The sequence below is a fragment of the Hakea prostrata genome, chromosome 3 (assembly GCF_041222555.1).
Source record: "Hakea prostrata isolate BN-2017 chromosome 3, UWA_Hpros_2, whole genome shotgun sequence".
Classification (NCBI taxonomy): Eukaryota; Viridiplantae; Streptophyta; class Magnoliopsida; order Proteales; family Proteaceae; genus Hakea; species Hakea prostrata.
In genome coordinates this window covers 58,325,947-58,398,035 of record NC_142602.1, presented here as the reverse complement: position 1 = coordinate 58,398,035, position 72,089 = coordinate 58,325,947, and the positions used below count along the sequence as shown (strand labels likewise).

The 72,089-nt window shown below is 39.0% G+C and overlaps 2 protein-coding genes across 3 annotated transcripts; one reads left to right on the top strand and one right to left on the bottom strand.

Annotated features, from left to right (window-relative positions):
* Positions 1 to 29,323: 29,323 nt before the first annotated feature.
* Positions 29,324 to 31,142, bottom strand: LOC149022616 (uncharacterized). The gene is made up of 3 exons (XM_089147312.1): positions 30,878 to 31,142; positions 30,690 to 30,778; positions 29,324 to 30,594 (listed from the first exon to the last, which is right to left on the bottom strand). Exons 1-3 carry the CDS (start codon positions 30,965 to 30,967, stop codon positions 29,646 to 29,648), a joined length of 1,128 nt encoding a protein of 375 aa, XP_089003438.1. The 5' UTR covers positions 30,968 to 31,142; the 3' UTR covers positions 29,324 to 29,645.
* A 28,801-nt stretch (positions 31,143 to 59,943) lies between these two features.
* Positions 59,944 to 65,172, top strand: LOC149022615 (heterogeneous nuclear ribonucleoprotein 1-like). Of its 2 annotated transcripts, XR_016172438.1 has the most exons (3): positions 59,944 to 60,351; positions 61,701 to 62,985; positions 63,525 to 65,171. XR_016172438.1 is itself a non-coding variant. In XM_089150631.1 (2 exons), the coding sequence occupies exons 1-2, from the start codon at positions 60,130 to 60,132 to the stop codon at positions 62,877 to 62,879; spliced, it is 1,401 nt and encodes a 466-aa protein (XP_089006757.1). In that variant the 5' UTR covers positions 59,944 to 60,129; the 3' UTR covers positions 62,880 to 65,172. The 2 variants fall into 2 exon arrangements, 1 of the variants encoding a protein (XP_089006757.1); XM_089150631.1 differs by having other exon boundaries at positions 61,701 to 65,172.
* The last annotated feature ends 6,917 nt before the right edge of the window (positions 65,173 to 72,089 follow it).

Here is a 72,089-nt window from a genome sequence, read left to right as displayed (position 1 = left end):
GCTTTGGGATTCCAAAGATAATCATCACTAATCATGGCACTCAATTTGATTGCCCACAATTTGAGCAATTTTGTGGAACTTACATGATCGAGCATCGTATGTCCTCAGTGGCATACCCCCAGAGCAGTGGACAAGTAGAGGTTACTAACCGAACGCTGCTTGAGGGGATAAAGAGAAGACTTGAGGATGATAAAGCCCTATGGGTTGAAGAGCTGCATAATGTACTGTGGGCCTACCGAACTACGGTTCGAACACCCACAGGAGAAACTCCATTTAGGTTAGCCTATGGATCCGAAGCATTGGCATCTGTGGAGATAATGGCGGGAACATTGCGGGACAGAGAGTTCGAAGAAAAAGCGAACGAGCAAGGACTGCTTGACAGCATTGATTTGTTGGACGAGGTTCGGGCAAAGGCAATAGCACGAACTCAACATTATCAATGAAGGATAGCGCCACACTACAATACCCGAGTAAAGAATCGTCGGTATTTAGCAGGAGATTTGGTGTTGATAAATACCTTAGCTTCAGATCCACGCCATCAAAGAAAATCGGACCCTTCCTGGGAAGGACCTTATATGGTTGTAAAACCAGTCGGTTCAGGAGCTTACAAGCTGAAGAACATCACCACCCAAAAAGAGTTGGATCGTTCGTGGAATGCTAGGCATCTCAAGAAATTTTCTCCTTCATGATTTCAATTTTGTTCGTGATGTAACCAATTTCAACTCAATCAATGCAATTATTGGTTTTCAACAATTATCTTTTGATTGGGGGGGCATCATACACCACATTCAAGAACAGATACAACTATAAGGCATCGGTTTAAAACCCGTGTGGGTCCTTCTACAAGGCATCGGATGAAAATCCGTGTGGATCCTTCAACACTTATTGAATTTTTTCGGAATTTCTTAAGTCAAGGCATCCGATGAAAATCCGTGTGAGTTCCTTCTACAAGGCATCGGTTTAAAATCTGAGTGAGTTCCTTCAAGACTTATTGAATTTTTGAAATATCCTTAAGTAAAGGCATCGGTTTAAAACCCAAGTGAGTTCCTTCTACAAGGCATCGGTTTAAACCCGAGTGAGTTCCTTCTCAGACTTATTGTATTTCTCCGGAAATCCTTAAGTAAAGGCATCGGTTTAAAACCCGAGTGAGTTCCTTCTCAGACTTATTGTATTTCTCCGGAAATCTTTAAGTAAAGGCATTGTTCTGAACAACTAAGACCTAGTACAACAGCGATCAAGTGACTGGCAAAGTTCAAGATGAAGTTAATTTCTTATTTCTTCAAAAGACCGGAAGGGGCCAACCTTTACATCAAACATACACGTGAGATTACAAGAGTTGGGATGCAATCTTCATTCGGTCAAAAAAGAAAGTCATCATCGGTGATCATTAAGAAATCAAACAAGATCAGAACAGCTTTGCCAGAACAAACACAAGAGTCTAGCAGCAACACGGATTCAAGAAGAAGAAGAGGAGGAACGGGGATTACAAAAGCATTACAATATGTACAAAATCCTCCGCAATTTCATACTCTTTGTCCAGCTTGACCAGAAGAAGTATGGTCCTCGATCAAACTTGCATTCAAGCCGAGCTCTTCATAACTGAATTCTTCCAGGGGAGAATAAACAGGAGAATCCTCGAGATAATGCATAATATCCGGATCCGAAGGCGAAGGGTCGATCTTATCCTTGGTTCAGTCAGGAAAAGGAAGACTCAGATTGGCAAACACTTCAGAATGACAAACAGCGCTGTAGGGAGTCGTATCAAAATGAGGATCTTTCCTTAGTATTGATTCCCATACTTCGTTCTCGCCATCCCGGTACGCCTGTAAGTTATAAGAATTCAGCATGTCAACAATGGGCTTACTGTGTAAATACTTGAAGATGCAGGCTCTGTGAACGTCAGTTGGAAGGGATTCGGGCAAAGGAATGACAACTTGCCTTTGAGGTAACGCTTTAGAACCTTGGGCCCCTGACTTTCCCACTTCTCGCTCCAGTCGCCGGATCTTCTCCCTAGCATCATCCAAGTCTGAACGGAGATGCTCGATCACCGAGTTCTTTTCTCCTGCAACCTCCCAGGCTAATTTCCTAAGGCGAGCAATCTCAGCGTCTTTGGCTTCGGAGTCTTCCCGAAGCCTAGAAACTTCATTACTCAGTTTACTGAGTCTAGAGGCTGCTTCCACTTGGTTGTGGAAGTTCCCAGTGAGACTCCTGCAAACGACTTCCGAGTTAGTCAGGAGCAAAAGAATACTCTTCCACATCAAAAGGAAACTGAAGAGAAACTTACATCACCAGTGACTTCATAAAGTCATCGTCTGGAAGTGTGGAAAGAACTCTGCTCTGGCTAGACATTTGAGCAGCAGTGCACCACTCCAACGCTTTGTCAAACTTGTTTGACACTAATTCAGACCTCCTTGAAGGAGGAGAAGGATGAGCTACATCAAGAGAAGGGTGAGTTGCATCCTCCACCAACCGACGACGCTTCCTAGTGGCAAAATCCTTCGGCTCCAAAGAAGGAGAGGAAGAGGATGCCAAACAAGCTCTAGAGTTGGAAATAGAAGCAGCACCTGCTGGGGCCGCACCTTCATTAGATGCCAACATAGTTGCCTCTGATGTCCGAAGAGTCTCCTTTGGAGAAGCCCGACTGGTATCTCCGACAGGGGCATCAGCAGCACCATCAGCGACGGAGTGATCAAGATCTTCCTGGAAGACCGAGCGATCTCTTCAGGAGGAGGGAGCGTAGGAGAGGCATCAGTTGAAACTGTGGGAATATGACCTTAAGATTCACCAACAGCAGTCTCCTTACGCTTAGAGGATTCACCAGATGAAATCACCTTATTGGCCAAAACCTCCGTCGATGCTGGAACAGTTTTCTTGTAGGACTTCGCTTTAATAAAGTTCAGATTGATTCTAGGAGGCACTGCAAGCACAGAAAAAGCCGTATCAGTACGAAAATCCAACAACATAAGGAAAAAGGGAAAACCCTAGTTCTCTGTTAGATATGAACTACTCAAAATACCCATTAAGTAAACCCCAAGTATTACTATTGTGGAGTTCACTCAGGGGGAAGGAGAGGGCAAAAAAGCTCACTCGTTCAGAAAATATTGTTGGAATACGAGGAATACAGATGCAGAGCAAGAAGACGGAATGTCGTTTTTGCAAATCTAACTTGCAGATAGCAGGATAGATGGAGAGTACCCTTGAAGGACTTAAATAGCCTCAGGTAGTAAGACAACGGTTGAGAGCCAAAGGCAACCAAAGGCCCAGATCAAAGAAATGCTTCGAATTCCTCAACAAGCAAGATCAACGGTCGTAAGGAAGCCACGTGGAAATATGCACCTGATACGAGAATACCTCCAACCGTCGCACCACCATTTAAATAATGGTTGTATTATCAATTCATTGAAAAAAGTGAATGGTATACAAAGGCAAGGAAACATTTGGACTTCACAACAAATGAAGGGAAATGTGTGGACTTTGTAATAAATGAAGAAGTAATGGGGAATAAAGGCTAAACTATCTTTCCTGAACGTCTCTTCATGATATCTTAAAGATTATCCCCCGTCAATGTATACGAAGTTAAGTGATAAGTTTTATCATTTATATTTGATTTTCAAGACAAGCTTTCAGATAGGAGATGAGGAAATATTGAGGCAAACATGGAAAAAGTCTCTATTCATTAATGAGGAGGATCAATCTTTACAAAAAAAAAAAAAATAGAATAACTCCCTACGCTTCTTCCTCATTATTGCCCGAAGAGTCCTGCATAGGAGAGCCTTTCTCAGGATCGTCATTCTCAAGGTCCTTTGAAGAGCCTTCCTCAGGATTATCATTATCAGGGTCCTTTTCAACGGCAGCCTGTGATTTTTCTTCTTGGAGGGGTGGTTCGTTAGCAACATATTCCTCAGATTTCAGGTCAGCTGGAAAAGGATCATCCTCTTCCAAAGCCCAGTTAGGGAAGTCCAACTTAAGCTTCCTGAAGACCTCTCTGTGACACACCTCATGAAAGGGAGTTGTATCGAAGGAAGGGATAGATTCGAGGATCTTTTCCCAAACGTCATTCTGCCCCAAGCGGTAAGTTTGGATGTTGAAGGCACCCAGCAGGTTAGAGAAAGGTACGATGTTCAGGTATTTCCGAACACAATCCTTTCGAAGCTCCGGCTTGATATGCTCGGGTTTGCTAGGGACTGCCATCTTCAATATATTGTCGTTCTCTATGGACTTAAGCTCAAGTCTGTCACCGAACAACGTGGCAGCTACTTTCTGCTTCTTAGCCTCGTGCTTGGCAGCAACAGCGCAGGCCTTTGAAGAGTCGAGGGCCTTTTTCAAGGAGCTCGTCTCCTCATCGTGCTTCATATGCAGCTCCTTGGCTGCTGTTGTTAGCCGATCTATTTCAGAATTGGCCTTAGCCAAATTCTCTTCACAGGCCTGCAGCAAGGAGCCGTTACGACCAACCCGGCTCAATGCTTCCATGTGCTGATAAAAGCTCAACACAGCATTCCTGGGGACGAGGAGATTATCATAAAAAATCATAAGAGATTATGAAAAACAATTAGAGAAAGATCAAGAAGGCCGGTGCCTGGTGGACTGACTAACAAGAGTATCATCGTTCAGGGCTTCAAAGTCCTAACGGTCAGCAGGAAAAAGACTGAGGGAACTTTATTCTACGGCTTTCTCAGGGTCCTGTGTCACCCTATCAGTCTGCTTCAATGTCCACTAAGGCATGAAGACCTCCTCACCATCTTTAGTATTTTTGGATTTTTTATGGGAGGAAGCATCAACTGTATTGTGCTTCCTTTTGGTTCGAGCAGCGGAGGAGATATTTGGCCTCTCCACCATTGGCTTTTTCCCTTTTCCCGAAGCCTCAACCATGGGCTTTAAGTTCCTGATACCCTTGTAAGAAGGGTTGGGAGAGGGAACAGAAACCTCTTGTTCGGCAGTTAAGGCTCGAGGCGACCGTTGCTCAGCTGTCACAACGGCCCTGGCAGCTGTTGCCCGAAGATGCTCAGGGTTCATTCTTGGTGGCACTGCAAAGAAGAACAAGAATCAGAATTGCAAAAAGACATATCACTCTTAGAAAATTGAAGGATGATGGTTAAGAAGCTCACAATTAGCCAATCCCCAATACTGAAAGATGGAGTTGTACTCCACCTCAAGTCCATGTATCTCCTGATACCATGAAATTGATTTGATCTTCTTGACGGCTGTCTCGTCTTCTTTGGATAAAGGAAGGACCCGGTTACTTTCAGAGTATGAAGTATACTGTTTCCAGACGGTCGGGAAGTTGAGATCTGACTGAGGCGCTCGATAGAAAAAGTATTGTTCACGCCATCCTTTGTGATTAGAAGCGCAAGTTCCTTTGGCGAGAATGCTGCCCCTCCAGTCAAGCTCAACCTTATTACGCTTGGAGAGCACAACCCAGCCAGGAGGATGGGAAATAGAAAGAAGATGAAAGTGCACAAAAAGAGCAAGAGAAGGCATAAGGCCAAGTTCAAATCATAAACCCAAGAAGCCGACGATGAGACGCCAGCTATTGGGAAGGAGCATTCTAGGGCAAATGTTCCAGTGATTCAGGATGGCTGCAAACAAAGGATTGAAAAAGGGAAAGCGAACTCCGCTTTCCAGTGCATCTATGTATAGGGAAAATTTGCCCAGAAGGGTCGAATCAACCCTCTCATCAGGGTTAGGAACCCTAAGATGATAAGGAGGAAAATCAAAACCCTGGATGACCGAAAGAAGGGTTTTCTCCGTGTAAGAGGAGGGAACAGAACCAGGTCCACCTTTAGACCTGGAGGTTTGTTTTGACTGCCCAGAAGACTCAGCGGTCACCCTAGGAGTCTTGGAAGATCCAGACTCAGGAAAGGCAGAAGAAGTCTCGGCCTTTCTTTCTAATCTTTTATGGGTAACTTCTGCGAATTCACGCCAGAGAGCAGTTAGGGTTTTATTATTACTATTCGACTGCTCAGAAGGAAGGAGCAAAGGCCTCGTTACCACTACTATTACTGACGCTAGGCACCAAGGAAGAAGAAACCCTATTATCCTCCATTACTAGCTTTAGTAAGGTACAACAAAAAAAACCTGGAGACAGGGAGTTAACTTTGCAAAGGGATCAGTAAACTTACTGATTCAGTGAGACAGAAGCTTGAGAACGAGAAGGCGCGAAGCAGACAATGAAGTTTCAAAATTCCAGACAAGAAGAATGAAACCTACGAAGACAACGAACCGCTTTTAAGCACCCGCATGAGTGTTCAAGGGCGTAAACGATCGAGATTGATTCAGCATCGACGATTGAGATTGATTCAGCATCAACGATCAAGATTGATTCAACATTGATGATCGAGATTTAGAGTCGGTTTGAAAGTTTGAACTCACGAATCCAAAACAGACGTTCGGAAACCGTCGCTTGGGTAACGTGAGCCACGATCATTCGACTGCAATAAGACACGTGGCATTGTCCTCGCAATGCTCAAGGAAAAGTGACCACCGCATTAAATGTGATATGACATTTAGTGGGATACGCAGAGACTATTGCCTGACAAAGAACCCAGTTAAGAACCAAGCCCTCGGGATCGACCGAACGCTTGGTCTAGGAGGCTCGTGATATGGAGGAAATATGATCGAACCAGGTTCATACTTGGTTTGACCCTCGACCCCGGTTGAGACGGAGGGAATCGACTCACTTCCGAGCGAGCCGGGTCCAGGAGATAGCTTGCTGAGGAAGAAAACTAAATCAGCCACGGGCTCGCCCTAATCCGACTAATGGATTAGGTTAATTACCCTAATGATGGCAGACTCAACTTGGCGGCTGTCACTTATCGCTATTGAAGGGATAATCATCGGATAACCGTGAGGTTATCTCAGGAGTCCTCTACTAGTTCAAACTAGTAGAAGTCTATCGCTCAACGGATCTAACTATTAGAATCCAACGACTATTCGAAGAAGACTCAAATGCATCCAACGAAGAAGATTCGAAGGTACACTGTATATAAACCTTACTTACCTACGAGGTGAGGACACCAGATCCATACACACACCTGTGGACGTAAACACTCATTTTCTTACGATCTAGTTCATATTCCAGTTATTCATTCCTTAGCTCTGTGTGTGTAGCAGAGCCGTTTGTGATTAAGTTCATCGACTGACTTAGCCTTCGGAGGTGGACTCCCGACCCCAGCGGTCGGGCCATATCTGACGCTTTCATTTTGCAGGTCATTCCTAGGAGATTTAAGGGCTGAGAAGATTTTGGACGCATCAGGTTGTCAGTTAATATCTTTTTCCCCATCATCTAGTAGGAAATAGTGGGTAAGATCAGCTCTTCCACTTTGTGGGACTTCCTCGCTAATGTTATCTTCACGCAGCTAACCCATTCGACTCAGCTATCCTTTTATGGTCTCCCCTTTAGCCCATTTTAATCTTCCCCTACTTTGTCTATAAAGCATTACAAAATTGAGTCTTTTTAACTCATCTGCTCCAAATTCCAATCCATTTTGTTATTTGCAACTTGGAATATTAAGTCGGTTGTGGAGGTGTTTTCACTTCTACGTGAGAGAGGGAGAACTAAGGGCATGCCTTTCTTGTTCCGAGAGCATGTAAGGTCTGTAAACAAGGCAATTTCTCTCTATTGCATCTTGAAAGATATTCCAAAAATACTTGAAAGACCTAGATATTTTTTGGATCCATTGGAATATGACATTTTCATTAGTCTGGAAAACCAACACTTGCATCTTTTTGGGGCTTCACTATAGAATGTAAGCTCAGACCTTCCATAGTAACCAATTGCTCATTTGTTTGGCAATAAATGTGCAAGCAACTCTAAATATTATGATGCATCCTCTCCTCCCTTGATTAGTCATTCCAATTGTGTTCAATGTTCATGATATTGTTCATGATATTTTGGTTTGTTCATCAACTTACTAACATATGGTGTTCTCAAAAACCCTCACAAATTGAGCATTGTATTTAAACGTCTTAGGTTGTGGTTGGTTTATTTTTTGAAATGTAATATTGGACTAGAATGTTTTTAAGAATACAAACCAAAAAATCCTAGATGGTTAGTCTGAAAGCATTACACTCCCATAAAAATTTACTACCATTATTTTATAGCCCTTTTGGTTGGGAGGCTAGTACATCAAGGGCTTATAAAGTACATTGAGATTAGGCTTGCAAGTGAAGTGAAACTCTTCCATCATCCTTGGCCCATTGGAGAGTCTAAAATAGAGACCCAAGAGAGGATATTGTTTCCCAACTATATATTCGGCTAATGATCGAGTTGGCCAATGGTTCCTCTCATGAGGTTTTGGGTTGTTATTGTGGTTTGTGACTCGGTCAGTATAACCAAATAGAGGAAGGAATTGTTGTGCATTCCCTCACAAAAAGTAACGGTCTCTCTTTCTCTTCCCCCCCCCCTAAAGAAGAAAAGAAAAGAAAAAGAAGTAAAGTTTTCTCTCTATACATCAATGCAAAAATTCAATACGTTAATCTTATGGAATTTATCAAGGGACTCACACTGAAATAGATTTCTGAGGAGTTTCGAGTGTCCTTGTACAAGGATATGATCTAGACACAATTGAGACAAGGATATCATCCAAAATCAACACACAACTGGTGAAATGACTACGCCTTCCTCCATAATGCAAATGATTGTTGTGTTTGATGCTCCCACATATACTCTCAACCAAGGTTTAAAGTATCCCACGATACTATATGATACTTACTGATACGTATCCATATTTGGCCCAACTGATACGGTACATCTCGATACATCTCTCCATTGAATTATACTAAAATACATTAGCCAAAGCGATACAATACTCGATACAGAATGATACGTCTCTTAAAATCACCTGACCAATACGATATTCGATACCAATACTTTAAACCTTGCTCTCAACGGCCATTGCATGTGTCACGCCCTCCCAGCCGGTACCCTATCTGGCATACCCGAGAGTGTGATCCACAGCCCGAAGATCAGGTATCGAGTGATCAACCTCCCACATAAACAATAACATAATCATGAACAATCATAACATGAGTGCGGAAGATAAATCATAGATTCAATAAAGAAAGAATGAATCATAACTGAATCAGAATAATAGATATAATCAGAGTATCAAACAGACAAGTAAAGTGAAGCAAAAATCCCACTTTACATCCAGCGGAAAAGTAGCTCTAAAAGAATAAACTAGACAAAACCTAATCCCAGTAACAAGTACATTGGGTAACTAAATTGTTCTCCACTTTATAGACGACATCCTTGTAAGTGTAAATCTCATAAATAGCACAAGGACGCTTCCACTCAATGGTCGGACTAAGCATAGTACGGAGCATAACCACTCGCGGGATCTTCAGAGTAATTGTGGTAACCGCAATCACCTTCCTGGAGATATGCCTCTTCGCCTTGCGCTTCTTCATAGGGACCGTCATAGTACTCGATACCTGCAGGATAGTCTAACAACATTGTACAATAAAGGAATGAGTTTCAAAGAAACTCGGTAAAGCGATTGAAATCCATAATAACATAAATGGCAGGATTCCAGAACAATCATGAATGCAATATGATATGAGACAAGCAATGAATGAATGAATCTAACTCTATGTATGCTGGTCTCTGTTGGCAGACATGCTTTAAGTCATAGCACTGTACTTCTTTAGGAAAGTCCACTCACATCCTCAACCATTTAAGATATCTTGGATTCTCTCACGGATCATTTCACCGGTCTTGAGCAACCGATTGGTAATGGGTCCTTCATCCCTCAGGACAAACCTTGGCAGGGGGTTAAGTCAACACACTCTCTCACAACCATTTGGTATAATGTCTGGCGCATGTCGGGGTAAAACCTAGCCAAATGCAAGTCTTCTACTTGGTTACATCAAGTCGGATCCGGATACTTCCATTCCTCGTCCCTGACGATCCTTTCCGGTATCCTTCACACTAGAGTCAGCGTATCCTATGGCACCAACCAACTCGGACTACGGACTCATCAACCCTATTGATCATCCACATATGGTAAACGGGAAGCTCTCACGTCCTCTCACGGGTTGGTTACCGGTCTTAAGCGCCCGTGAGCCCAAGTCTAACCATATGCAACCCTACCAATAAATGGCCCCCCCACAATGTGATTCCTGTCCTCTCACGGGTTGGTTACCGGTCTTGAGCGCCCATGAATCCCCATTGCTACCACGGGTCGTTCGGTCTCAATACCCCTCCGATTAGGGTCTGACATAACAGGACATCCTAGCCAAACACTACTAGACAATCCTAGATATGTCATCCAACAGTTTAGGAAGGTGTCCAGGAGGGCATCTCCGGAAACATCCCATAATATTCCCGTAGTAGTCCAAGGACAGAAGTGTCAAAAGGACACCTCTCCTTTCCAAACCATACGTAAGCATACACATGCATCAATTCATATCATCACATATATGGTAACTTCATATATGGAAAGAAATCAGTAATTACAATCACTTGTATAACATTGGTAAGTAAATCATACATGAATCAATTCAATATGAATAAGTAATGCTACTGTAATCAAAGTTATGCAACAGTAGTATATCATTGTAAAAATCTAATTTAGGAATCATATTAATGATATTCAAATATAGAAACTAGATTCATGCTATCTATGTAATTAAGGAAATAACCATCCTTACCTTTTATAACTCGCAAGAATCCTAAGAAATCAAGTAAGATCTTGGCAAACTTGAGAAGAAGGTCCTAAACAAGTATATACAACATATTAGGAAAGATCCCTAACAGCAAAGATATCAAAACATCCGAAAGGGACCAAATCTGGAGTTGCTTGTACTCATTGGTCGAGTGGATTGGTCGAGTGGTCCGATCGACCAATCAGTCGACCAATGCAAACAGTAGCCTATAAAATCAGAGTTTTAAGATATGAAATCCGAATTTGGTGGTTCAAAAGGGTACTAATCAAGGGGTAGACTACATCAGTAGTATTCTAACAAATAGGGGACCTCAAAACACCAATCAAATCAAGATATCAAGATCCAAATTAGGAAACAAAAAGTTACCATAATTAACTCAAACATGGAACTTGATGAATTTGAAATAGAAAACAAAGACAAGAGCAATAGGAGGATGGATCATTGCTTTCGGTAATGAAAACATGAAAACATACATAGGTCTTCATGGAATAAGGCTTAGAAGCATAAATCTAAATAAGGAAATAAAACCTACCATATATGTAACTATCATGCATCATGAAGAACACATAGTATGGTAGAAGAGAACATCTAGAAATCTATAGATTATGGATCATGGAAAGAAAACACAGTAATTACTACTAACATGATCAACAAAAGAAGATCCAAAGAGATCAGAATTCAGATTAGAAGTTTAACAGAGATTAAATCATGGTTTGATCATGAATCCTTCAAAAGCTTGCAATGATCATGGTTAAGATCATTGTTCTAGCCTTAAATCCTTAGGATGATCATGAGAACATGTTCAGAGATGTTTGCAACAGAGAATGCAGCATCTCTTCTACTGTCTCAACTCAAAAAGGAAAGAAAAACAAAGATGGAGGAGAAGAAGAGAGAGTAGACATACCTTTTGATGCAAAAAGAAGAGTTTCGACGAAGATCCGTCAAGAAAACACCAAGGATGCAAGAGAGATGACTTGCGAGAGGTCTTTGGTTCGTTCCGGAGGGTTTGGAGGCAGCAAATACGAAGTGGACTCGAGATTGGACTTAAATAGAGCAAGAACAACCTAATTGCCAAAGACAACACTCATTGGTCGAGTGGATTGGTCGACTGGCCCAGTCGACCAATCAGTCGACCAATGCTGACAGCAAGGCCAAAACAGGGAATTGAAGGTCCAGATCAAATCCAATCCTAAAGGGGTTTTGCACACAAGTCAAGTGACTTACCTAATAGGTAGAAATGCCTTCAAACCAAGATAGAGAGCACTCCAAGTCCATCAACTAATTAGATCTTCATCAGGATTCAGTTTCCATAAATAGAACCTCATCATCAACTTTCATGGATTCAAAGCCAGACACCAAGTCCTCTACTGGGATGGCCCAAAGCTGACTTCTTACTTTACTTCGGGTCATCGGACCTACAAATAACAAGGTTTCCGGGTCAAGGTTAGGGCTGGGTTTTACAGCATGTATGTGTGCAAGGGCGGAGTTGACATTTAACATTAGAGGGGGCTACACTGACCTTTCAATCCATTGCCTTTACTCTAAGAAGTTTTCTCCAATTAGGGGGGGAGGGAGAGTGCTAATATTTCACACTGAAGAGGGCCAAAAGACCCAAAGGGGGGGAAGGAAAAAAAATAGGAATTCCCCCTGCCCCAAGGGGAGCTTTGCCCATGCATGTGTGTAAGCTTACTCTAATGTATGATGATTCCTCTCATTTTGTCTATGGGCAAGAGATTGTTGATTAATCGTGTAGTGTTCACTCTTTCCATGTTGATTGCTAGAAACCGCCCCTAAGAGAGTAAAAAACAAATTTCTCCACACTCACTGAAGAAGATCAAGTCCCCTCTTAACTTCATTCTCATGGTGTTAGGTTCAATTTTTAGCTAATTTACTAAAATGTGGATTTTGCTTTAAGTTGGATGTGTTATGATCTAATTATATAGGTTAGAATTTTTTTTTTCTCTATATGGATAGAGGATCTAAACTCCCGACTAGTTTGTTTGCACTTCAACTAGTCCTCAGAAGAAAGTGTGCCCCATGCATGGAAGAACCATCGGAAAGTTTTCTCCTTGGAAGAATTTGACGAGCCTGGATCACCTCCCTATCAGAAAGAGCACTCCCTGATTCTTTTTACCATAAATTTTGTATGGGACCTATGTTAAGTTCAATAAAATATGGGAAGGAGGTAGCTGAAAGGACGTGTGAATATGTTAACTGAATGGCTCTAAATTTCTACCATCAGATCTATTGACTAAATCTAAATCAACTAATAAAATTCTTATTTTTCCTCCCATTATTTATGGGTTAGTTAAGGGCCTGTTTGGTTACATGAATCCAGAGATTTCAAATCTCTGGATTCATGAATCTGAGAATTTTACCCGTTTGGTTGTAAAAATCTATAGATTCATGAAATCTAGAGATTCACATTTTTACACTAAAAACGTGAATCTGTAGATTTATGGGTAAGGGGTGAAATCCAAAGATTTCAAAAAAGCTATACATTTGTACATTTACAAAAATCACGTCAATCACATAATTTTTTAGGATGAATCCACAAATTTCATTCCACAACCAAACATCTAATTTTATAAATTATAACTCCATAGACTTAAAATCTATAGATTTGAAATCTCCAGACTCATTTAACCAAACAGCCCTAAGATAATCTTCACCAAGTTAAATTTCAAAAAGAAAAGAAATAAAACAACGGCGATTAGAGTAACGTTTCTTTCTTCTTCCTCTGTTCTTTCTCTATTTCTTCCTCTATTCCCTCTCCAGTTTCACTGAAAACTCTTTCATCTGCGTTTATCAAGTTTGGACCCTTTGATTGCAGTAGTTATTTTGTTGTCGTGTTGAAGAAGTGAAAAAAGAATTTCCGTCTTCCATGATATCTCATGACTCTTTTCTTGTTTCTAATTCAATCTCAAATGAAAGAAGAGATCCTCACATATTTATGTTCAGTGAATCTCTCACAAAAACCAGTCTTTTTCCTCTAAGTCTCTCCAGAAAATCAGTTGTATTGACCCTTGGAAGAACTATATTAGAGAAGGAACAGAGGAAGAAGAAAGAGATGTTACCACCAACAATAATCAACAACTGGTGATATTAGGTTAAACTTAACTAACCCATAAATAATAGGAAAAAATAGAAATTTTGTTGGATGATTCAGATTTAATTTAACAAATCTGACTGTGAATATTTAGAACAGTTCAGTTAACCTATTCACACGTCCGTTCAACTACACTTTAGCCATAATATATCATACTACTATTATAAAAGCATGTACTCTTACCTTTTTCGCAAATCTTTTTATGTCCTAATCATTGTTTCAAATACCAATAATGTTGTACTATTTACTATTTCTTTACTTATTTTTACAAGGATAATTTGGACATTTTAATCATAAATTATTATTAATTTATCATTAATTTTAATCCCTCTCTTAGTTTCTCTCACGATTTATCTCTCAACCTCTTTCAATCTCTCTCAAAGTTTATCGCTCTCTATATCCCTCTCCCTCTTGAACTCTCTCTGAATCTCTCTCTCTAAATCAGCACTCTCTCTAAATCTCTTTGATGACCTCTCTCAATCTCTCTCAAAGTCTGTCGCTCTCTATATCCCTCTCCCTCTCGAACTCTCTCTGAATCTCTCTCTAGATCAGCGCTCTCTCTAAATCTCTCTGAATCTCTCGCTCGATCTCTCTCGAACCTCTCGATCCCCTCAATCTCTCTCAAAGTCTCTCGGTCTCTCGATCTCTCGATGCCCCCAATCTCTCGATCTCTCTGAATCTCTCTCTCAATCTTTCTTTTCCATTCATCTGATTTTTCCAAATTCTCAGTTTCAAGTATTGCAGAATTTACCTCTGCAGAGATTCAGAACAAAGTAATAACTGAAGAGATATTCTGCACCTTCCGCTAAATCGAAGGTAAGAGCTTCTTGAAGTAAACCCTTGCACAATTCAAGTTCTTCTTTTGATATATTATTGTTAACGCATGTTCACTGGCAGTTCAGAACAAAGTAATAATAGAAGAGATATTCTGCACCTTCCGCTGAATCGAAGGTAAGAGCTTCTTGAAGTAAACCCTAATTCTTTGAAAAGCTTTAGCTTGTTTCTTTCTTTCTTTTTTTTTTTTTTTTGGTACTCGTAGTCAATTCTAGACTTAATTTTAATTTCATATTGATTGAACATAGGGTTCCAAGCTTTTTGTTGAAATTCTGCCCCTCACATTAGAGGAAGAGATATTCTGCACCTTCCGCTATATTGAAGGTAAGAGCTTCTTGAGTAAACCCAAATTCTTCAAAAAGCTTTAGCTTGTTCCTTTTTCTTTTTTTTTTCTGTTACCCATACTCAATTCTAGACTTAATTTTAATTTCATATTGATTGAACATAGGGTTCCAGGCTTTTTGTTGAAATTCTGCCCCTCACAATAGAGGTTTAATTTTCACACTCAAGTCCTCGAAAGATTTGAACCAACGATGCATCATCCGTATTGATAATTTAAGGGTTGTTTACGCCATTTACAATGTTTTCCCTTCACTGTATTAAGACACAAAATCTCTCTCCTCTATTTCTAAATTTGCTCCTGTTTTCAATTCCCTAATCAGTTCTATTGATGTGGATATTGTCGTCATAACTTGGCTGAACTTGGTCAGATTGGTTGAGTTTTCTTTCATACATTCCTGAAAGTTGTGTTTAATTGCTATAAATAGGTAGCTGCTTTTAGAGTTCAACTAATACAAGTTGAGTGCAGTCCTCATTTTATATCTCTAAGACATATGGTAGATAAGATCTATGTTGACGGGCTGAGATATTTTGATTCAAATTGCCTATAACTTACTAAAAATGGATAATTCATTGCTAGGGGGAGCTCCCTGAAGGATCTAGCCTCCATTGCTTATGCCCAGGTTTTTGCTCCCCATCATGGTTGGGTCATCAGAAAAGCCGTTGCTACTGGGATGTATGCTCTGCCCACAAAGGTGCAGCTCTTGAAAAAGTTAAATGAAGATGGTAAGTAACCTTGAAACCATTTCAATTAGACTTCATGACATCATTCGGATGCTTTGCTGATTGGTTGAGGACATGAGGTCACCTCAACCATGATAGTGGGTTTGAATTTCCCAACCAACCAACAGAAAAACACTTTGGCTTGTAAGTATCCAAAAACTTCTTGAAGTAAACATCAAAGAACTTCTTAAAGTAGAGGAAATAATTTGGCACTCATAATCATAAGAAAGTAGTTTTTTGTCTCAACAGGTAAATAGCTCCTTAAATACTACTCAAAATTCTACTCCCATCTCTTATCTCTTCTCTCTCCAACACTCTCCAGAATTCATTCCTCTCTTATAGTTCATGTTCGCTAGTATATACATATACATTATTTTTTTTATTTTTTATTTTTTTATTTTTTATTTTTTATTTTTTTTTGGGTGAAATCATCTATAAGTCTCACACAAAAGTGTGATAAAAAAACATGATACAGACTCGAATATGACAACGGTAGAAGTAAGAATCCAACCACCCTAACGTACGCAGTCAACTGGCGCATCTTAGCACTTTTTTTTTCTTTGATAAATATCTAAGCAGTAACAATTATAGTAGAACTGTCAACTGGCTCATCTCTTTTACAGAAAAAATAAATAAATAAATAAACTGGCTCATCTTAGCTCCTCCATCACCTTCTTTAAGTTTTGTTTTTCCCTTCTTTTTCTCAGTAGTTAAATTAACCAAACCAGCAAGCCATTTTCCAAATCCGCAAAGAACATTGCATCATTAATCGATCATCCTTCGAATTCCAAACCTTGATGTCTCTGTAATCTCGTTTCTTCTGTCTCTTGATCCAACTCTTGAGGCTTCTTCAGTGGAATACTCTCTTGATCCAACTCTTTCCTTGAGGTTTCTTGAAACGAATATCTTGCTTTGCTCTGGGAAGGATTATTTGTATTCTTATCTCACAGAGAGCACCAAGGTTCTCAATTCTGGATTTCCCATATCGAAACGGATGGATTTATCCATCTGTTGTTGTCGAGAGACGGTGGCTTTGCAATTGATCCTGTTTTCACTTGAGTTGAGAATCCACTAAGCTGTAATTCGTGTTATTCATCTATGGATAAGGATATTTCTCAATCTAGTGGATGTATAATCAAGCCATCAGCAACAGTAGAACCTGAGGGAGGTGAGGTTGTTCATAGAAAAAAAGAAGAAGATGAATCGAAACCTTTGATATCGCCTCGAGAGGATTCTATGTCGCAGAAGCCAAAGAAGTCGCGGCGGAAAGTGCAGTGGAATGACAACAACGGTAATAAGCTTGTGGATGTGTTCGAATTCCAACCAAGGTAATCCCTGGAGTCAGCTTTGATTTTTTTTGTTTTCTTTACTACTTATTTAGAACGCATTAATTTCTTGCTTTTCTTGTTTTCTTGTTTCCATTTGGTTTAATTTTACTTTCCTTAGATGGCCTTACCTTACTTGTTCTCAATTTTGTACTCAAATGCTTAACTGTAAATTAGATGTTTTAGAATAAATCTACCCAAAAAATTTTCGTTCACCCTCTGTATAATTTGAGAAGACCTAGCTCATTTAGTTCCTACATTTAATATGCCTACCTGGGCAAGCTGTAAAATCCAGCATAGGAACAAATGGTGCTTCTTTAGTGTCTGGTACTCTAAATTGCAGCATTCCAAGGTTTGTCTCAATTAAGTTTTTAGAATTCCCAAATTTTGCAAATGTTAATGTGATGGTGCCCGGAACCCTGTTGTCACTGTTAATTCAGTATGACATGAATTATAATGCATTGCTACCATATGTCTCAACAACATCAGTTACCAATTTCAGCCTCCTTCCAATGGACTCCCTTCCTTAATCTCCTATACTTGAGGCAAACCATAAAGCAAAACTTCTATGATGTCTTCGGGTATTAACTTTGGCACCTCACCTCATTTATGTGGGTGAACATGTTGCTGTAGTACCAAGCCTTGATTGCTATTGTTTTGTACGAATCTGTTTTAATGAAGAGTTACTTGGCATGGTTGATCTATAATATAAGGATACTCTACCTCTCCATTTTCTGCTCCATTTGTTGGTTATGAGCTATTAGTCTAATGGATCTGCGGTCCAAAACTTTGGTACCTTATAGCCCTTCTTTCCCTCAATGACTTCTCATCCAATCCACTTTAAGACAAAACTTCATTGGAAATTCCAGCTTCTTCATTTTCTCTATGTTTCATCAAAAAACTCCTGCTTCTCATAGACTCTTCCTTGTAGTATGCAGTACTCTCCACATTCTTAAGGTAGGGCTTGTGGGAGACCATTACGCACTCAGATGGTGGTATCATCAATCATTATTTGCAACGCACTGAACCCACCTTCTTGGTCTTAATGCTATTTCCAAGATGTTCAAAAAACTTGATGCAACCGTGGAATTGATGAGGGTAACTGAAATTGCTACATTAATGAAAGCAAGCTTTGAGAAGGCACCATATGGGCGAATGCAAGTCATCTTTACAGGAAGTTGCAGATTATATCTATCATTTGTTTATTATGGAAAGAAGAGATTTGGCAATTTAAGTTGGAGTTTTAAAGGTGCATTTTGGGGCTATACTTTATAGAGAACTCTTCATAACCTCTGCATTCAGCTCTTCCCTCTTGACTTCATACTGATAGGCTCGTAATTGTGACCTTAAACTGATTTTATATATGGGACATTTCATCTGATGCTCAATTATTTACTAGGGCGAGAAGCTAAAGTTTTCAAGATTTGAGTCTTCACATTTGGTATGGTTCTTCAGGCCATACTTTTATGGAAAGAAGAGATTTGGCAATTTAAGTTGGAGTTTTAGAGGCGCATTTTGGAGCTATACATTATAGAGAACTCTTTATAACCTCTGCATTCAGCTCTTCCCTCTTGACTTCCTGCTGACTGGCTCGTATTTATGACCTTGAACTGATTTTATATATGGGACACTTCATTTGATGCTTAATTATTTACTAGGTCAAGAAGCTAAAGTTTTCAAGATTTAAGTCTTCACCTTTAATATGGTTCTTCAGGCCTTACTTTTAGGCTAGGAAAAAAAATTCATCTGTCCTGCAAATCTCAACTAGTTGCATTTTTGCTCCATTAGAATAGTAGAGTAGATCCAATAGTATATAGTTGTCCATGATTGCAATACTAATTTACATTGTACAATAAATCTTTGAGAATATTACTGTGTATATCTGAGAACATGTTTACTGGTTCAGTTTTGTTCTCCAATCTCTGCCCTTTCTTATCTTCCATTTTATCAATGTTTTATTCATAACCCCATGTATGTGCTTGCAGCGATGCGAGTGACTCTGATGATGAGGATCGGGACTCTTGCTTGTGTAGCATAATGTAGATCAAGCCAGAAATGCAAATTTATTAGCTGATTATCATCAGGACTACCACTTCCTACTCTAACTTGATATTATTCTGGGTTTTATTGTTCTCCAACTTGTCAACATAAACATATACCATCCAAGAAGAAGAAATGGAAACAACGTTTCATGCTTCTGGCTTCATTTCGTTTCATTCATCGGAAGGGAATCCAGACCAAATTGAAGTTGGCAGTTCTTATTCTGATCTAGATTTCATTGATGTGGACCAACTCCTCAAAATGAAAGAAGATATTTTGTAACAGACATGGCAAAGCCTTTGTAATTTTTTATGTTTCTGGTAGCTTTATTGTATGTAGTGTTCATCTACCAAACACAGTCGTGTTGCACGAGTCGCCCACCAGTACATAGCTTCTATTCTAGTATATCTTGTGATGTAGGGATTTTTGGGGATAAAATCATGTGTTCCTGGTATTGCCTTGTACATTTCCCTAAACTTCTTTTTATAGAAAACGAGCATCCCACCCTTTTATATATGAAAATTTTGAGCTCCTCTACTGGCATTCTTGAAAATTAGCACAATGGAGTGATGCTGTGCGTCTCCAAGAGTAATTTCCAGTCACTGCTCACCAAAAACGCCCTCAAAAACTTCCTTTCTTAACCCAGAGATGAAAATACTTCTCTTAAAGGTTGAAAACGCTTCAGTATCATATAAAAAATGTTCAACTTATCTGTAAACATACTAGAATTTACTATGTGTCGAACAGCCAACAGCATGCTGGACATCACTGGCAAATGCTAGCTGTACCTGAGGAAGCAATGATGCAAATTCTGCAACCAAGTGGTACCCTGTTTCTTTATACGTGCTTCAATGTCCATTAGCCTGTTGGGTTTAGGTGTCTTGTATTTTGTGGGTCAATGTAATTATGATTTTTAGATTATATTTATAATTGAAATAGGGTTTTGGTCAATTACTAGTACTAGGGTAAAATTGTCATTACATTGGGATTATGATTTTAGATTTCCCTATAAATAATCTCTGTGGGATAACCTATAGGCATCAATCGTTGTAGGTGATACGGAAGTTTTATACCTAACCAGGATATGACCCAAACTGGTCCCCACATCCGGTTAGCACTCGTCTCTTCGACCATCGGGTTATACCCGGACAAGGCTTTGCATGTTATCGGGATATAGCCGACTAAGTTGACCATGGCACAATGAATACCCAACTAATATGGTAACCTTTCTCTCTTAAGAAAATCAACTCCCATCGACGATTGCATGGGGCTAATGGCAGGAAGACGTGATCTCAGGAGATTTGACGACCCCTGTCGGATAGACTTAACATACGCATATAAGGTAAGTTGATCAATATAAGATAAGAGACACACCTCTCTGGTAAGCATCCAATACACTCTGAGTATAATTTTGTGTAGCTTTTGCACGAGACCTCACTCTATTCGTCATCTGACTTTGCCATCGAAGGCGGCTACCCGACATACAAGCCGGCCGGCATCTAACCTTTCTTACAAGGCTCATCTTCCCGACAAAGCCGGCCGGGGTACGAGAGGAGGCTCAATCGGATCCAGAAGTATAATTGATACACATCTGATAAGTTGATTTCATGCATATTATTTTATATGATTAATTTACTATATTTCCATGTATTTACAATTGTTTTCTATCAATTTACCCTAATATGATATGAAAATGAATATGTTGCACCCTTTCCTTTAATTTCTATAATTTCGGTGATTTTATATATTTCCTAACAAATTCTAATTAAGATTTATTACTTTTACGTGTATGAAATTATCTATCAAATCTAGGTATTAATCTGGGTATTATTGCAAGAGTCCTACCTCAAGTCAAAAACATAGAGAGAATGAGTCCTTGCATGTTTCTATGTTTTATTTCCTATTTAGGATTTGATCAAATAAGGGAAAAGAGGAAGAAGAATTGAATTCAAATAAGGAAGACAGAAAAATCCCGTTTTTGAGTGTCTCTGTCCAGTTTTGATCAAGATCTTCATCGGATGGTCATCTGGTGTCCGATCAAGCTGATTTTTGGAGGAGAGCTTCAAGACTTCTTGGTCTTCAAATCTAACGGTGGGATTATGCATTGGAGATCTCTAAGTTAGTTCGATTCATACGTCAAAACACTCCTTGGTTAAGTCAGATAAGAACTCTGAGTTTGATTCAAACTCTGAGTTTAATTAATCTATAAAAGGAGACCAAACTCCAAGAAGAGGGGAGGACGTTTTTGGGAGCTTTGAAACACCAAAGAGAACCTTCTTGGAGCTTTGGAGGAGCGGAGAGGTCGACCAGAAGACACTTCGGAGATTTGAAGCTTATGAATAAGTTTTTCTTGATCTTCTTTCAATATTCTTGAACTCCTCTGTAATGTTTTTAATTTCGAGTATGAACTAATTTAGTTTTTCTAGGGATCAGATGTAGCCTATCTTTGAATTCCCACTCTTAACTTCATCAATATAATTTTGAATATTGTTTCCTTTGATTGAGTTTTTACTTCTATTCTTCATGTTTTTGATTAATTGGCCACTAATCAACTGATTTATTAATCATAATGAACTGAGAGGGGATTTATGTGTTTAGTTCATTGGAGTAAAATCCATGAATTACATGTAGGATAGAGGTATACTTACATGGTTTGTGTAGTTGTTACATGGGAATCCATAGAATTTAATGATTTCTCAGTTGTTGTAACCCACATAGAAATATAGTGGGTTAGCAATTGAGGGAATTTCTATTAGTACTCGAGAGAGACTAGTAGATAGGGAAGGGAATCTCGACTATCAATCAGAAAAATATTTCTCAAATTATAAAGAGCGATAAAAGGGTGGGAATGCTTAGTTATGGTGAAATCTAACCCCTAGGTCTTTAGCAATTAATAATCTCAATTTAACTTTTAATTTGCAATATAGTCTAGAATAATTATCTTCCTTATTATTTGTTCAAATAAAATTGGTATAATTAGTTTGGTACTTAATCTATATTCTTTGAAGGGATCGATCTTTTATCATTATATTATTTGTTACGACAGCGTACACTTGCGTTGTACTTTTTCACAACGCATCAGTAGGGGATTGGGAAACCCATCTTGAGGATAAGGATAGAGGCAAGCAAAGGGTAGCACTTTGTGGGTGTGAGAGTGGTGTGTGGTTTCCTGGAAATAGTGAAACTTCTTTTCTCTCGGGTGGATGTAGGCAGGGTTTTGCTGAACCATGTTAAATCCTTCTTGTGTTTTGCTTGTGTTCTTCTCTGTTCGTGGTTGTGTATCCATTATCTCTAACAAGTGGTATCAAAGCGAGGTTCGATGGATCGTTGCCGGAAGTGTGTGAAGATCCAGAAAGGAGATGTAGGTGTCGGAGAACGGAGAAGGCTTTGACGAATTGATCGAAAGTACGATTCTGGATCTAGAATCGTGAAGTTTTTTTTATCTCTTTTTTCTTGTAGTTTGATTGGATTAGATCTGGTTAAATAAAAAACGGAGGGCGGGGTCAACCGTGAGGAAGAACCGAAGAAAAGTTTTTTTGAAGTTTTTTTCTTGGCTTTAATGTAATGCTTATTACATTATTTTTGAAGTAAAAAAAAAAATGAAAACGTGAAGTTGGAATGTGGGAGAAGGACGTGAGGAAGAAAAAAAAGAAAAGAAAGAGAGAGAATTCGGTTGGAGAAAAGACGAAAAAAAAGGAAAGAATTTTTTTTGTTTTTTTATTACTGAATCGATACCGTACAGGTTGTTTACACATGATTTTGTGGGAAGGTTTTTTGTACGGAGTTAAGTATTCCTAAAATTTTTGGACGTTCCGAACTCAATGGAAGTGACAGATCGAGGAGATTTCGCTCCGTTGGTATTGATTTTATGAGTTCGTATGGAGATCAACGGTGAGATTCTTTCAGTTGATTGATGGGTACAAAAGCCACAAATCTAGTAAGTTGTATAGGGTTGCAGAGAGTGTTGAAACAGGTGGAGCTCTAGTTGACACTTTGGCAAGGGGTACAGGTAGACAGAATTTGCAAGTTGTTCAGGCGCAAAACAAGGGCAAATATGGAAAGAAGCGAGTGACTTTCATTTGAATTTGGTGAGTGGCAATGATCTCTCAGAGCTGGCTGTGACAGAAGGAAGGATGGAGCCACGTCATATCGTACAGCAGCGATGAGTAGTATGGGACACCCTAGGTGGGCGTGTGCGCTATGCTAGTTTAGTGATGGCGGTAACAAAAGCATTCCTAGAAGGGATGTGGGCCATGCGGTAAGGTGTGGTGGATACACAAAGACGGGTGATTGCAAAGAGACATCATCAACGGTTTTCTTCAAGGTGGTTTGCAAATTTCAAGCCAAGGTGGAGATTGTTGGGTTTGGGTGTCTTGTATTTTGTGGGTCCATGTAATTATGGTTTTTAGATTGTATTTGTAATTGAAACAAGGTTTGGGTCAATTACTAGTACTAGGGTAAAATTGTAATTACATTGGGATTAGGGTTTTAGGTTTCCCTATAAATAGTCTCTGTGGGATAACCTATAAGCATCAATCCCTGTAGGGAATTGGGAAACCCATTCTAAGGATAAAGATGGGGGGCAAGCAAAGGGTGGCACTTTGTGGGTGTGAGAGTGGTGTGTGGTTTCCTGGAAATAGTGAAACTTCGTTTCTCTCGGGTGGACATAAGCAGGGTTTTGCCGAACCACGTTAAATCCCTCGTGTGTTTTGCTTTTGTTCTTGGACAATGATGGGGGGCAAGCAAAGGGTAGCACTTTGTGGGTGTGAGAGTGGTGTGTGGTTTCCTGGAAATAGTGAAACTTCTTTTCTCTCGGGTGGACGTAGGCAGGGTTTTGCTGAACCACGTTAAATCCCTCTTGTGTGTTTTGCTTGTGTTCTTCTCTGTTCGTGGTTGTGCATCCATTATCCCTAACATAGCCTACCTTGGATGAAGCCCTTTTATACCATTTTGTCACCTTTCTGTTTTGAGTTACCACTGTGAAATCCAGCCCAAACCCTAACCCGAAAACCCTGTTGTCTGTAGGTCTGAAGACCCGAAGTGAAGGTAGAAGGCAGGTATGGGCCATCTCAATAGAAGACATGGTGTTTGACCCAAAACCTATGGAGATTGATGATGGTGTTCCATACTTAGAAACCTTGTCTGAGTTGGAGAAGAAACTGCACATTGATGAAGGAGAGCCTGGTTGTTGGACCTAAAGCCTATTTGGACATGGTTTGAAGGCATCCCTCTATGTTAGGTAAGTTGTTTGAGGAGTTGTGAGAAGCCCATCCAAAGATATTGAAGATAGGACCCTTATTTCCCTATTCTGGAGTTGCTGACATGGTTGGTCGACTGATTGGTTGACTGGCCAGTCGACCAATACTTATTGTAAGGTCAAAATTGGAAACCCTTGTATTTTTAGGAGTTTTTGTGCTATTTGAAGAGGGGAACTCCGTGTTTTTCACTCACAATTAGTTCTAACCCTCTGGAGAATGTGGGAAGAACCCTAGGACCTCTTCTCCAAAGCCAAGGAAGATCCTCAAGCATCCGTTCGAGTTTCTTCATCGATGCTTCTTCTAAAAAGGTTAGTAATCGAATCGTTTCTTCTTTGATCTATTCTCTCTTCTATTCTTCTGATCTCTTGATTATGAGAACGGTATTACACTATTGTAATGGCCTCTTCTCAGATTCTCTTAGCCCTATAGTTATCCCCCAATTCACTTTATGTTCTTGAAGTTCTTGAAGCCATATGGCGATGATTCTTAAAATTGACTTTACCTAAGATCTTAATCACTCCTTCACTATTTTCTAATGATCTTGGTGATTGTGGGAAAGGTCTCACACCAATGTTACAATCTTTCCTTCCATCCCCATAATTGTTGGGTAGATCCCTAATTTCCTTTTTACCATGGGAAACCAAAAGTGGGTGATTTTGGGAGGAAACCCTTGGGTAACCCTCATGAGAGGGTATCCAAATTGGGGAACCCTAATCCTCCTTTATTTCGATGGATCCTCCCTAACACCTTTCTTGATTGTAAATTCTCTACTTCTCTTTACCTAGGGTGAATCTTTATTCTCCCTAGTCTTTCCGTGGGATACACGGATTCTAGTTGTATGATTGGAAATTGTTTCTTTTGATTTTATTTGAAACCTTGTTTTCTCTCATTGCTATACCCTTCCCAACACCATTCTTGATTTTGAAATATCAATTTCTCTTTACCTAGGGAGAATCTTTATTCTCCCTAATCTTTCCATGAGAGCCATGGACTATATACAATGAAACCCTAATCCTATGGTTCAATTAGGATTCTACTTTTTAACCATGTGTTTGATGCTTAGACCTTCATAGATAGTCTTAGTATGTTTTTAGGAAACTCTCTTTTGAATTTCGGAACAATCGAACTTCAAACGAAGAAATTATGACCAAATTAAGGTTTTATACCCCATACTGTTCCATTGGTCAACTAACCCAATCGACCAACCAAGCTGCCAACAGTAATAGTAGCTTGTTTCTTCATCCGATTCGATCCGTTTGACTTTTAATCTTCTAGGGCTTATTCCTAATGATTGTTATATGCTTGTTTAGGGTTGATTTGCTAGTCTTGGACCTATTCCTGTTGTTCTTCGGAAATTCTTCGACAATTGTTTAAGGTAAGGATGGTTGATCCCTAATAACCTAATATACATGTTTACTTGTAATTGAATTAGATTACATAATCATTACTACTGTCATATTAGATTCATATAATTGTATTGCTGCTGTAGTTTCTTCAACTGCAGTAGTACATTTTTTTATTTTTTTTGTTTAATGGGACTTATTGGAAAATGCCATGTCAGCATTTGCCACATCAGCCTCCATTGGTTTTGATGAAAACAAACATGAATTACTAATGGATATATTGAGTTATGTTATTTTAGTTCAAGATGAGAACAAGTGGACCAACTCCAAGTGAAAGCCATATGCTCATGCTCAACCCAAGATCATACGAAGATGGACATGAAGATGATCATGAAGAATGGAGTACAAGAAGACTCAAGAACTTCAATGATCAAGACTTAGTTGGAATTAGGACTTAGGACACTCTCGCATACGTGCATATGTAAATATATTGAAAATATGTAATTCATGTCACTATACTGACCTAGGACATAGTAGAAAGGTGTATGTGGCTTAGGTTTGACCAAAAAGTCCAAAAACCCAAGCCAAGTCCAAGTCCCAAACTAAGACAACAAAACTGTGCCAGACGGATGACCGTCTAGTTTGCTCACAGTAAAACTAAGTCACAGATTGCTAGACGGTCGACCGTCTTGTTTTACTTAGCCAAAATGACCGTCTAGATGGACGACCATCTGGGCTGAAAATAGGACAAAAATTATGTTCATTTTCTATCCGTTGGGGATTGGGTTTAGGCACTTAAAGGTACTCTATATAAGTCAAATTCACCTCATTTGAGAGGGTTGAACTCCACACTTGATCAACTACTCCCCAAGTGATCTCAAGCTCTCAAATCACAAGCAAACAATTGTGCTTTGCCTCTCACTCTCTCCCAACCTTGAAGAAACATACCAAGGTGTTTACTAAGCTTTTGGAAGCCAAGCTTGAGGTGATTGAAGGAGTCGGTGGTGCATGCATTTCATATATTGAGCATACAACTCTCATTGCATCACATTCACACAAGAGGTAAAGTGTCACACCTCTTGTAAGGTAACATCCTTCCTTTGTAACTGTTTCAATTCTAGTCTAGGTTGATAGATTAGAATTGGTCATTGGGTGCTCTTACCCATGAACAAAGATTGCTTGGGTGCTCTTGGCCGTGAACAAAGATTGTTTGGGTGCTCTTGCCCGTAAACAAAGATTGTTAAGGGGTGCTCTTGCCCGTAAACAAAGATTGTTAAGGGATGCTCTTGCCTGTAAACAAAGATTGTTAAGGGGTGCTCTTGCCTACATGCTAAACAAAGATTATAAAGGGTTCTCTTGCCCCGTAAAAAGATTATTGTAAGGGTTTGATCTACCCATTGTATTGAAAGAGAATCAATAGTGGAATATTCTCTTGAGGCCAAGAGAGGAGTGGACGTATACTTATATAGTCGAACCACTATAAATCATGTGTTGTGGTTGTTTGCTATTGTTTAAATTCGGTTGAGTTTTCAATTTACCTTGTATTTCCACACAAACCGAAAAATTGGGACGTTGCAACCTAATCACCCCCCCCCTCTAGGTTGCACCAACAAGGCTTTATTAAGCCGGGGGATGGGATATTAATATGCCTCAGCGAGAATCGAACGCACGACCTCTTCACTAAAAGGTGTTGGTTTCAACCACTAGAACAGTTCTGCGTTGGCAGTATATGTTTATATGATTCAATTATTATTTTAGTTATGTGTGAATTATTACTTACTTATGTCTTGTATTATCAATTGTGCTTGTGATTGACTGATTTGGGAATGTGATTGCCTAGGTTGTGATTGGGGAATGGGGAATGCCCTTTTGATGTTTTTGTCATTGGACACTAGTGGAGGTGGTATGGGACGCATTCCTATGGTGCCCCTTGATGCTTTCCCTGATTACTGGTTGACATACCTAGGGCATGTCTAGAAGTGTTTGGCTAGGATGTCCCCATTATATTAGACCCGATTGAAAGGGAATTGAGACTGAGCAACCCGTGGTAGCAATGGGGATTTGTGGGCGCTCAAGACTGGTGAGTTATATCTGTGAGAGGACATAGATAACATTATGGGGGCCATTCAATTTGTATGATTACAATAGTGGAATGTGAGCCCATAGAAGCTCATGGTTGGTATCCAACCAGTGTGGAGCCATGGGAACTACCTGTTAACTAGATGTGGATGACCAATAGGGTTGATGAGTCCATAGTCCGAGTTGGTTGGAACCATAGGATACGCTGACTCTAGGGAGAAGGATACCGAAAAGAATCCCGAGAGGGGAGGAATGGAAGTATCTGAATCTAAGTTGATATAACTAAGTAGAAGACTTGCATTTGGCTAGGCTTAACCCTAACATGCACCAGTACTCATACCAAATGGAGGTGTGAGAGAGTGTTGACCTAAACTCCAGCCAAGGATTGTCTGAGAGGGATGCAGGACCCATTGCCAACCGGAGAACCCAAGATACCGAGATGGTTGAGAGAGAGTGATTTTGGACCCTACTCAGAGGAGTATGGTGCTATGACTTAAAGCATGTCTACCAATAAAAACCATCATACATAGAGTTAAAAGCATATCTGCATTGTTTGTTTCATATCATATTGCATTCGGTATGAATTGTTATCATGTGTTATTATGTTATTATGGAATGATCTGCCTTGCTGAGTTCTTTTGAACTCTTTCCTTTTTGCAACATCTTTATTAGACTTATATACAGGTAGTGTTGATTATGATGGTCAATATTATGAAGACCACGTTGATGATTCTTATTGTACCCAAAGTACTAGTTATGGTGACTACGATGGTGAAAATTACCAGTATGAGACTGATGCTTATCAGGAATAGTTCAACTCTTGCACTTGAGTGCCAACGATGGGACATCGTCTCATTCTCTTTTTGTTCTTTGCAGATTCGATGAAACCTTAGTAGTCTGTTTTCCCTTTCATTTTGGGAACCGTTTGTAATCTTTCTTTTGCTTTTGATCTACTTTTCCGTTGCTACTGTAGAGTATATTTCTGCTACACTCTACATTTGATTTATTCTATTGGTATCATTTTCCGCACTCTGATTGTATTCTTGAACCTTATCTTGATCTTTTGATTAATATAGTTAACTTTGATTTAATCTTGTTATTGATTATATTATTGTAAATGTGGGAGGATGATTTCCTTGAATACTGGATCTTCGGGGCTATGGATCACACACTCGGGTATTCCAGATAGGGTACCAATTGGGTGGATGTGACAATCACCACCAGCCTGCTGGGGCAAAACATGCACACACACGCCCTACAAAAGAATATACAGAAAACCCTCTAGAAAACTGTGACAACAAAGCAAAGATATTTTATATGCAATAGCAATTAAGGTTAAGAAGCTCCAAAACTGCCACGCATTACATTCTAATGTGAGATTCAGCTAGGATTATCAGTACTGGGATAGATAGTGACAACCCCCAAACAACCCCCCCCCCCCCCAAAAAAAAAAAAAAAAAAAAAAAAAAAAAGAGAAAAAAAACCACCTGCAGGTCTACTTTTACATTCATTTAATTGATCACATTTTGGACATGTATTTACCAAGTACCTGATACATTAATCTGAAGTAAATTAATGCTTCTACAATCGAGAAAAGGGAATTTGCAAAGAAATGTTGAAGACACTAAAAGAATGTGTAATTTTTCACTTCCAGTCTGTTAATCCAACAGACAACCGTATGTTGCACAAGAATAAGAATAGAAACAATGAAAACAGACAACCTTATGACACTTTTGACAAATACAATATCTCACACACACACACACACACCAAGGAGAGTACAAGTAAACTCAAAATCACAAAAGAAAATGGGGGAATCAATGACTTCAAACCACACACAAAAATTTGAAACTGCTTGCTGGCCTTTCACCTATAACTTCAGCAGAACCTCTGTTTATAGCTTCCTCTACTAGAACTATTAGCTATTTCTTTACATGGGACTCCGGTACCCAACAGTGCCTAGAATTGGCATTTGGTAGGTGAGGGGACTCTTTCTTGCTGACCTCTCTGATGATGATGAGACTGATGACTGTTTCAGCTCTCCAACTGTTAATGCACCTAGAATTGGTTGATCTTCAGGACTGATCCATGAACCCCGTCGTCTCTGTGCTGACTCAGTGCCATATGTGGATAGACTAGCTTGTATGGTAGGTTTTGTTTCAGGACACACCAACCAGTTCGAAAGGCTGGCATCAACAGCAGTTTCTTGCTTTGTAGGCCTAGAGTTACAGACACTTTGGCTGGATTTCAAAGGTGATACCTTGAAAGTTGGCTCTGGATTGAAGGGTGTCTGGTTTTCTTGCTCAGTGTTGTCACTTTCCTTCTGATTCTTTAATTGAACTGCTGCTGGTCCTGGTTTCGCCTTAGCAGCTTTCCACTGTGACAGATTCTCAACTGGGTTCAGTACCGAGTGAACATTTTTGTTCATATCTCGAGCATTCTGGTTGAATGGTGGTGTTTTTAGCTCCCCTTCAGCTGAACCAGACTCTGAAGACTCTCTTCTACGTTCTCCTGCTTCATCATCTTCTTCGTCATAGTATCCATCGTCTTCATCATCATCATCATCTTCGTCATCGTCATCCAGATCGCTTCCTGAGGAGTATATATATTCATCCTCGTCGCTGCAGTCCCAGCAATTTTGGTATCTGTGGTTTGGGGGGAAAGATACCAAGCTTGATGCGGCAGAATCATCATCAGAAGCCGACAGGCTTGGTTTTGCCCTCTTCTCTTCTTTATTACTGCTTTCTTTTGCTTCATCCTTCTCCCATGAATAATTTGTAGCTTCAGGAGCTGATACGCTCTCGTATGTTTTCACGTTCAAATCGAATGTGACTTTCTTTCTGGTGCTGAAGCTCAATTGTTCCGTTGCCTTATTATCCCTACACAAAAATTGGGGGAAAAGAAAAAAAGGTGAGTCATCTATAGGACAAGAATCAGAAACACCCCAGAAACCAGATCAAAATCCTGAGCTAACCTCTGTTCTAAGACGGAGTTAATGGGTGTTTCCTTGCTTTCTTGGTTCAAAGTGAAAGCTGGTTTCAGAGGTTCATAGCTTCCATGTCTCTGCAACAAAACCCAATACCTAAGTTTACTCCAATTCATCTAGAGAAAATGAAGATCAAATCAATAAAACCTCAAATATCAAAAGGGGCTTATAGTTACCTGATCTCCAGGGAGAACTCTGTGTCTACGGCGGCGCTTGCGATCCTTGTTCTTAGAACAACCACCAAAACAGGCAAGAAAGCACCCCATTAGAAGAGGCTCTCCTAGGTTTCAGAACCCAAACTGTCTCCCCGTGAAGAAGATCCCTCAAAGGGTCTTCATGCCTCTAAGTATAAGAACTAGAAACAGGGGCACTCTAAAGTCTCCAAGAGCAAAGCTTTATCAAGAAAAGGAAGTTACAAAGGGTGGATAACAAAACGGTAAGTGAATCTGAAATAATATTGCACTTCCCAGTTCCCACCGTGGGGCTTTAAAAATATGACCGTTAAAGAGTTAATAGTGGGATGGACTTCGTGGTGGGCTCCAGAAGTTCCATTTCAATAAAGAAAGCAGGTGACGCCCTACAGCCGTACGTGGGGTTTTGAGTGGCTCATAACTGGCACCAGTCTCATTTTCGTAGGATTGGAATCCGAGACTGAATGGGCCCCTAGAGATAAAAAGACTTTTCAACCGTCTGATCTAAGAAAGACACGTGATCTTAGGCTGTCCAAATTGACAAAGCAAGAATTAAAACCCATATGATAACAAAGTACTGATGTCATAATAAACCAGGTATATCTGCTTTGAAAACAAAACAGTCTTGACCGTTTATAAAGACCAAAACTTCTTCCTTTTTTTCTTTTTTTTCTTTTTTTTTTTTTTTTTGTATAAAGGGACTTTATTAAACTGGGGATAGGGATATTAATATGCCTCAGTGAGGGTCGAACTCACGACCTCTTCACTAAGAGGTGTTGGTTTCAACCACTAAAACAGCTCTGCATTGGTCAAAGTACATTTTTTTATCGGTTTGATAAAACTTGCTTTGAAGTAAACATATTATCAACAAGATTTTAATAGATTTCTGATGTTTACAATGTAAAATTTTGTAAAAACTTCGAGACCGGTTTAATGTTAGTCAAAATTATTTCTTGAAGTAAAATATTTTTATAATTTTTATTTGGGATAATTACTATTGCCCCCCTGTACTTTGATTTTATTACTAATGTATCCCCTGTATTTTGTAAAATTACTAATCCAACCTTTAACTTTGTCTATAATTACTAATGCCCCCTACTGTTAAGTTTCGTTAGTTTACTGATGATGTGGCATCTCCATATTTTTTAAAAATCCCAAAATACCCTTTTACTTATCTCTTTACTTATTTACCCTTTTGTCAAGTTACAGTAATACCCTTAATTAATTGTAGAGAAAAAAATAATCATAATCTGTTTTACTCTTAAAAAAATCACCAAAATAAAGAAATAATAATTGAATAAAATTAAAATAGAAACCGAAGAGGAGGGAAGATAGAATTCAACTCAAGTTTGGAAACTGAATATCACCTACTTCGTTAATTCCTTCTCTGGCAAGATTTTGTGATTTCGTCAATGGTGGGTTAGTAAAGTGGTAAAAATTCTAAACTCCCATGGGGAGGTGTTACGTTCTTTTCCAATATTAAAAAAGCACTAGTCCCCCCCCCCCCCCCCCCCAAAAAAAAATTTGTGGTTTCCTTCCCTACGTATGCTAGAGGAGAAGGTGGGAAACCAAATCGAATTTGAATTTTGTCAATTTCTTTAATTCAAATAAATAAGTTTAGTGAAGGTGGAAAACCAATATTTTTTAAATTCAAAATAAATGAAGTTAGGGTAAAATTGACATTTAATCTGGTTTTTATAAATGGGGTAGTATCGTTTTTCGATTTCTTAATTTTAATGAAGGACAAAGTGGACATTACATATTCAAACTTAACGGCTACTTAACACCGTTATAAGGAAGGGGGCAACAGTAATTTTGTAAAGAACAGGGTTTTATTAGTAATAAAATCAAAGTACTGGGGGGCAACAGTAATTATCCCTTTTTATTTTTATTTAAAAAATCATCTAAAACAAAACCTTCTTATCAAAAGGTTTTAAACTTCTTATTTTTTTTTAGAAATTATTTTTCGATGAATTATCAAGTAAGTCTAAAAATCTCTTCTTTTTTTTTTCTTCTTAAATCTCTATTGTTTAGTAGAAAAGCAATAAACAACCAACGGGGGTTGGTCCAAGGGGGTAGGGTTTTTTTTTTTTTTCTTATGTTCTGTTTTTCTACCTTTGGGGTGCAAAAAATCCCCTGGGGGCCCCCCCCCCCCCCCCCCGGATTGGAATGAAAACCCAAGAGATTGAAGACCAAATATTAAGTTTTCTTGGAATTTCAAAATTGTGTCTGGATCCACGTTCTCGTTCCACCACCAAAGCTCTACCGGGGTGATTCCACAATCACTAGGAAAGGCGTTCCACCACCAAAGCTCTACCGGGGTGATTCCATAATCACTAAGAAAGGAAATTATTTCCACAACCCAAATGCGAAAGTGATCTAAAGCAAAGGAAGGAAACCTCCTAATTACAGGGGTGATTCCAAGTTTTCTTGGAATTTCAAAATTTCACGTTCTCGTTCCACCACCAAAGCTCTACCGGGGTGATTCCAAGTTTTCTTGGAATTTCAAAATTTCACGTTCTCATTCCACCACCAAAGCTCTACCGGGGTGATTCCAAGTTTTCTTGGAATTTCACGTTCTCGTTCCACCACCAAAGCTCTACCAGGGTGATTCCACAATCACTAGGAAAGGAAATTATTTCCACAACCCAAATGCGAAAGTGATCTAAAGCAAAGGAAGGAAACCTCCTAATTACAGGGGTGATTCCAAGTTTTCTTGGAATTTCAAAATTTCACGTTCTCATTCCACCACCAAAGCTCTACCGGGGTGATTCCAAGTTTTCTTGGAATTTCACGTTCTCGTTCCACCACCAAAGCTCTACCAGGGTGATTCCACAATCACTAGGAAAGGAAATTATTTCCACAACCCAAATGCGAAAGTGATCTAAAGCAAAGGAAGGAAACCTCCTAATTACAGGGGTGATTCCAAGTTTTCTTGGAATTTCAAAATTTCACGTTCTCGTTCCACCACCAAAGCTCTACCGGGGTGATTCCACAATCACTAGGAAAGGAAATTATTTCCACAACCCAAATGCGAAAGTGATCTAAAGCAAAGGAAGGAAACCTCCTAATTACAGGGGTGATTCCAAGTTTTCTTGGAATTTCAAAATTTCACGTTCTCGTTCCACCACCAAAGCTCTACCGGGGTGATTCCAAGTTTTCTTGGAATTTCAAAATTTCACGTTCTCGTTCCACCACCAAAGCTCTACCGGGGTGATTCCACAATCACTAGGAAAGGAAATTATTTCCACAACCCAAATGCGAAAGTGATCTAAAGCAAAGGAAGGAAACCTCCTAATACGGGGGGTGATTCCAAGTTTTCTTGGAATTTCAAAATTTCACGTTCTCGTTCCACCACCAAAGCTCTACCGGGGTGATTCCACAATCACTAGGAAAGGAAATTATTTCCACAACCCAAATGCGTTCCACCACCAAAGCTCTACCGGGGTGATTCCAAGTTTTCTTGGAATTGCAAAATTTCACGTTCTCGTTCCACCACCAAAGCTCTACCGGGGTGATTCCACAATCACTAGGAAAGGAAATTATTTCCACAACCCAAATGCGTTCCACCACCAAAGCTCTACCGGGGTGATTCCACAATCACTAAGAAAGGAAATTATTTCCACAACCCAAATGCGAGAGTGATCTAAAGCAAAGGAAGAAAACCTCCTAATTACAGGGGTGATTCCAAGTTTTCTTGGAATTTCAAAATTGTGTCTGGATCCACGTTCTCGTTCCACCACCAAAGCTCTACCGGGGTGATTCCACAATCACTAGGAAAGGAAATTATTTCCACAACCCAAATGCGAGAGTGATCTAAAGCAAAGGAAGGAAACCTCCTAATTACCGGGGTGATTCCACAATCACTAGGAAAGGAAATTATTTCCACAACCCAAATGCGAGAGTGATCTAAAGCAAAGGAAGGAAACCTCCTAATTACCGAGGTGATTCCACAATCACTAGAAAAGGAAATTCCCAAATGCGAGAGTGATCTAAAGCAAAGGAAGGAAACCTCCACCTCCTAATTACCGGGGTGATTCCACAATCACTAGGAAAGGAAATTATTTCCACAACCCAAATGCGAGAGTGATCTAAAGCAAAGGAAGGAAACCTCCTAATTACCGGGGTGATTCCACAATCACTAGGAAAGGAAATTATTTCCACAACCCAAATGCGAGAGTGATCTAAAGCAAAGGAAGGAAACCTCCACCTCCTAATTACCGGGGTGATTCCACAATCACTAGGAAAGGAAATTATTTCCACAACCCAAATGCGAGAGTGATCTAAAGCAAAGGAAGGAAACCTCATAATTACCGGGGTGATTCCACAATCACTAGGAAAGGAAATTCCCAAATGCGAGAGTGATCTAAAGCAAAGGAAGGAAACCTCCACCTCCTAATTACCGGGGTGATTCCACAATCACTAGGAAAGGAAATTATTTCCACAACCCAAATGCGAGAGTGATCTAAAGCAAAGGAAGGAAACCTCCTAATTACCGGGGTGATTCCACAATCACTAGGAAAGGAAATTCCCAAATGCGAGAGTGATCTAAAGCAAAGGAAGGAAACCTCCTAATTACCGGGGTGATTCCACAATCACTAGGAAAGGAAATTATTTCCACAACCCAAATGCGAGAGTGATCTAAAGCAAAGGAAGGAAACCTCATAATTACCGGGGTGATTCCACAAAAGGGGAAAGAAAAACCCAAAGAGAGGGGGGAGAGAAGCAAAGGAAGGGAACCCCCCCCCCCTATTACCGGGGTGATTCCACAATCACTAGGAAAGGAAATTATTTCCACAACCCAAATGCCGTGTGGAAAAAAAAAATGGAAGAGTGATATAAAGCAAAGGAAGGAAACCTCCTAATTAACCTATATTCGGTAACCACCCTAATTGTGAGTTTCCAGATTTGCCTTTGGGCATTTAATTTATTAATTATATTAATAAATTTCAATTGTGTCCCAGACATTAACATCCACAAATCATACTGGCAAAATGGGTTGTGCAACCGGTGATATACCTGCACGCGTGAGCCCCAAACTAGAAACCTACCTTCCCAGAATGGCACATCACTCAAAGAAACATATCAAATAAGCATTAGTATAACACAGTGTCCTAGGTTTATTTTAACTCATCAGACTAAAGGTGTCTCGATCCCTTTGAGAGATCACCTTCTTGTCCTTAAAATGTTCACTACTGTAACACATACAATTGGCGCCAGCAAACACTTTTTTGGGTGCAATTGAATCAAACATTTCCTTTAGCCCCAGACCACCATTACACTTAGGATTGACTCCTTTCCCGATAGTGCCCCTTTAGGTCGAATCTATCATGACCATAGGTAATACCCCAAAGTAGCCACATCAACACTTCATTTCATGATGTCGTCGAAAGTCACTAAGAACACTAATGAACCATAAGGTCCAGGACTCACACAATGAGAAGAGCAAGGATCCATCATCTCATTTCCAACGATCGCTAAGCATACATAGTATGATATACGTGCTATGGTGGAGCATTCTACATACAATAGAACGTATGTCCATCTCAACACCATACATGTCTTAGTCTAGTCACAACCTCTTGTGCCTAACCCGAGTTTCTTTATTGTCACCACCCTAGCGCCACATAAAGTACTCGCACCTGACTCCTATAGGCAACATGAACAGTGAGAACATTCATGTCGATTCTCTTCTCAATAGAGCAACTCATCTTGATTCCAAATCAAGGCGACATCATGATTATGAATTGACCTACACAAAGTCATTCACAATCCATTTCATCTCTGCTCGCCTCCAAGGCGCCAGAGGCGAATGCTTGTGTGAGTGAGCCATTCTCTTGCCCATTAACATATCTTGTATTATGCTAGAAGAACACAATCACACAGAAAGTGAATAAAATAAATGCTAGAATGAACTCATATTACTCAATAATAAGAAAGTTTTGGTGCAAAAGTAAGTCACAATCTACGCAAGCCCAAGGATTTTACATAAGAAATAAAAACATCTTTGGCTATAGGTTTGGTAAGAGGGTCAGCTACCATCTGACTAGTAGATATGTGCTTAAGTACAACTTTCTTCCTTGATATAATGTCTAACGAAGTGATATCTCAACTGTATATGTTTGGTCTTCCCATGATACTTGGGGTCCTTGACATAGCTAAGAGTTTTCGTACTATCACAGTAGACAAGGGCAGCCGCTTTGGATGTCATCACAATTCCAGTATGTTGAAGGAATTTTCTCAACCAAACAACCTCTTGAACCGCAGCTTGAGCATGTCACATACTCTGCTTCCATGGTCGAGAGGGATATACAAGTCTGCTTCTTGCTACACCACGAAATGGCCCGCCATTCAGCAAGAAAGCATATCCAGAGGTTGATTTGCGCTCATCAATGTCTCCAGCCCAGTTGGCATCGCTATAGCCAACTAACTACAAATCCGATCCTTGGTAACATAGTATGTGGTTACTTGTTCCTCTGAGATATCTCAATATCCTCTTGACTATTTTTTAGTGCTCTATGCCTTGGTTTGATTGGTACTGACTAACCAAACCCACTGCATAACAAATATCCGGCCTAGTACACATCATAGCGTACATAAGGCTACCCACTGCATTGGAATATGGAACTCTTCCCATCTTGGTTTTCTCCTCTGGAGTCTTAGGACCCATATCAAGGCTCAAATGCAAACCCTTCTCCACTAGAGTATCAATTGGTTTGCAGTTGTGCATCTGGTATCTCGTCAAGACATTGTCAATATAGGTCCTGAGATAAACCCAGTAATCTCTTTTGCCTATTTCTAACAATCTTGACACCAAGCACATAGCTTGCTTCACCCATGTCCTTCGTATCAAATACGAAGGACAACCATTTCTTAATGGTTTCCAATAGCTCCTTGCTATTGCTAGCCATAAGTATGTCATCTATATATAGTGTCAGAATGACATAATTACCATCAAATCTCTTGGTGTAAACACAGTGGTCTTCCTCAAGCATGGAAAACCCATTTTCCATTATAGCTTGGTGGAAGCGCACATTCCACTGTCTAGATGCTTGCTTTAAGCCATATATGGACTTCTTAAGCTTGCACACTTTGTGCTTAAGTCCATTAGTTTCAAAGCCTTGAGGTTGATCCATATAGATCTCTTCCTCAAGTTCTCCATTAAGAAAAGCAGTTTTTACATCCATCTGATAAAGTTCCAAGTCCAACTAAGCAACAATGGCTAGTATGAGGCGGATTGAGGCAAACCTAACCACTGGGGAAAAATTTTTCTCATAATCAAAGCCCTCTTGTTGGGAGTAGCCCTTAGCCACTAAACGAGCCTTGAATCTCTCAATAGATCCATCCGCCTTTCTCTTGATCTTGAGAACCCACTTGTTCCTAATTGCCTTTCAGCCCGGCGGCTAGTCAACCAAGTCCCAGACATGGTTAACTTTCATCGACTCCAACTCTTCCTCTATTGCTTTCAACCATTCCTTTGAGCTTGACCCTACAAGAGCTTCCTGCACGCTCTTCGGTTCATGCTCATCGACTGAAGTCATCTCACAGTCAATCTCTTCAGGAGTTACCATGTAGGCTTCATCCTCTATGTCAAAACGTCGACGAGGAACTAGCCCACGCCCACTACGACACAAGTGCATGTCAGATTGCTCACCCTCTGAGGTAACTATCACATCTGCACTCCCACTCCCACTAGGATCTTCTAGATGAACCCCAGGTTCATTATCCAGAATCTGAATCCCTTGAGTGACAAGACCACTATCTTGTATTTCAAAGAATTCCGATGATTCTTTGTTAACTCCTGAAAGAGATGGAAAATCATTCTCCAAGAATGTTGCATCCCTAGACTCAAGTTCCGTTCTCCTCTCACTCTCATCTAGTCCAATGAAGACATGGCCCTTTGAGGGTTCAGAATATCTCACAAAGATACACTTTCTTCCTCTGGGTCCAAGTGTAACAACCCCAGTATTTCTAACCCGGGATCCGTATTGCAGGTTCGAGAACCCGAAGGTCTAGTCGGGTAAATTTGTGGAGTGTCCGGATAGAAGTCCGTGATCCATACCTTGAACCCATGGATCTGGATTCTCTGACTAAAGAGCCTGCCTTGCTTGATAGTTGGACTTCTGGAAGGCAAGTGATGTCTGGAGATGTCCGGAATGAGGGTAAGATCTCCCCCATGTCTTCTTTAGGGCTAGGTTGTACTTGGACATCAACCCCCTAGCAAAGCACCCTTGTATGGCAAAATACATGGGGGCGGTTGCTACCAAGCGACCGCTTGGTTCTGGTTGCTGGATTTTGGCCTATTTTTCCCCCTGACTCCTATAAATAGGAACCCTTGCCTATTTTATGAATATTTTATTCATGGTTACTGTTTTTGGAGGTTAGACGGCTGTGGAGAAGTGCTGAAAGTAGATCTGAAGTGTTGTTAGAGTCCCAGAAGGTTCTAATGTCATTCATAGTCAATCTAGTTGAGGTAAGTGATTCCCTGTTCACTTATGCTTCACCACTTGCTATGATAAAAGTAGATTTGTGTTTTCCTTTGGTTGTTCTTGATCCTTCTATTGCATCGCCTACCTTTTTGTTAATCTTGGTGAGATCATATCCGAAAACAAAACCCTGCTTTCGTGAAAAGGGCTGATCTAATCAAGAGGGAGGTTTCTAGATAACCAATTTGATGTCTTTGTTTAGGTTTAGTATCACCCGTGGTTATGGGAGTAATAGATTTGAGATTTGGACTATGATCATTCAAAATTCGGATTGAAAACGGATGATCAAAAGCTTGAGTTTCGGATTGAAACTCTCTGTTTTTGGGGCGGTCACTAATGGCGGTCGCTCAACCTAAGCGACCGGCACGAGCGACCGGTTGGTTTCCAGTAACCAAATGACTTTTGGTTTTGATCCAATTTGATTCATTTGACTTATACCTTATTGTAACCCTGTATATAGGTGTCCTCTGTTTGAAGAGAAAGTTTTATAATTGTTTATGGATTACTTTTTACGGTCAAATTACTTATATGTAGGTAAGGGCATACAATCCTATCTTTATGAATTGACTTGAACATGCTAGTCCAGTGTCTGTTAGTATTGATCTTTCATTTTATATGTTGTTGTAATCATGTTTCACATGCTGATCTTGTTATATGACTATTGTTTGTATTGTTTATTCATGCACTTTGTCAATTATGAATGTGATATGATGTTGGTTGATAGTACGTGGTTCTGATGGAATAGGTATTCTATTTGGATATCTTAGCTTGGGATATCAGAAGGTTGTGGTATGGGACACATGCCTGCTGATGTCTCCAGCACTGTCATAACTACTGGATGACATACTTAGGTAGAGTCTAGAGTTGCATGGCTAGGTATCCCACATGCTACTACCCTTTCGGTAGGGGAATTGAAGCCGGATGACCCGTGATGACAGTGATGTGACGATGGTCCACTGTTAGTCATATAAATGGTAGGGTTGCATATGTTAGGGTTGGGCTCATGGACGTCCAAGGAACGAACCGGGTGTCGTGAGGAGTCACGAGAGCATTCCGCCCCAATAATATGTGGATGACCATAGGGTTATGGAATGGAGTCCAATAGGGGTAGCCAGTCCGTGAGGGTTCTTATTCCTAGGTTGCTAGACAGGTTGCTAAGTCTTATTCCTAGGTTGCTAAGGATCAACTGAGGATGTCAACCAAGTTGGTTGGTGCCCCAAGTCCAGCTTGGGATGGTCATCTTGCTTAGACTTCATGTTGGGGGGTGTGTGTTGTTGGGGGGGGTAGTTTTTCTTTTTTTTCCCAACGGGGGGGGGGGGGGCGCTCCCCCAGTATGTAACATGTATGACCTTGCATTGGATTAGAAACCCCGACATGCGCTAGTACTCATGCCAATGGTCGTGGTGAGAGAGTGTTGACTTTACCCCAACCATGGTTTGAGAGCCAGGTGTGGACTTTCCATTTTACCCAAGATCCCTACAAAGGTAACCAGTCCTTGCCGGATCAAAGTGACTAAACTTACCTAGAGGAGGGCTAGTGTATATCTTAAAGCATGTCAACTATTAGAGACTTGCATAGTTAGGTCTTAGTGGTATTCATATTTTGCATTCATACATATCATTTATGCATTGCTGATTGGTTTGCCATATGGATGGGAATTGTTATTGTTCTTACTGAGTTCTCCAGAACTCATTCCTTTATTTGTATATGTTTTATTAGTCTACGCAGATGGAGGAAATGTGTTGGAAGATGGATTGGTTTCCTATGAAGGAACCTTCCCGTATGAAGAAGATGTAGCACTGACAATGGGAAATGGAGATAGCCTGTGTGGGAGCTCTTGTGAGTGCATGGTATGCGCTTATCACACCCATTGATGGGCGTAGGAGACAGGTTGCCAGACAGTTTGCTCAGTGAATGGAGAAGAACTGGAGAACCCATTTTTTTGAAATTCATGAAAAACATTACTTAGCTTTAGAAAAAGAAACTGGAAAGAAAATAATTTGATTCTTTTTTATTGCTTCCGCTGAACTCGTATTCTTTTGATTTATTATTCTTTCATTGATTATTTTATTGAAGTATTTGGACTCCTATAATCCTTTAATTCATTAGTTGAACTATTCTTGCTCTTGATTGTCTTTATTTGTATTTATTATTGTTGATAGACTAAAACCGTGGATATTGTGACAGATCACTCCCACGGGTTGTCGGGTGGGTAACCGAGACCGGCGGGTGGGGTGTAACACCAAGCTTTCCATATTGGTGAGAAGTAGAGTGAACATATACTGCACATCCCCATGCACGCAAGTATCTCAAATGTGGCTTCCTTCCGGTCCACAACTCATATGGTGTGAAACCCAGCCCTAACCTAACCCTGACCTTGACCCGATAACCTGGTTGTTTTTAGGTCCAAAGACCCAGAGTAAAGGAAGAAGCCAACTATGGGTCATCTCAATAGAAGACATGGTGTTTGACTCTGAACCCAAGGATGTTGATGATGGAGTTTCATACTTGGAAGTATGTGCAGATTTGGAAAGGAAGCTGCACCTATCTGAAGATGAGATTAGTTGAAGGACTTGGTTTGAAGGTATTTCTACACACTAGATATGTCACTTGATGTGTGTGCAAAAGCCCATAAGGTTTAGAGCCCATTTGATCCTTCAATTCCCTGATTGTTCCTTGCTGTCTGCCTTGGTCGACTGTTGGTCGACTGGGCCAGTCGACCAAGCACTCGACCAAAGGATTGTTAAATCCTAGAAAATGTAATTTTAGGGTTTTTCACTTATATTTAAACCCTACTTCGTGTTTTTTTGTTACGGCTGCCTCCTAAACACTTTTTGAACGTGAGAAGACCTCTCCGAAACTCTCTCTGGTGATTTTGAAGACTCCTCTGCAGATCTGAAGCCTCTCATCTCTAATCTGACAATTCAAGGTTAGTAATCACTTCGACATTACGAATTTCTTTTCTTCGATCTTGTTCTTGATTGAGATTAGGAAGAAGATGCCGCATTCTTGCAACCATCTATTCCATGATCTCATTCTATTCTTTGAGATCTATGATCATCGTCATGATCTTAACCCTAGCATGATTAAGTTCTTGAAACCCTGACCTTGTATGATCTTTCTGGAAACCCTTGGTAACCTCCCATGCGAGGGAAACCTCATGAGTAATATTTATGTTAATCTAAACTTGATTATTCTATGATTTCTTGTTATTTTCTTGATAGCAATCATTCCCTTTCATTCTGTGATCATAACCTTTTCATGGGGGCCATAAAGGTTGAAACCCTAGTTTCTTGGGTCAAATAAAGAACCCATAGTTTGACCATGATTTGATGCTTTTATCTTCCCAAATGATTCTAATACATCCTAGGAAGTTCCCCTTCGAATTTCGGATCAATCCGACTTCAAACGAAGAAGTTATGACCAAAACAGTTTTCACTTTTCCGTACTGACTCCCTTGGTCGATTGGGCTAGTCTACCAAGCACTCGACCAATGATGTCAGTAGCTTCGTTTTTTGCCCGATTTGATTCATTTGCTCTCTAATCTTTTAGGCATCTTTCCTAATGTTGTATCTATGCTTGTTAGGAGTCTATTTGCTAAGTTTGGAGTTGCTCTCTTTGATCTTTGGATTATCTTCGGCGATAATCAAAGTAAGGACAGTTATTTCATAATAACATAGATCGTATACTCTCTGGTTTCTACTTTAAGAAACTATGAGTTTGTTTACTGTTCTTGTATCTTATACTTCTGATATACTATTATAAGTACAGTAGTACTTGTTTATGTATTCTTTTTCATTATTCAAGTATATGAAATGCTTATTACTGCTTGATCGGATTATGCTTTTACATTCTCTTTTATATGATGAATTGTTGGTTGTGTATGTCATGACTGATCTGGGAATGTGTTTGATTAGGTATGGTTTGGGATTGGGAAGTGTCCTTTTGACGCTTCTGTCCTTGGACATCGGAGGGAATAGTATGGGATGTTCTCCAAAGATGCCCATCGACGCTTTCCCGAATCATTGGTTGTCATACCTAGGGCTTTCTAGCAGTGTTTGGCTAGGATGTCCCTGTTATATCAGACCCGAATCGGAAGGGTATTGAGACCGAACGACCCGTGGTAGCAATGTGATTCACGAGCGCTTAAGACCGGTGAGTTATATCCATGAGAGGACGGGAATCATATTGTGGGGGCCATTTATTGGAGGGTTGCATATGTCTAGACTTGGGCTCATGGGCGCTCGAAACCGGTGAGTTATATCCGTGAGAGGACATGAGAGCTTCCCGTTTACCATATGTAGATAACAAATAGGGTTGATGAGTCCGTATTTGAGAGAGTCGGATACGCTGACTCTAGTGTGAAGGATACCGGAAAGGATCCCGAGAGGGGAGGAATGGAAGTATCTGGATTTGAGTTGATGTAGTAGATGTAACTGAGTAGATGACTTGCATTGGGCTAGACTTTACCTTGACATGCGCCAGTACTTAGACCAATGGTGATGTGAGATAGCGGTGACTTAACCCCCAGCCATGGATTGTCCAAGAGGGATGAAGGACCCACTACCAACCGGCGTTGTGTGATTGACCTACCCAAAGAAGTACGGTGTTATGATTTAAAGCATGTCTGCCAATAGAGACCAGCATACATAGAGTTTAGATGCATACATACATTATTTGTTTCATACTGCAATGCATCTTGTTGTGTTCTGATATATGTATTTATGTTGTTCTGAGTTAACTTGCCTTTCGAAACTCATTCCTTTTTGTACAATCTTTTGTTAGACTATTCTACAGGTATTGATTACTATGACGGACAGTACGATGAAGTGCAAGCCGATGAAGCGTACTACACGCAAGGTGTTGGCAACAATCAAGATTACTCTGATGATCCCGTAGGCGATCACATTGCGTACTACGATTATATGCAATGTAGAGTTGGAGCATCTCTGTTGGACTGACGAAGTCCACTATTTTGAAGATGTCATCTATAGGATAGAAGACTCTTAAGTTTAGTTTGACTTTCTTATTTTCTATTGATTTGGTTGTAATTATTTTTAGACTTACATACTATGTTCCGTTGTATCTGTGGAGTGAGTTTCCGCTTCTCTCTACTTCTTTTGATATCTTCGGAGATCTGGTATCATTTTCCACACTCTGATTATATTATTTATTCATTTCTTGTTACTTTGTTTACCTGCCTATTATGATGTTATTGTATATGTGGGAGGATGTTTTCCTCGATTCTTGATCTTCAGGGCTGTGGATCACACTCCCGGGTATGCCAGTTAGGGTACCAGCTGGGGGGATGTGACATATGGTGTGGAAGGAACCAATTTGGTTGGAACTCTATTGAGGATATAGGCCGCAGTTAGCAAAGCATCTCCCCAATAAGAGATGGGTAGATTTTCCTGCGCCATCATGGATCTCACCATGTCTAGCAAGGTTCTATTCCTCCTCTCAGCAACCCCATTTTGTTGTGGAGTCCTTGGAATAGTAAGTTGTCTAGATATCCCCTTTTCATCACACAACCCTTTGAACATATCGGAGAGATACTCTCTACCTCTATCCGTTCTAAGAGTTTTAATCCTTTTATCTAACTGATTCTCAACTAAGCTCATGAATTTCTTAAAACATTCTAGAGCTTCTGACTTATGAGAAATTAGATAAATGTGGCCATATCATGTATAGTCATCTATGATTGTGATGAAATAGGCCTTTCCTTTTCTAGTATGTACATCCATGGGTCCACACACATCTAAATGGATAAGTTCTAAAGGAAGAGAGGCTCTCAAAGTCTTTTTAAATGGTTTTCTAGTTGCTTTTCCTGCTAGACATGACTCACAGGTTGGCAAATCAAATAGTGAACCTTGGCCTAGGAGACCTTTTACTTGCCAACCTGTTCATCCTACCTAAGCCAATATATCCTAGCCTAGCATGCCACAAATTAGAATCAATACACACAATATTTTGGCAAAGAAAAGCACTACTAGAATTAAATGAATAATCAATTGTATCCAATACAATGAAACCATTTTGAAGAAAACCACAACCATAACTATACCACCTAGATACAAAACCAAAGAATTGTTTTCTAATACAACTCTAAAAACCATGTCTCATAAACCACTATTGTTTATGTTCCCACCTCTATTACTTTGCTTGGACCGCTGAGGTTGAGTTCTCTCTCTCTTGGGCTTGAAGCCTACACCCTTACTAGTGCTAGCTTCAGCAACAAATACTTCAGTTTGAGGGGCATCGGCCAACATCCGATCCTCATCTAGCTCAAGGTGCTTGGCAACTTGATCAAAAGTCTTGACATCATCAGCATGAGTCAAGAAGATCTTCATATGCTCCCAAGTCTTTGGCAATGACCTGATGACTGCGGAGACTTGCTCCTCATCAGTCTTTTGGCGCCCACATGCGCTCAACTCACTAATCATGTTAGACATGATGGTTATATGCTGCCTCATGGTGTGACCCTAGCGCATCTTATAACCGTCAAAGGTGAGTCCAAGTTGGCGGCCTCTTGTGGTGGAAGTCCCTCCGTACTGGAACTTCACAGCCTCCCACAAAGACTTTGCAGTCCTATGCTTCTCAAAACGAAGCATCAGGTCATCCCTCATGGAGCTCAGGATTGTAATCCTAGCTACCCGATCTTTCCTCTTCCAAGCATTGTATGTCTCAAGGTCGCTACGATGTTATGCAGTGGTACCTTCCTCAGGTGGGTTCATGGTCTGGTTTATGGTTTCCAGCATATCCTGCTCTTCCAGGAGATATTGCACATTTCGGTGTTAGAGGTCATAGTTCCTCTCATTCAGCTTATCTCCTTTAGTAAGGTCAGCAACTATGCTCTTTGTGCCAGCAATTTATTCTAGAGACATTACATACAAGGATGAGTTCAACTATTCTAGCATAAAACACAACTCATGCAACAACAAATCATACTAGCATAGTCAACCTACGGGATAAGCATTTAAACCAAAAGAGATGCTAACAAACATTCAATCAAATTCTCATGCAAACCCACATAGACTTATATACTAGTTTCATTCTATGCAAGAAACATGATTGATAGACCCATAATTAAAAACAGTTTTAATAAAATAAAACATGCAATCATGTTAATGCTATGAGGTGATTCACACAGAACACTTCTACCTCATTAGCTCCCACTAGGCCCTCAATGCTCAAACATCACATAGATTGTCGAGCCATTGATGTCCAGTAAATAGAAACACATTCAAAACTGGACAAAATCTCAGACGGATTCTGAGACGGCTCTCCGTCTGGGAATCCGTCTGGCTTTCTACAACCGGACGGTCGACCGTCTGGCCTAGACGGAAAATTCGTCTATGTCACTGTGGTTTGTCAAACCAATAGACGGACGACCGTCTAGTCCAAAGTAAAAATAGCGTTTTTCTCAATTTTTCTTGAACAAATTTTTTTTTAAAAACGGAAAATCACATTTTTTTTCACCCAAAAAATCATCCAAAAATACATGAAAAAAATCCAGCAATAAATATTAAACAAAATAATTATTATGGATTGTCAATTCATGCAAAACTTCATTAGAGAAATTCACAAGGATCCTCCCACTCGGATCTGAACCAAAACATAAGGGTTTCCAAAAACCCTATCAATTCTCCCATGGGTTTCATATTAAACCCTGAATTCTCCACAGGTTTCCATAAACCCTTGATCCTCCCATTGGATCCATACAATGAAATTAAACAATGGGGAGGAACAAAGAACCATGGGAACCAATGGCTCTGATGCCAATGTTGGTAATACTCCATGTAATTTTTAATTCCATAATTGATAAGGGAAAGATCCTTACCTGGATTTGCTTTCCCAAATATGAAGTATATGCAGTGAAAGTAAATCTGGATCCACGTTCTTGTTCCACCACCAAAGCTCTACCGGAGTGAGTCCACAATCACTAGGAAAGGAAATTATTTCCACAACCCAAATGCCGTGTGGAAAAAAGGATGGAAGAGTGATCTAAAGCAAAGGAAGAAAACCTCCTATGAGTTTCTCCTTCCTACGTTTCTTGGAGAAAGAGAGAGAGATGGAGCCACCTCTTTTCTGGAAAAACTCTCGTATGAATGAATCACTTACTTACGTGATGCGGTGGTTACAAATATATAACCTATATTCTGTAACCGCCCTAATTGTGAGTTTCAGATTTGCCCTTGGGCATTTAATTTATTAATTATATTAATAAATTCCAACAAAAATAAAAACTTCCACTTTGTATTTTGAAATCCTTAAATTATCTCCAACTAATTCTGGTTGGAGACCTTCTCTGTAAGGTACAATAGTAGAATCAATTATATAAAGGAGGCTGGACTCTCATCGCTAGAGTACAATGGATTACCATCCCACTAAAGGACTTCACAAGTTTGTTGTCATCTCCCAAAAGACTTTGAAAGTCCTCAATAAGTCGAGCCAAGAGAGAACCCATTGTAAGCTTGATACAAATACCTTGAGTCAGTCTAAGACTCTGGCGTGCCTACACATCCAAACTTGTTAAATTTGTTTTTGAGGAAACAAGTTTGTATGAACTCTTAGACTACAAGAGCATCAACTGTCATGTTGCAAGTCCAAGAGGACAAGATTCTCAAAAAAGTAGTCGAAAGGTGGCTAGGGGAATTTATAAAACACAACGAGCTAAGGTTATGAGCAATACATAACACAATAGGGACTACACAATAGGGCCATGGTTGTTCTTTGTACACCACACTTTTGTACTTTCAACCCTCCAAGTAGTATTTTATAGTGTCTCTCCTCGGAGATATTTTGAACTTTTGCTAGAAAGTTTTTGAAGTTTCTAATTTATCCAAATTGAGGCTTGACTTTTTCGCCTTGGCTTCTGTTTCTTTTTCCTGAAAACTTCTAAGGTTTCTCACTCCCGTGAGGGGTAGCGTGGATTTCCCAATGTCTTTGTCTATCTTTTTCTTTGCTCCTATGGTAGGTGAATATGTACTTTACTTAGGAGATGCTCTTTGGGATGGAGAAGCGTCCTAGTTGGCAGAGATGTGTTAAAATTTGGTATCCTCAGATAAGTGGGAAATGGGGCAAATATACAGATCTACAAGGATCCTTGGCTTCCATCCCTTCCTTTCAAATACATTAGTTCACCTCCTACTATCTATGGTCCAATATGGGTTCAATATTTGATTCTGAAAGACCACAACGGATCTGTTATGGTTTGAATTTGATTTTTGAATTCAAATTTGAATATTGTAAACGAATCTTGTACAACAGCCATGTTTATTTATAAATACATAAAACTTACCCATCTAGGCAAGCAACCTACTTATCAAAATTTGAGTTTTCTTTGCATTCTTTCATGGTATTAGAGCTAAGGTTTTGAGATTTTTTTTTTCTTCTTCCCTTTCAAACTTTTCAATGGCAGTAGTTTTCTCATGGAAACCATGATGGCGTCGTATGAACAAAGCTAGACAATCTACTTGAGATACCAATTATGGTTTTCACGGGCAACTTCAAGCAGCCTCAACAGTAGGCATGACTCCCCACAGCAACAGATCCAACCAGCTACAATGCAGCCTCAGATCATTATAAATCAAGGTTATCCATGTCAGCCGCAGTTTGGGCCCAATTCTCAAGTTCTGCATCGTAATCAATCACAAAACCAGTATGAACCACCTGGTTTAATTCTTCTTCTCCTTTATGCAATTTTAATTCTTCTTCTAGTTTAAGCTTTATGATACTGTGACAACCACAACAGAGCACAACTGGTTTATGCAATAGACTTTGTAGCAGCCACAACCACAACAAACAATGCAGCCACAACCACTACATACTCTGCAGCCACAACCACAATAGACAATGCAGCCACAACCACAACCGATTCTGCAGCCAAAACCACAACACCACTGGCTACAACAACAACAACCGCAATCTTCTCTGCAGCAACAACACTTCCAACAACAACGTGGACTATCATTTTGTTCGAGACTTGGTTCAGAACAACACCATAAAGTGCACTTTGTTCGGTCAGATGATCAAATTGCAGATGTGTTTACTAAGGGCTTAACATCACAAGCTTTCTTCAAGCATAGAGACAAATTCTTGCACTTGCCAATGCAGAGTTTGAGGGGGGATGAAAGACCATAACGGATTTGTTATGGTTTGAATTTGATTTTTGAATTCAAGTTTTTAAATTTGAATTCAAATTTGAATATTGTAAATGAATCTTGTACAACAACCATGTTTATTTATAAATACATAAAACTTATCCATCAAGGTAAGCAACCTACTTATCAAAATTAGAGTTTTCTTTGCATTCTTTCAGATTCTATGGCAGGAGTCACAATGAAATCCCTCAGTTTTCTGACTATACCAATTCTATCCAGATAAAAAATACTTTTGATTCATGGATTTGGGAAAAGACCACTCATGGTAAATTTTCTGTGAGATCTATTTACTACTAGTGTTTGGCTATGGAAAAAAAAAATCCTCTGCTGTGCACAATAGTGCAACATCACCATTTGACATGTGGCATATACTTAATAAACAACTCAGATTAAAAGACATGGTTTTAAGTGAAACTGACTGTTGGTAATACATCAAAAGTAATTCAATTCAATTAATTGATGGGGGAAAGATTCCTTACCTAGATTCGCTTTCCCTTACTTGAAGTATTCGCAGCGGAAGTCTAGATCCACGTTCTCGTTCCACCACCAAAGATTTACCGGCGAGATTCCACAATCACTGGGAAAGGAAATAATATCCACAACCCAAATGCCGTGGATTAATGGAATGAAGATCAAAAACTAGGAAAGGAAAATTTTCCAAGCCTGCGATTCTAAGAGAGAGAGAGAGGGAGAGAGAGATGGAGTCGCCGTTTTTCAGAGATTCGCTCGTGCGAATGAATCACTCAGTTACGTACTCACTAATGCGGTGGTTACCAAAATATATAACCCTATTTTGTAACCGCCCTAATAGTGAGTTTCCAATATTGCCCTTGGGCATTTAATTTATTAATCAAATCAATAAATTCCAACTGCTCCCACTTGCACAAGGGCAAGTGTTAATCTTTCAATGTGTCCCAGACACACTTGTATATCCCAGATATACACATTCAATCTCTCTGCTATGTATCCTAGATACATAGACATCTTGTGTCCCAGACACACATGCATATCCCAGATATACATATTCAATCTCTCGCTATGTATCCCGAGTACATAGACCTCTTGTGTCCCGGACACACATGCATATCCCGATATACATATATATTGATCTCTTCATTATGTATCCCAGATACATAGACCACCTATGTCCCAGACACTAATATCCACAAGTCATACTGGCAAAATGGGTTGTGCGACCGGTGATATACCTGCACGCATGAACCCCAAACTAGAAACCTTCCCGGGGGCGAATGGCACATCACTCATAAAAACAAATCAAATAAGCATTAGTATAACACGGTGTCCTAGGTTTATTCAAACTCACCGACTAAAGGTATCTCGATCCCTCCGAGAGATCACCTTCTTGTCCTTAAAATGTTCACTACTGTAACACATGCAGGTTGGCGCCGAGAAACACTTTTAGGGTGCGGTTGAATCAAACCTTTCCTTTCGCCCCGGACCATCACTACACTTAGGATTGACTCCTTTCCTGGTGGTGCCCCTTTAGGTCGAATCAATCATGACCATAGGTAACACCCCAAAGTAGCCACATCAACCCTTCATTTCATGATGTCGTCGAAAGTCACTAAGAACACTAATGGACCATAAGGTCCAGGACTCACACAATGAGAGGAGCAGGGATCCATCCTCTTATTTCCAATGATCACTAAGCACATATAGTATGATATATGTGCTATGGTGGAGCATTCTATATACAATAGAACGTATGTCCATCTCAACACCATACAGGTCTTAGTCCAGTCGCAACCCCTTGCGCCTAACCCGAGTTTCTTTATTGTCGCCACCCTAGCGCCACATAAAGTACTCGCACTTGGCTCCTATAGGCAACATGAATAGTGGGAACATTCATGTCGATTCTCTTTACAATAGAGAAACTCATCTTGATTCCAAATCAAGGCGACATCATGATTATGAATTGACCTACACAAAGTCATTCACAATCCGTCTCATCTCTGCTCGCTTCAAGGCGCCGAGGCGAATGCTCGTGTGAGTGAGCCATTCTCTTGCCTATTGACATATCTTGTTTTATGCTAGCAATACACAATCACACGTAAAGTGAATAAAAAAATGCTGGAATGAACTCATATTATTCATTAATAAGAAAGTCTCGGACAAAAATAAGTCACAATCTACGCAAGCCCAAGGATTTTACATGAGAAATAAAAACATCCTTGGCTATAGGTTTGGTAAGAGGGTCGCTACCATCCGACTAGTAGATATGTGCTTAAGTACAACTTTCTTCCTTGATGTAATGTATCTAACAAAGTGATATCTCAACTGTATATGTTTGGTCTTCCCATGATACTTGGGGTCCTTGACATAGCTAAGAGCTGCCGTACTATCACAGTAGACAAGGGCAGCCTCTTTGGATGTCATCATAATCCCAGTATGTCGAAGGAATCTCCTCAACCAAACAACCTCTTGAACCGCAGTTGAGCATGCCACATACTCTGCTTCCATGGTCGAGAGGGATATACAAGCCTGCTTCTTGCTACACCACGAAATGGCCCCGCCATTCGCAAGAAAGCATATCCGGAGGTTGATTTGCGCTCATCGATGTCTCCAGCCCGGTCGGCATCACTATAGCCAACTAACCGCAAATCCGATCCTTGGTAACACAACATGTAGTTACTCGTTCCTCCGAGATATCTCAATATCCTCTTGACTCGTTTCCAGTGCTCTATGCCTGGGTTTGATTGGTACCGACTAACCAAACCCACTGCATAACAAATATCCGGCCTAGTACACATCATAGCGTACATAAGGCTACCCACTGCACTGGAATATGGAACTCTTTCCATCTTGGTTTTCTCCTCTAGAGTCTTAGGACCCATATCAAGGCTCAAATGCAAACCCTTCTCCACTGGAGTATCAATTGGTTTGCAGTTGTGCATCTGGTATCTCGTCAAGACATTGTCAATATAGGTCTCTTGAGATAAACCTAGTAATCTCTTTTGCCTATTTCTGACAATCTTGACACCAAGCACATAGCTTGCTTCACCCATGTCCTTCATATCAAATACGGAGGACAACCATTTCTTAATGGTTTCCAATAGCTCCTTGCCATTGCTAGCCATAAGTATGTCATCTACGTACGGTGTCGATGACATAATTATTATCGGATCTCTTGGTGTAAACACATTGGTCTTCCTCAGCATGGAAAACCATTTTCCATCATAGCTTGGTGGAAGCGCACATTCCACTGTCTAGATGCTTGCTTTAAGCCATATTGGACTTCTTGCTTGCACACTTTGCGCTCAAGTCCATGTGCTTCAAAGCCTTGAGGTTGATCCATATAGATCTCTTCCTCAAGTTCTCCATTGAGAAAGCAGTTTTACATCCATCCGATAAAGCTCCAAGTCCAACTGAGCAACAATGGCTAGTATGAGGCGAATTGAGGCAAACCTAACCACGGGGGAGTTTCCTCATAATCAACGCCCTCTCGTTGGGTGTAGCCCTTAGCCACTAAATGAGCCTTGAATCTCTCAATAGATCCATCCACCTTTCTTTTGATCTTGAGAACCCACTTGTTCCTAATCGCCTTTCGGCCGGCGGCAAGTCAACCAAGTCCCAGACATGATTAACTTTCATCGACTCCAACTCTTCCTTTATTGCTTTTAACCATTCCTTTGAGCTTGACCCCGCAAGAGCTTCCTGCACGCTCTTTGGTTCATGCTCATCGACTGAAATCATCTCACAGTTGATCTCTTCAAGAGTTACCATTTAGGCTTCATCCTCTATGTCGAAACGTCGACGAGGAACTAGCCCGCGCCCACTACGGCGCAAGTGCATGTCAGATTGTTCACCGTCTAAGGTAGCTATCACATCTGCACACTCCCACTCCCACTAGGATCTTCTAGATGAACCCCAGGTTCATTATCCAGAATCTGAATCCCCGGAGTGACAAGACCACTATCTTGTATCTCAAAGAATTCGATGATTCTTTGTTAACTCTCGAAAGAGATGGAAAATCATTCTCCAAGAATGTTGCATCCCTAGACTCAAGTTCCGTTCTCCTCTCACTCTCATCTAGTCCAATGAAGACATGGCCCTTTGAGGGTTCGAATATCTCACAAAGATACACTTTCTTCCTCTCGGGTCCAAGCTTTCCATATTGGTGAGAAGTAGAGTGAACATATGCTGCACATCCCCATGCGGCAAGTAACTCAAATCGCTTTCTTCCGGTCCACAACTCATATGGTGTGGAAGGAACCGATTTGGTTGGAACTCGTTGAGGATATAGGCCGATCGAGCATCTCCCCAATAAGAGATGGGTAGATTTGCTCGCGCATCATGGATCTCACCATGTCTAGCAAGGTTCTATTTCTCCTCTCAGAACCCCATTTTGCTGTGGAGTCCCTGGAATAGTAAGTTGTCTAGATATCCCCTTTTCATCACATAACCCTTTGAACATATCGGAGAGATATTCTCTACCTCTATCCGTTCTAAGAGTTTTAATCCTTTTATCTAACTGATTCTCAACCAAGCTCATGAATTTCTTAAAACATTCCAGAGCTTCTGACTTATGAGAAATTAGATAAATGTGACCATACCTTGTATTGTGATGAAATATGACTGTCCTTTTCTAGTATGCACATTCATGGGTCCACACACATCTGAATGGATAAGTTCTAAAGGAAGAGAGGCTCTCAAAGCCTTTTTAAATGGTTTTCTAGTTGCTTTTCCTGCTAGACATGACTCACAGGTTGGCAAATCAGATAGTGAACCTTGGCCTAAGAGACCTTCTCTTGCCAACCTGTTCATCCTATCTAAGCCAATATGTCTTAGTCTAGCATGCCACAAATTAGAAACAATACACACAGTATGTTGGCAAACAAAAGCACTACTAGAATTAAATGAATAATCAATTGTATCCAATACAATGAAACCATTCAGAAGAAAACCATAACCATAAATTGTATCACCTAGATACAAAACCAAAGAATTGTTTTCAAATACAACTCTAAAACCATGTCTCATAAACCACTCTTGTTTCTGTTCCCACCTCTATTACTTTGCCTAGACCACTGAGGTTGAGCTCTCTCCTTCTTGCACTTGAAGCCCGCACTCTTACGAGTGCTTGCTTCAAGCAGAACTATTTCAATGTGAGGGACATCGGCCAACATCCGATCCTCCTCTAGCTCAAGGTGCTTGGCAGCTTGATCAAATGTCTTGACCTCATCAACATGAGTCAAGAAGATCTTCATATGCTCCCAAGACTTAGGCAATGACCTAATGAATGCAGAGACTTGCTCCTCATCAGTCTTTAGGCGCCCACATTCGCTCAACTCACTAATCATGTTGGACATGATGGTTATATGCTGCCTCATGGTGTGACCCTGGCGCATCTTATAACCGTCAAAGGTGAGTCCGAGCTGGCAGCCTCTTGTGGTGGAAGTCCCTCCATACTGGAACTTCACAGCCTCCCACAAAGACTTTGCAGTCCTATGCTTCTCAAATCGAAGCATCAGGTCATCCTTCATGGAGCTCAGGATTGTAATCCTGGCTACCCGGTCTTTCCTCTTCCAGGCATTGTAAAGCTCAAGGTTCCTGCTACACTGTGCAGTGGTACCTTCCTCAGGTGGGGACATGGTCTAGTTTACGGTTTCCAGCATGTTCTATTCTTCTAGGAGATACTGCACCTTTCAGTGCCAAAGGTCATAATACCTCTCATTCGGTTTATCTCCTTTCGCGAAGTTAGCAACAATGCTCTTGGTAGCAGCCATTTATTCTAGAGATATTACATACAAGAATGAGTTCAATAAATCTAGCATAAAACACAACTCATGCAACAAAAAATCACACTAGCATAGTCAACCTATGGGATAAGCACTTAAACCAAAAGAGATGCTAAAAAAACATTCAATCAAATTCTCATGCAAACCCACATAGACTTATACACTAGCTTCATTCTGTGCAAGAAACATGATTGATAGACCCATAAATAAAAAAATAGTTTTATTAAAATAAAACATGCAATCATGTTCAAGCTATGAGGTGGTTCACACAGAACACTTCTACCTCATTAGCTCCCACTATGCCCCATTAGGCCCTTAATGCTCAAACATCACATAGATTGTGAGCCATAGATGTCCAATAAATAGAAACACATTCAAAATTGGACAAAAAAACTAAGACGGATTCTGAGACGGATCACCGTCTGACAATCCGTCTGAGACAGATTCTAAGACGGCTCTCCGTCCGGAGTCCATCAGCCCGCACGGATCGCCGTCTCACCCCGCGGCATCCTTCCGGGCTTCGCCGCGGCGGATTCCGAGACGGCGCACCGTCCGAGAGTCCGTCTGGCTTCGTGACCAATCGGATTCCGAGATGGCGCACCATCCGAGAGTCCGTCGCTTCGTGACCAAACGGATTCCGAGATGGCTCACCTTCTCAGCATCCGTCTGGTACACAGACGTCAATTCCCCATTTAACGATTTTTTTTTTCTTTGAACGAAATTTTTTCCAAAAAAACGGAAAATCATGTTTTTTTTTTTTTTTTTACAAAAATTCATCCAAAAACACATGAAAAAAAATCCAACAATAATTATTAACAAAAATTATCATCATGGATTATCAATTCATGCAAATCTTCATTAGGAAAATTCACAGGGATCCTCCCACTCGGATCCGAATCAAAATTAAGGGTTTCCAAAAAACCCTATCAATTCTCCCATGGATTTCGTATTAAACCCTTGATCCTCCCATTGGATCCATACAATTAAAATAAACAATGGGGAGGAACAAAGAACCGTGGGAACCAATGGCTCTGATGCCAATGTTGGTAATACATCAAAAGTAATTCAATTCAATTAATTGATGGGGGAAAGATTCCTTACCGGATTCGCTTCCCTTACTTGAAGTATTCGCGCGGAAGTCTAGATCCACGTTCTCGTTCCACCACCAAAGATTTACCGGCGAGATTCCACAATCACTGGGAAAGGGAATAATATCCACAACCCAAATGCCATGGATTAATAGAATGAAGATCAAAAACTAGGAAAGGAAAATTTTCCAAGCCTGCGATTCTAAGAGAGAGAGAGAGAGAGAGAGAGGGAGAGAGAGATGGAGTCGCCGTTTTGAGATTCCCGTGCGAATGAATCACTCGATCGCTCACTAATGCGGTGGTTCCAAAATATATCCCTATCCGCCGCCCTAATAGTGAGTTTCCAATATGCCTTTGGGCATTTAATTTATTAATCAAATCAATAAATTCCAACACTGACCCATCTTATGACCCGTTTTAACAAAAAATAACTTGTTTTTGGTGATCCGGTTCTAAATATGGGTGCTAAAGATTTTTTTTTCTTTTCATTTTTCTCCCATCGTGTTCACACATTGAACTCCATCTTCTTCCCTGTTTTTCTTCTATCCATCTTCTGAAACCTCTCACTACTGTTCTTCACAGAAATAATATGTTTGATTCCCTTTCACTGTTGTTCTCAATGGAAACCATATATTGATTCTTGAATACATTTTCAAGTAGCAAAAGCACCTCCTCTGGAAAACAACATAAATCAAAAGCTAGAACCGGGTGGATTTTGCAGGTTTTCTGTTTCTTGTTCTTGATCTTCTTCTTATTTTATTTATTGTTCTTTTCTCTTCTTTTTCTTTTTTCTTTTTATTTAACTTGCAAGAAAGAGATTTGGAAATAAGAGTTTGAAATCAGTGTTTGATACGATATTTAACTTTTGAAATCGTATCTTATCATCAGTAAAAGGATATTGAACTTTGATATCAGTGAAAAACGAAAGAGAAAGAATGCAGTAGAGCCATGTAAGCCAATCCACTGAAGGGTATTGTAGGTCTGGTTGTTCCAATCACTCTTTGCGACTTGGAAATTCTGCTATCAGACCTATTCATCTTTCTTGAAAGGCTCTTACCATGCAGGAATTTCCACCACAAAATTGCTGCTGTAGCTTTACCTCCAGCAAAAGCACATTGCAAGCCCTTTCCACCCGCTTGAGCAAACCAGGATGGAAGTAGTCAGTATCCTTCTCTCACCCATGTAAGAAGAATGCGGTAGAGCCATCTAAATCACCAATAGTCTCAAAAACCGGAGCCCACAAGAGAGGGCCATCTTCAAGCAGTAGCGGAGCCGTAGTGTCTCTGTTATTAGAGGCTTATGGGATTCAGAGGAAGATGATGAGAGTGGAACCAAATGAGTAAAGTGCAAAAATTGATTCCAACTCCATTCCAAAAACGGGTCACTAAAAACGGGTTATAAGATGGGTCAGTTTCACTTAAAACCTTGTCTTCTAATCTGAGCCGTTTATTAAGAATATGCCACGTGTCAAATGGTGGTGCTGCACTGCTGTGCACAACAAAGAGATGTGCACAGTAGAGGATTTTTTTTCCTTGGCTATGGCGGATGCACATTGGAATATTGTCTCTTCTTCCTTCTCTTCTAATTTCTAGAAACAAATTTGGTAGATTACCATTCTCCCGAAAATAAGACATTTCTTATGGAGTGCTTCTCATGAGGCTATTGCTATCAGTAGTTTTCTTTTTTATAGGAGGGTGGTTCTTGCTCCTATTTATTTGGTTTGTGGTAGGGGTGTTGAGAATATGAGTCATGCCTTGTTTCATTGTGTACTTGTTAGATAATGTTGGCACCTATCCCCTTTACGCATTGACACTCAAAAATTTCGAGGTGAACATTTACATGACTGGATGGAATTTGTTCAAATCAGATTTAGGGGTTTGAGAATTGATCTCTGATTAACCTACTATGGAGTGCTATGATTTGGCGTATATAAAATTCTAGAAATGCAAATGTGTATAAATGGATAAAGGCTTTTGTTGGACATACCATGACAATGTTCTTTTTCTTATTCGCAAATATTCAAAATCATGTTTGTACTACTATGGTTGAGAGAAATTCATTTAAGCAAACTTAACTTGATCTAGCAGAGGATTGTGACTATTTCCAGTTCTTTGTTGATAGCTCATGGGATAGCACATTGAAGAAGGGTGGCAAGGGTTTTATTTTCTGGGATTCGGTTGGCTTTTTTGTTACAGCTCAAAGCAAGTTTGGATTAGGAGGTTCGACAGCAGTTATAGAATTGGAAGCAATTAGAGATAGTTTATTGCTGGGGAAATCTTTGGAGGTTTCAAACCTTCAAATTAATTATGACTGTTTAGATGCAGTTTTAGCTCTATAGGATCACTCCTTTTCATTAGATTGGATGAATCTTAGTTTAGTTTCTGATATTAAGAGGTTATCCTCTTATTTTCAACATGTATATTTTCATTACATTCTTAAGGAAGGTAATATGTTTATAGACTTTCTTGCTAAAGGAGCATCTAGGCTTTCCTTGGTTCAGTCTTGGTGGAATGATCCACTTTTGTTTATCATCCATACTTCTCTATTATCGACCAAGTCCCCTGGTTTGTCTGTTTTTCAATTAATATAAAATTTTGTTTTTGACCAAAAAAAAAAAAAAAATAAAGACTTTTGTACTTCCAAGCCCTTGGACCTCGCTAAGCGACTTCCTTGCATTAGTCCTAAATTAGCCTCCAACCTAAATTCGTAGCCTATGAACCAACCTCCCTTGCCACGATTGTCCCTTCATTGACCAAAACTAACATTTGTTTTTACAAGATAAAGCTTGACAATGTGAATCATCAATGACATATCCATAATTTCAAAATTTGAAGGCTAGTTATGGTAATTCTGGTCAACCCAAAGGGCATATGTGTAATTTGATCTTACAAGACACCTAATCTTAGGATCCAACAACTATAATTTCCTATCTTTGTAGTCTTTGTAATCACAGCCGTTGAATCCTAATGGATCCATATTTCACATTCAAATAGAGACTGAATGCAACCACCTTTTCCTTTACAATGTCACCTTTGTATTCTGAAGGGATTAGATCATGCACAACTTCTCTCTCATATCATATTGATGAAACACGGTGTAGTTCTACCAAAAAAAAAATTTGGTGTGGTGAATAAGTGTAATTGGTTTCTTCTTTATCCCGACAAACCCTATTGGCCTCTTCAACATATGCCTAGGTATATTGATATATGAAGAAATCTAAGTCAAAGATTTTTAACCCATTTTTGTTTTACCGTTTTAAAAAACTGATTTCATTCTCTTTAAACAGAAACGTGAACAAGACACCATTCAACGGTGTCCAAATCCTCTCGGTAACATTTTACCGAAAGAGAATACGGGTCCAATCCGTAATGAAACAAGTTACCTAAAATGTTTAACTTCCAAAACCCTACTTTGAATCAGTACCGTCAACTCAAGCAACGACGAAGAAGAAATCTTGACCATCCAAGCCTACCCACCACATCTCATCCGTTAAAAATAAAAGTTTTTAATGTCGGGGTTTTCGTTCTTTATTATTCTCTCAAGGGCATTGGATTAGTGTAGATATTTTAGACAAGAGCGTCTTCGGGGGATTTCCTTTTGGCGGAGAAACCCTTTGCCCCCTTTCTCTATCTTCTCCTCTTCAACTTTTAAACGTAAGAGTGTGTGAAGAACAGGGGAAGAAGAAGAAGAAGATAAGAGTGTTAATCGAAACTGAAACTGAGATAGTCAGGTTAGAGGTCAATGGATTCAGATCAAGGAAAGCTTTTTATTGGTGGGATCTCTTGGGATACTACAGAAGATAAACTCAAGGAATATTTTGGAAACTATGGAGAGGTATCGCAGACTGTGATTATGCGGGATAAGGTTACTGGGAGGCCGAGAGGTTTTGGTTTCGTAGTGTTTTCGGATCCCTCAATACTCGATAGGGTTCTTCAAGATAAGCACACCATTGATGGGAGAACGGTACGACTCCATTTTTTTCTTTTGCTTCATGTGTTTATACCTGGCTTCTGACTTCTTTTTTGATGATTTGATGAGTCATCTTTGATGGGTGTTGCTGGATTTTTTTTTTTGGAGGCGCATTGTTTTCGTTCGTACTTTTTCTTTTTTTTTGGTTATTTTTGAGTATGTATATGTTAGGTCTCACATAGATTTCATATTTAATTTTCTTTTGATCTATGCGTTTGGAGAAATTTTTTGTAAAACTTGTTTCGCGGATCCGGCTCGAGGGTGTCTGCTTTACGTTATATATATTTAATGATGCGGTTAAGTTATCTCATTTTATGATCCAGTGGCCGAAATGTGGAATGAGGGTGGTTGGGGTTGTAAGTGTTATCTGAGATAATGTCTTTGGAATTTTCTTATTGATATCTTCAGTTTGTTCTCTTGATGTTTCTTACTCTCTTTTTTGCATTTGCAGGAGATTTTTAGCTTTATTTACTAATCTCGGTTGCTGCTTGGTTTTGAAATGTTGGTTATTTGGAGTTACTCAATGGTTATGGTTATACACTTGTTGAAATATGTATGCCAGATTTTCTTTGAGCATAATGAGTATATGCTTCAGTTGATAATGATTTAGCTTCTGGTTCAGATGGCCATCTATATATTAATGTATGCTAGATTTTCTTCGAACGTAATGAGTATATGCTTCAGTTGAAAATGATTTAGCTTCTGGTTTAGATGGTCATCTGTATATAATAATTAATGGATAGAAATATGGCTTAATGCTTCAGTGATTATGTTTTAGGAATATTATTTACTGTTGTATACCCTTTTCTTCTTTTGTGGCGGCTTTGGATTTCATACTTTCTGGATTGGCTTTTAAGTTTGTCTTGTGATTCTCCTAGTACTTGCAATGAGTGGCATCTTGCTGGTAGATTACTAAATAAAGATTTTTATTTTTGTTTTATTATTATTATATAATTTATTGTCATACAAAAAATCAGTTTGTTCTTGTACTGCATTATTCCTTCTTTGGGTACTGTAGGAGTAATGGTCTGATTCTTAAAATTTATGAGTCATTTGCTCCTACACTATTGTGATTAGCGTCATGTTATTCCCTTTTGCATCTTTGGTATATTTGGGCTGTGAGAGATACAGGTTGGCTGTCATATAACCCCCTTTGTTCTGTCTTTTTGAAGATTCTGGTGTCAACATTTATAAGTTATGTTGTATCAATCTTGTTATATCCTTGTTCCTGGGAGGTTTTTCACTCTCTGTATGTTTCTAATCCTTTTGTGTGTCTCTATATAGTGTCATTGCTGCCAATATGTATGTCCTTCTGCAGTATAACTCCTGCTTTGGCTATTCAGGTTGAAGCTAAAAGAGCTATGTCAAGAGAGGAACAACACACTTCCTCTAGGTCTGGAAACCTGAATTCAGGGAGAAGCAACTCTGGTAATGGAGGCAATATCAGGACCAAGAAAATATTTGTGGGAGGCTTGCCTCCCACATTATCAGAAGATGGGTTCCGCCAGTATTTTGAGACATATGGCCATGTAACTGATGTAGTAGTTATGTATGATCAGACTACCCAACGCCCTCGTGGATTTGGTTTCATCTCCTTTGATTCAGAGGAAGCTGTTGACAGAGTCCTGCACAAGACTTTCCATGAATTGAATGGTAAATTAGTTGAAGTCAAGCGTGCACTTCCAAAAGATGCAAACCCTGGAGGTGGTGGCCGTGCAATGGGTGGTGGAAATTATCAGGGATATGGTTCTTCTGGTGGTAACACAAATTCTTATGATGGTCGGGCAGATAACAGATACGTGCAACCTCAAACAGCCGGAGGTGGTTACCCGGCATATGGTTCTTCAGGCTATGGTGCACCTGGCTATGGATATGGTGCAGCAAACAACGGTTATGGTGCTTATGGTGTTGCTGGCTATGGTAGTGCCACTGCTGGTTATGGTGGCCCTGCTGGGGCCTATGCAAATCCTAATGCCCCAAGTGCTGGTTATATGACTGGCCCACCTGGTGGCCCAAGAAGCCCATGGAATAATCAAATGCCTTCTGGATATGGTTCCGCTGGCTATGGGGCTAATGCAGGTTATGGGGCTGCAGCTCAATGGAATGCTACTGGTGCTGGTGCTGGTGGTGGGGGTGCTGGTGCTGTATCTACTGGTCAGTCTCCTAGTGGAGCTGCCAGCTATGGTAATCAAGGTTATGGTTATGGTGGATATGGTGGAGGAGATGGATCTTATGGTGGCCAGGGTGGATATGGTGCTGTTGGAGGACGTGCTGGTAGTGCACCAAGCAACAATGCTCCCACTGGTGCTGGTGGGGGTGAACAAGGGACTGGGGCTGGTGGCTACATGGGAAGTGGTTATGGTGATACAAATGGAAACTCAGGGTATCCAAATGCTGTATGGAGGTCTGATGCCTCACAAGCAGGAGGCTATGGGACTGCCCAAGCAAACGGACCTCCAGGTGGTCAGGCTGGTTATGGAGGTGGTTATGGTGGTGCTCAATCCCGGCAGGCACAGCAGTAATCCAGACTAATTGGTTGTTTTTCAAGCAGACTTCTCTTCCCGTATGACTGCTTCTCAACTGACACGGAGCAATCGTACATGTAGATCGCAGCTGATCTTGGGACTGGTTGGATTGCTTAAATCCCAGTAGTTTGCAGTATTTTATTCTTATATGATGAGTATGCGTTCTGAGGAATAGTTGATACTCTTTAGTATTTACTTTCAAGTTGTAGTATTATATTTTGCTTGCTTAGTGTTGTCTTATGGCTGATTTGCTCTCTCACTCTCTTTCTGTGGTGCCTAAGGTAGAGTTTCTACTAGACTTATTTGTTTGTCTGGATGACACATAGCTAAGTATATGTCTTTTAATGCGTGGGATAGTTCTATTTTATTGGCAGTTGAGTAGGAATTTGCTGGTGCAAGTACAAAGCTTTATAATTGGAAACTCATGCTTGATAGTGATGGTATCCTTGTAGCTTCATTTGGTATTGTAGATAGATAGAGAACAGAAGTAGAGATGTAGAGAGGCTTCTTGGTAATCAGTGTGGAGCTCTAGGCCACTTGGGCTGATCACTCTGCATAATACCTAGCGATAATGGTAGTGGTAGTTGAGATATTTGACAATGGCATAATCATTTTCCTCCTGTATTTGCCCTTGTTGTACAGGAGGAGAGGGAGATGCCCGTCGTCTGAGTGGGAACCAGTTGTCTACCCTTGTAAGCGACCTCAAAAGGTATTTAATGGGGGTTTGTGGCGTGGAAATGGCATTTAAAGAGGATTGTGCGATTTGGCACACATTAAAGCAGGTCTGGGAGGGCCAGATGAGGCTAACAACATTCTCAAACTTCCAGCAGTCTTCAGATTTCTGTCATGAAGATCCTTCATGAGTACTCAAGCCTGGTGGACCTGTGGTATGTCTACTAAACAGGCTATGGCAGTCCCATGCTCGTTATGGCAAACACCATTTCAATGTCTTCCTGATTAAATTTGTTTTGAGTTGATTCATGTGGTGTGACCCATTTAACATTCATTCCTCTATTTCTGTTATTTACTGAATTTATATCTAGTTAGTTCCTTCTTATGCAACTATCACTCCCTTGTCTTTCATAGTGTATTTGAACAAGTTAGATCTTTCTTTTGGTCTGGAGTAAAGGTTAGTGAAGTAGGAAAATCTTTCTTTTCCCCCTCCTTTCCCTGTCTTCTGCTTTACTTGGTTTTGCCACTCAACCCCTGCCTTGCCCATTTTACTTTTAAGAAATGTAGCTGCATATTGATTTGGCTAGTTAGAAATATCTCAATTGTGGTTATCATAAAGGTAGTTGCAATATCTTTGTTACGGCTGTATGGTTGCACCCACAAATGTCTCTCAATTCTATGCATATAATCATTTCTGATATTAATGGAAGTCGAAGGGATGTTTCTATGGAGAGCTGCTGGATGTTTTCATTCTCAGGAAGATTTGAGAAGCAGGCTTTTGTGTTTGCTTTTTAGGTCGCCAGCCTCCTTTTGGTGTCCCATGAAGTTTTGCCAGAAAATGCTCTTTTATTCCTTGTTGATCCCCAAGGAGGGCACTCACTGCTGTTCCTTGGCGCATGCTACACATTATTGAGGATTGCTTCCTATTAACAAACTCATTGCGCAAGGCAGTTTTGTGGGTGATGGTTTGGGTAGATTTGTTTCACTACTTGTCTTTCCTTTTCCTTTTTGGACTTTCTTCCTGAGTTTAGTTAGATTTGATTCCTCTTCTCATATTCCTTTTCCTGTATGGATTTTCGACCCACCTTCGTGTAGTCTTCTGCTCTTTGGACTTCATTTGTTTCTGCTGGGATATGGAGAACGTTACCGAGTTAGAGATTTGGTGTCCATGATCCGGATCTTCTACCTCAATGAATAAAGGATTATGTTATCAATCACACTACATACGAGCTTATTTTGAGTCTTTTCTATTTTATCAATGTTCAAAGGTGGATTTTATTCCAAAACATTTCTAATGAAACGTGGCTGGGTATGTTTTGAAATTGAAACGGACTCATCTCCTTCCATTGTCATCTGAGAAGAGTGTGATAGGTTTATGTCATGCTTGGTCATTTAAAGGAGCAAAAAGGTGGATAACTTTTGCAATGCCAGAAAGAATTTTGCATGGACTGGGCATCTGAGCAAATAGGCATCGTCTTTCTTATCTTGCGAAACTTGGCCATATCTTAGATCAGAAACTTCCGTCACTGTAGGGTTTCAACGCTTGGCTCTCAAATCTATGAGATGATGTTTCTCTTCTTTAGAACTGCCAAAAGCCATATTCCTTAGCAAGGTTTAAAGTATCTTATGATACAATACGATACTAGCTGATACGTATCTATATTTTATCCACGATATATCTAGATATATCTCTCTATTAAAGTACACTAAATTATATTAGCTAGAGTGATACAATCAAGGTTTAAAGTATCCCACGATACCATATATTTGGATACGTCTCTCCATTAAATTACATTAAAATACGTTAGTCAGAGCGATACAATATTCGATACAGGACGATATGTCTCTTAAAATCACTTGACCGATACTCGATACTGGATACCGATACTTTAAACCTGGGATACAATACTCGACACAGGATAGGACGATACGTCTCTTAAAATCATCTCATCGATATGATACTCTGATACCGATATTTTAAATTTTGTTCCTTAGTCATTTAACCAATGTTGATAGAAATTTTACTCAAAAAAGAGAAAGAAGAAGAAAAAAAAAAAAAAAAAAAAAAAAAAAAAAAAGGGAATTTGTAACATTTAAGATTCTATTTAGCGAACTTTCTTATTCAAAATTTCACATCTATTTTTTCATGGGTTAAAAAAAGAAAAAGAAAAATTCAAAGTCCCATCTCTCCTTCTCCCACTCCCTTGATAATTTATGGATGTCCATTAACTCCAAAGAAATTGTACTTCCAATTGAAGATCTCAATTACCTTAGGATGCAATATTGGTGAAGATCACAACCATCTCATTACACAATGTTGGCAGTCAATATTTCCATTCTATGCACCTTCTACCTTGGGTGACAATCTATCATTCCATATCAATATTATCTTAATAGAAGTGTTGAACTGATCTTGTCTTTCTTTTTTGTATTATATATTTTCTCTTTATTTTATTACACGTTATCAGCACGATTCCACTTGAAGTAATTGTGAATGACTCCGCTCAAAGTATTGCGTTTTGAGAAGAAAGACGAAAAACTATATATCATTATGCTCTCTATTCCAAAGTGAAAAGATGATCGACCTCCTCGCGCGTTTTTGTAATCAATGGAGTTTACTTTGTCCATCTTATAATGTAAGTGCATCGTGATAAAAATGTATGTATTTTATTGAATATAAAAATCAATTAAAATATTACGTTGCCTTAACAGTTGAGGTTTGTCATTAACCAATAATGATTTTATTTATTGTATATAGTGGTTGTTAGGCTTGCACCACAAAAATTGTTAAATGCACTTGAAGTTGCAAGATTTGAAACTATAAATGAATACAGGTCTACAGATGCACATGAAGTTGCAAGATTTGATACAATTCTGAAGATGTAAATGATACAGTCCTGCAGATGCATATGAAGTTGCAAGATTTGATACAATTCTGAAAATGTAAATGATACAGTCCTGCAGATGCATATGAAGTTGCAAGATTTGAAATTGTAAATGATACAGTTCTGTAGATGCACATGAAGTTGCAAGATTTAGAATTGTAAATAAATAGATTTCTGCAGATGCACATGAAGTTGCAATATTTGAAATTGTAAAAATCCAGTTTTTTAGTTTTTAAAATTAATTCTCTATTAAAATTCTGTAGAGAAAATATTATTGATTAAGATTTGTTAGCAAATTTTCAAGCTTCAAATCTGTTGTTACAATAGCAATATTGTAAAAAGAATTTTAAAAAATAATCTGAATGATATCATGTCTATTTGTGGCTGAGTAAAATAATGGACTATTAATGAAAAGTCATGAAGCTTGTCTTATTAGTTCTGCTCCATTCCCTGAAGTGAATATAATAATTCATGATATGCCTCAAAGAAGACAAAATTATAATTATGGTTATGAATGTAGAAGACAACGAGGCAAAAGCCGGAATAATTATCGTTATTATGATGGAAATAAATAAGAGAGTAATAAGAATTCTCAGTATAACTCTTCAAGGAGTGAAAACAATATTTGTTATTGATGTGGTATGAAAGCCATTAGACATGTATCTGTCATACTCCACAATATTTAATTAAGCTTTGTCAAGCCTTAATTAAAAAAATAAAAATAATGTGGAGATAAATTGGATTTTTCAAAATCATGATACTTGAACAATTTTTGCCTATAAAAGGGATGATTTTGATGGTTTCACAGATACTACACATCTAAATGTTGTAAACTCCTTTGAAGATAATAGTTGAAGATTTGATTATATCAGTCAAGTTCAAATAAAATAAAAATTAATATTATATTAGTTTGTAATTCTTTTCTCTTCAAATCTCATCTCATATATTAGTTTATCTTAAATTTAATTTTTTTTTCTTTTCTAATTTTTTTATTGATTTCTATAATATATTTTGATGTATTTTGTTTCATTTTGATGGAGAATGTGGATATTCTTTTATATGCGACGGATATTATACTGAAATATTCTTTGATGATGCGGAAGCCGATGTTCACATAATAATCAACATTGATTGGAAGCTCTGGAAGAGTTAATTTATTATATCTGGGAGATGAAATTGACTATAAATAATTCATTATTTTGTAGTAAGTCTCAAAGAAACTTATTAAGTTTCAAGCTATTTGCCAAAATGATTATCAAATTGAGACTATAAATAATGGTAAAATGAGTATCAATATATCACTACAAAAATGTTAGATATTTTATCCCAATTTGTACTATATGACTATTTGCATGGTTGAAACATATGCTTGAGTAAATCAAATGAATATTGATTCTGATAGTTTTATTATTTGGCATGACCGGTTGGACCATCCCGGATCAAGTATGATACGTGATTTATTTTATTGAAAATTCATTTGTTATCTATTGAAGAACCATAAAATTTTTCAATTAAGTGAATTTTCTTGTATTGCTTATTATCATAGAAAATTTATTATTAGATATTCACCAGCTAAAGTTGAGATTGAACATTCTACGTTTTTTAAACGTATAGAGGGTGAAATATATAGGCCCATTCATCCATCATGTGGATCATTCAGATAATATATGATTTTAGTAGATGCATCTATAAAATGGTCACATGTATGTTCATTATGAACTCGCATTTGGTATTTGCGAAATTGTTAGCTCAAATAATTAAATTAAGAGCACAATTTATGGATTATAAGATAAAAACAGTTTCTCTTAATAATGCTGGTGAATTTACATCTCAGGCTTTATAATTATTGTATGACAACTGAGATCACAGTTGAATAGCCTGTTGTTCATGTTTATATCCAAAATGGTTTTGTAAAATCATTTATTAAATATCTCTAAGTAATAGCTAAACCATTATTTATGGGAACAAATTGTTATTTGTATATATCAAGCCAAAAGGTTGTCATAAATTTTTCCTATTACAATTGGCTTATGTTAGAAGCCAAATATTTTTCATCTTAAAATTTTTGGATGTGTGGCTTATGTTCCAATTGTTTCACCACAACGCACAATGATGAGTCTCTAAATAAAGTTGGGAATATATGTTGGATATGAATCTCCTTATATAATTCAATATCTTGCCAAGGATATGAGATTTATTTAAAGCAATACTTGTTGAGTATTATTTTGATGAATTAGTTTTTTCAACATGAGGGGGAGAGAATAAACAGTTGGAAAAAGAGATTGATTGTAATGCATTATCATTATCCCATTAGATCATCGCACGGAGCAATGTGAACTTGAAGTTCAAAAGATAATGCATTTACAAAATATTATGAATCAACTGTCGATTTGCTTGACCTGCTAAGAATTACAAAATCTCATATTCTAACTACAAGTACTCCAATTAGGATTGATGTCCCAGTAGGGCAATCTATCAATGCAAATGAAATTAAACCGTGGTTAAAACGTGGAAGATCAATATTCCAATAATAAAATCCTAGAAAAGGAAATAAGCAAATGATCAAGATGGTCATAATATGGAGACAATTGATTATGAAGATCTTGAATGCATAACTTTCTATAAAACCCCAGAAGAGGTTCAGGTACCTAAAAATAATGAAGAGATTTCGATTAGTTATGTCATTGCAGAAAAAAGATGGAACCGAAAATATAAAGTTGTCGATAACAATTTTTGCGTAATGTTTTTGTTGAAATAATGCACAAGACAAGGATCTTGAATATAAATTTGATGATGAATATAATGAAGAAATGATTGGCCAAAATGTATAGACGCAATTCAATTATAATTGAAGTCGCTTGAAAAAGTGGATCTGTAGTCCAACATCTGAAGATATAAAGCCAGTGGGGTACAAATGAGTTTTCGTGCGAAAAATGTAATGAGAAAAAGAATGAAATTGTGATATATAAAGCATGAATTATGGCACAAGAACTTTTGCAGAGGCTTGGTATTAATTACATGGAAACATGTTATTTTGTGGTGGATGCAATCACCTTCAGATATCTTCATATATCTTATTAATCTGACAGTATATGAAAATTTTGACATGTGTCTATTAGATATTATTACAGCCTATTTATATGGCTCACTCGAGTGTGAAATATATATGAAAATCCCTGAAGGATTCAAAATGCCTGAAGTATAAAAAAATTCCTAGGAAATTTGTTCAATAAGGCTTCAGAGATGATCATGGCATATATGGTATAACTTCTTTAGTGGATATTTACTAAATGAAGAGTATAAAAATGAAGCAATTTATTATTGTATTTTTATTAAAGGATATGGATCTGGTTTTAATAAGTGTATATGAAGATGACTTAAATATCATTGAAATTCCTAAAGAATTTCCAAAAGTAGTAGATTATTTGAAGAAAATTGAAATGAAAATCTTGAAAAGACAATGTTTTGTCTTGACTTGTAAATTGAGCATTTGACGAATGAAATTCGTTCATTAATCAACTTATACAGAGAATATTTTGAAGAGATTTTATCTAGATAAAATACATCCATTGAGTACCCCAATGGTTGTGAGATCGCTCAATATAAAAAAATATTCATTTCGACCCCAAAAAAATAGTAGATAATTTATTAGTCCTGAAGTACCATATCTTAGTGCAATTGGAGCATTAATGTATCTTGCTGATAATACACAATCGGATGTAGCATTTTCTATAAGTGTATTAGCAAGATTTATTTATTCTCCAATACGAAAACTCTGAAATGTTAACATATATTTCAGTACATTCGAAAATTATTGACATTATGTTATTTTATAAATGTGGACATCAACTAACTTGTTATGCAGATGCAAGATATTTATCTGATTTATATAAAACTATATTTCAAACATGCTATTTATTCACAAGTGATGTTAGCTATTTTATGGCATTAAAAAACTATAGCTGTCACTTCTTCAAATCATGCAGAGATAATAGTGATTCATGAAGTAAGTTGACAATATATTTTGTTAAGATCAATGATACAACACATTCATGATGCATGCAATCTTCTACTAAAAAAAAGAATTTCAACAATATTTTATGAAGATTATGCTGCATGCAAAACTCAAATAAAGGGATGATACATCAAAGAAGATAGAATGAAGCATATTTCACCGAAATTTCTTCACTCATGATCTTCAATGAAATGGTGAAATCAATGTTCATTGAATTCGTTCAAGTGATAACTTGACAGATTTATTTATTAAGGCATTGCCTACTTCAAATTTTGAGAAGCTGATATATGATATTGGAGTGTGCGTTTTTAAAGATATTCAATGATGTTTTTATCAGGGGGAGTAAAACACGTGCTGCACTATTTTTCTTTTCACCATGGTTTTGTCCCACTGGATTTTCCTGGTAAGGTTTTTAATGAGGCAGCTACCAATACGTATTATTTAGATATATATACTCTTTTTCCTTCACTAAGATTTTTTCCCACAGAGTTTTTTCTTAGTAAGGTTTTAACGAGGTACATTATCTATTGATGGAAATCCAAGGGGGAGTGTAATAAATAATATTTATTTATAGATGTCCATTACTCCCAAAGAGATTGTACTTTCAATTGAAGATCACAACCATCTCATTACACAATGTTGGCAGTCAATATTTCCATTCTATGCACCTTCTATCTTGGGTGACAATCTATCCTTCCATATCAATATTATATTGTATTTCTTTGTAGACTCTAATATTACCATATCAGAGAAGATGTTAGTTCTATTATAAATATGTAATGACTAACTCAATAGAAGTGTTGAACTGATCTTGTCTTTCTTCTTTGTATTTTATATTTTCTCTTAATTTTATAACATACTTATATTTTTCTAATTTAATTGTTTTCCTTTTTTCACATTATCTGGGTCGAAATTATTATTTGAAACATCTAATTATCTCGCATTTTCTCAAATGCTAAAATCGACTTAAAAAAAAAAATGAAATCAAACCATACCTGTCACTTTCAAGGCATTAATAATGGGCCGCTTAAGGAATGTTACAAGTAAGATATATAGCCTCTTGATTTATATAAATAGATCCATTTGGGTATTTATTATTTAGGAATTACTTTTCGTATATTTTATAGTTAGACTAACATTCTTATTGAATGTGATCAAGCAGGGTAGGTTTGGAATCAAGAGACCATATTTAGTTTGTAATGTTCCTTAATAAGTGTCCCATTATCTTCTCTTTTTTCTTTTGGTCGCAAATTTATATATTTTTTTAAGGGGGTTGAATTTTACTAATATAGGTACTGCCGGATGGGTGTGAACCCAAGACCTCCCATTGAAGGTTGGTGTTTAACCTCAAAACTAACCTACCATTGGCAATAAATGTCCCATTATCAATAACCTGAAAGTTACAGGAATAGCTTGATTTCAGCGCTCTTTTTTCGGTTATTATTTTTATAAAGAAGTTGATTGTATCATTTTGGGAAGATGCAGGATAGTTTGGCGGCTTAGATAATAAGTTTGACGAGATAATGTGAACTGACTCAATTAGGAAAAAAAATAAGGGTAACTATGGTTATTTAAAAAATTAACTAATTAAGGGATAAACTGAGGTGAGAGGTTCGGTTTTGTGAAATCGAAAGT

What these genes read in the sequence shown, in the direction of transcription:
- LOC149022616 (XM_089147312.1), bottom strand. Translation starts at nt 30,967, where the DNA reads ATGGGGTGCTTTCTTGCCTGTTTTGGTGGTTGTTCTAAGAACAAGGAT. An exon ending in GAGTTCTCCCTGGAGATCAG is followed by an intron (nt 30,779 to 30,877) that starts GTAACTATAAGC and finishes GTTTTGTTGCAG; the next exon opens with AGACATGGAAGCTATGAACC. An exon ending in AACTCCGTCTTAGAACAGAG is followed by an intron (nt 30,595 to 30,689) that starts GTTAGCTCAGGA and finishes ATTTTTGTGTAG; the next exon opens with GGATAATAAGGCAACGGAAC.
- LOC149022615 (XM_089150631.1), top strand. Translation starts at nt 60,130, where the DNA reads ATGGATTCAGATCAAGGAAAGCTTTTTATTGGTGGGATCTCTTGGGAT. An exon ending in ACACCATTGATGGGAGAACG is followed by an intron (nt 60,352 to 61,700) that starts GTACGACTCCAT and finishes TTGGCTATTCAG; the next exon opens with GTTGAAGCTAAAAGAGCTAT.